The 72,089-nt window shown below is 38.7% G+C and overlaps 2 protein-coding genes across 2 annotated transcripts; both read right to left on the bottom strand.

Moving 5' to 3' along the window:
* Window positions 1-51,832: 51,832 nt before the first annotated feature.
* Window positions 51,833-52,624, bottom strand: LOC149152495 (uncharacterized). Its single transcript, XM_089443496.1, has one exon. It carries the CDS (start codon window positions 52,622-52,624, stop codon window positions 51,833-51,835), a length of 792 nt encoding a protein of 263 aa, XP_089299622.1.
* Window positions 52,625-55,138: 2,514 nt separating this feature from the next.
* Window positions 55,139-55,699, bottom strand: LOC149152494 (uncharacterized). Its single transcript, XM_089443495.1, has one exon. It carries the CDS (start codon window positions 55,697-55,699, stop codon window positions 55,139-55,141), a length of 561 nt encoding a protein of 186 aa, XP_089299621.1.
* Window positions 55,700-72,089: the final 16,390 nt, after the last annotated feature.

Here is a 72,089-nt window from a genome sequence, read left to right as displayed (position 1 = left end):
CTCGCAAATGCTATAGGATGATTGATATCACCTTCACCTGGTTGGGTTAGCACTACACCTAGCACAATATAGGATGCATCCACATGAACATGAAACTCCTTTTTCTAATTAGGGAACACCCGAATGGGTGTGGTGACCATTTTCTCCTTCAAAATGTCTAATTTTGTTTGGCAAGCTTTGTCCCAGCAGAATGTGCGTCCTTATTCAAAAACCTCTCCATTGGTGCAATTATTTACGTGTATATCTTGATAAACTTCCTATAATACCTTGTATGGACGAACTTTGTGCGCAACGATTTTACGTTCTTCGAGGCTTCCAAATTAACAATGACACCTATCTTGGCAGGGTCTAACATCAATCATTGTGTGCAAACCACATGACCCAAAAATATTCCATAAGGTATGCAAAAGATGCACCTTTTCAGGTTAAGGGAGATCTGATGTCTTCGATGAGTATCCAACATAAGGCATAGACTAGCAACATGGTGCTTTACTAACCCAAATATGATCCAATCATCAAAGTATAATTCTAAGAATGTGTGGATAAATTCCTTAAAAGCCTCAATTACTACTCTTGAAAAGATCGCAGACGCATTCTTCAGCCCAAAAGGAATTACTGTATATTGAAAACAACCCCATTCTGTCACAAAGGTGGTCTTACTTCGATCCTTTGGTGTGATCTTGATCTGATGGTATCTCGAGATCCCATCAGCAAATGAGTAGGCTTCATGCCCTCCAACATTCTCTAGTACTTTATCTATAAATGGCATAGGGAATGGGTCATGGACGCATGCATCATTTAATTTCCTCAGGTCTACGCATATCTGAATTTCATCCTACTGCTTCATTTCTTAGACTAACATGGGACTCACCCAGTCTGATGCCTCCACAAGTTCAATGATCCCAGCATCAAGTATCTTATCCAACTCCTTGCACATATTTTCCTTATATTTTGGATTTAATCCGTAGGGTGTTGCTTTACAAGCTTCACATATGGCTTCAAAGTAATCTTCATGATGCCAAAATCCCCTACAATCCCCTTTAGATTAGAAATTTGGTGGGAAACAAGTCCTGATACTCACACAACAGCTCGGCGACCTTATTGTTATAGACAATTTTGTGCCTTGCAGCATCAGGCATGAATTTTCAATAATCCAAGGGATCCAAAGTCCCTAAACATGATGTTCCTACCCCTAGAGGAACAAGATCAGCAAACCAACAGCTCTCAGATCAGTTCTCCACCTGAAAACACTCAAAAACAAGCAATCCTGAAATCAAAGCAGGTGCTCCACTAGGCTTCTGCGCTGAAACTCAACTCCTCCATGGTGTACCTGCGTTGCAAAGCAGGTAGAACAAAGGCCACCTGCGCTGAGCGAGATGGGACAAGTGGCACACTGAGTCATTACTCTGGAATCTTCCAAAAATGACACTTGGATCAGGGATTTCGCCTTGTGATGAGTCAGAGGCTCTGTTTCTCCAAGTGGAAGCAAGGTTCTCCAAGTGGACTTAAGAACTGAAGATCAACTGAAGAGAGAGAGGACACAAGGCAGCTACACATCAGTTGCAAGCTGACTCATCCTTTCTCAATTCATCTATATATTGAGCTCTCTCCTATGAGCTCAGGAGGCTGGAATTTTTGTGCAAAGTAATGATATGCTGTTGGTTTCACTATAGAACTATTGGGTGATTGCTTGAAGGAGGTGAAGAGGAGAAATTCTTTCTGCTGGGAGGTGTTGCTAGATTGGGGCCTTCAATGGTTGTAACACTCTCAGAACTTTATTTCTTCCATTAATAAAAGCTATTGAGGTTCTTCTATATGCACTTGTTTCAATGATGTATTGTGATAATTGTATATTTGATTTATGCTAATCCTTGAATCAGTTATGATTGCATGCTTTTTGTAGTTTCCTTCTTTGTTATTTTGCAGGATCTCATTGTAGCTGGGCTGGCAAAAGAGCAAGGAGCTGGGAGCAAGCAGCAAAGAGAAGAGTTTGGATTCGACATTAAGCGCAAGGCAACGGTTAGTGCATTTCTTCATTCTCTCTTGCTTTCATAAAGAAGTAAACCTTAAGTAGTTTTCTTTACAGTTGTTGCTGAGGTACTATCACCCTTAGAGTGGGATAGGGTCATCCGAATCGGATACTTTTCCCTACAACAAACTGGCGACTCCACTGGGGATCGTATCTGTTTGATTGTTTGTAGTATTTTGCTATTCATTTCTTGAACAAAAGAGTACCAAATCGAAAAGCTTTTGACTATATCGAAAGCGAAGTAGAGGACAGCTACTCTAGCTCATTTCTGAGCAGGTTCATGATTTGAAGAGCTGATCTACAAGGATCCTTGTAAGCTCTTTGTGATAGCTTTTCATCTTCCTTGTCATCCCTTAGTGTGTACTTGATTGATAGCTTCTGATTTGAGCAAAAACTGTGAATTTTTGAGAAAATTGTGACCCGGAAACTGAGAAAACGCAACTTTCGTTTTCCAAAGCAGGTAGTACACAGGCTACCTGCTTTGCAACGCAGGTCCCGAAGGGGCTACCTGCACTGAGAGCCAGACTGGCTGTGCAGCACCTGCGTTGGCCCAATTTTGCCTTGTGCACTTGGGGTTTCCTCCCTTTTTCTTGCCTGTTTTCACTATAGATTTTGCAGCCAGTTACCAGTCTTGTACCTGTTCTGAAACCAACCTTACTTTCCATCCTTCTGCCTCTGTTATATAATGAAATTGTACTTTTTCTTTTTGTATTTCTTACATCATTTACAATTTCCCATAACGAAAGTGAAATAGTCTTGCTTTGGCCTCTTAGATCTGAACCTGTGTTAGGCATTTTGCTGGTCTAAAGAGTTAGCTTGTTTGCTGTCCATAGCTTATTAGTCTTTTTACTTTCGTCATCATGGTTTGATTTCATGTATTTCCAGTGATTAAACAAGTAAATCTTAAGGTGTCTTTTGATTTTGGACAAGCTTGTTTGTTTTCGCTTTAAATCGAAATCAAAGTTATATAAAAACTTTCTTTTTGTAATACATCAACATTAAGAAAGGGAAAAGAAAATACATGCATTGTGCATTTTGCATTTGACTGTTTGCATGCTGATTTAGGAAATTTTTCATTAGTGTGTGCTCTATGATCTGTGTGAAAATATTTTCCTTTCTTCTCCTCAGTAGTTAAGATTTTCAAAGTTGAAAGATTGAAAAGTTTGCTTCTCATCTTAGACTGCATTCAGGAATTTGTTACATACATCTCGTGGTGATCCTTAAAGGAAAACTGCTAAGCAAGATCAACATTAAAATAAATCCAATTTACTTAACAACGCTTTGAAACATAACGCAAACACATAGAGGTCTAGGTAGATACGTGTTCCGGCGTCGTTAAACGTAGTGACCGTCGATCTCTACGAAGGTGGGTGATTCCTCCTGAGAGTCGGTGGCACTAATACGGACTTGTGCTCCCACGTACCGTCGCGTATATATTGGGAGACCCCTATAGGAACAAAGCCTTTATCCATAGGAAGCCGTGTCGGCCGCCCTACTGATCGCGATGCAGTGAACACAGCATTCACTAAGATCGACCACCCGTACCGTAAAACGTATTCTGTGGTTTCGCGAAAAGTTTGGCACACCCTCTGCCTAGAACTCCAAAGTAGTTTCTTTTGGCCTTTTTCAAACTCTATAACTGAAAAAGTCCATCCGAGCATTTGTCACTTCGGGCTCGTTAAAACATCGAAGGAGACTAGAGTCATCTTTAGCTTTTTCTCGACTCTTAAAACATGAAAAAGCAAAGTTGTGTCTAAAGCGTCGTTAATAAAATTTATTTTAATCGGAACATAATCACCTGTTATTCCCACGTTGATCTTTCAGTTGAAAAGTATGGAGCCCACCAACCAAGGAAGTCACCTTGGTGGAAGTCCCAATCCCTTTTTCTCTTGGGGAGATGTTGGTGCGCCTCATATGGCCACATTGTCACTTCCAGGATTGACAATTGGCCTACCTGTATGGCTCTTTTCAACTAATGTAGTTCAGATCACCACTAATCCTGAGCAGTCGAATCAACAGTCAGACCAGTCTAGAGCTACCCACCAGCCTTCCACTTCTTACAATTCTTCCTCTGATCCTTCATCTTCGCAAGGTAGAGCCGGCAAAAGTCAGCCTCCCATGGAGAAGAAGGAAAAGAAGAAGAGAGAAAAGAAGCAGAAGGGGCCTATGGCGAAGGCGACTGGGGGCAAGCAAAAGACATCTGACAAAAATCCACACACTACACCGACTGGGCCTAAATCGCCATGTGTCATTTGCAAAGGGACCCACTTCCACCGTGACTGTCCTTGTATTCCCCGGATACTAAGGGACTGGTCCCCCAGGTTGCACAATCCGGTAGCATCAACCTCTGATAGACATGTTGATTGCATTCCGTCAACTAGCGAGAGTGAAGGACAAAGAGGGAGACCAAGATCACCCTGCAGACTGTGTGAAGGCGATCACGCCATCCACCGTTGTCCATTCTTAGATGAGGCAAAGAGAGTTTTGGAAGATCGTCCGGTTTCACCGTTACGACTTCCTCCTGGATACCAAAAACTCATGCCAAGTCCCTCGATAGTTGAAAATCCAGCTGGCCCGATCAAGTGGTCAGCTGAAGTGTCGGTCATTGAGAATGAACCTACTGAATCCAAACCAGACGAAAGTCTAAAGGTCGAAACGGCAGTTGACCCGGTTCTTCCTTCAGAGGTTTCATCCTCAAATGACACCGTCGTTGAAGATTCATCTTCAAATGACACCCTCACTGAAGAGAACAAGGATGACACCATCCAGATTCTTTTCATCAACACAGACTCTGATGAGCATCAGGGCAATGCACCCATTCCTTTATCGCAGGAAGGAACATCGTCAGGGTCGTATCCAGCCGTGTATTCGGTCCCACCACCAAGCAACCTGGTTGTGTCCTTTGATTGGAACCAACTAGGCAGACCTCGGTTACCAGCCAATATACCATTCAGAATCATTGTCCAAATCTATAGAATGGTGATGGCTGGAACTATCATTGATGAAGGGGCATCTGTGAGTATCCTTTCCTCTATTGCTTGGAAAGCACTGGGTTCCCCGGCGCTTTTACCTGAGATGAGAAATCTATCAGGTTTTGATAAAGGAACCAGTCGCCCGTTAGGGATTCTCCCCAATGTTCCCGTTACATTGAAGGGGAAGACAGTTCATATGAACGTCATGGTCGTCCAGGGACCCTTGGTGTATAACTTACTCCTTGGACGAGACTATATATATTGCATGGAGGCGATAGTGTCCTCACTCTTTAGAGTTATGTGTTTTCCGCACGAAGGAAGAATGGTCAAGCTCGTAGACCAACTTTCATTTCCAGGATCACGCATCGCAAATAGTCAAATACCATCCCTTAACGGTTTATTCACTCAAGGAATGCCTCCACCCCCGGTTCTACTTCCCGATGAATGCGAGTGATTCGGAAGAAAGAACTGGGACCCAGGGGGCATGCACCCTGGCCTGCCTTGGGCAGAGAAAACCTTGGGTATAAAGTTAATTTCCGCAGAAGAATATGACTAGTCCGTACCCCGTCCGGCATGGAAGAGAGGGTTGTTCTAGGATAAAGTTCTTTTGTCAAAGTTATGTGAGTGAGATAATCAGCTTCTCGCTCCCCTTGTCTAGGTAAGTAGGATGCCGAGGGAGGAGATCCATTTGTGGCAACAAGTGGTCACCATCTTTAGTAACCTAGTAATAGACATCGCCGAAAAAAAGAGTTTAGTTTGCGGCAGCGAACAAAACCATTTTTCGGATAATAAGTAAGAGGCAAACCTCCCTCCGTAACGCCAATGTTTTATCTGTTGCGATCTTGCAAAAATCGAAAAGTGAACTGATGGGAAGACAAGTACCGTCGGCACCGAAAAATAACGAGAAGACAAGTATCGTTAAAAATATAGCAAGACGACAAGTAGAAAAATAGAGGTGGGACAGAGGAGGGGTAGCCTCGAAATTATACTTTATACCTGGGGGCATGCGAACCTTTTGGAGTGCAAGCACGGGACGACTATTTATTTTTTAAATTTTTAGGTCCTCCCTTTAAACCTGTAGGTCTAACCCGTTAAACTCGTAGGATTAGCCGTTTCCAGCTTGCATAAAGAAAGGATGTGGGGCAAAAGTTAAAACTTGCCAAATTGGAGTAACTAGTGAGGTATAGCTCCTTAAATATGACTACCTCACCTGAGGCGTTCCTTGTATTAAGACTGGTATAATCGAGCAGTTTTAGCACACAGTTCATGCTCGTTAAAAAATAAACGCAAGATCCGAGCAGTTTTAGCACATAGTTCATGCTCGTTAAAAAATAAACATAAGTTGTGAGCAATCTTCCCCCAGAGTTCAAGCTCACCCAGAAAAAATGAACCGGTAAATAACCTTGGTAAATGTAACCTTTGACAGCCATATTAAAGCCCTTGGTCGTGTTCTTGCAGTCTCACCTCCATCCGTTCATTTGGCCAATCGTTCATCTCCATATGTTTGTTTACCCATTTTGAGGAACAGCTGCGAAGAGTGATTTCACTTAGCCATCCTTGTGACACTGCCATGATTGGAATATTCCAACCTGTACCTGGAATCTGCTGCTATCCCTGTTTATCACTCGTTCCTCAAAAGACGGGTCTTCTTTGAGCTCTTTTCTTCTAACTCGTAAAATATGAAAAGTTTGCCGAGTTTTGGCCTTCCAGCTCGTTAAACGACCGGAAGAACTATCCCTCCTCTAGATTTTAATCTTTTTGGACCTGAGGGATTATTGCACAAAAAGATCGAGCGCTTGTTTTGTTCGGCTCGTTAAAGCAATCGAAAATTCATCCCTTCTGTATTGTTTTATACTTTTTCGGACTTAAGGGATTAGATGACGAAAAAGGAATTCTGGAGTTGACTTTATGTACCTTTTCAGACTCTCTAAAAATGAAAAGGACCGAGTTATCCTTGTCGTTAGACTCGTTAAATTCATTAAATAGCGACAAACTTGTCTTTAGACGAGAACGAGTTTCCCTATCGCTAGGCTCGTTAAAACATAGCGATGGGCTTGCCCGAAGGGTAGGTTATAGAACAAGCATATGTTATCCTCCTCAAGCTTGACAAAAATAAAGAGGTACTGGTCAGCAATGACTGGGGAAAAAATTGGGAGAACCTCACAGCTTTAATGGTAGCAAGTCGCTCTTGAACATGACACTTTGTCCTCCGTATCACATCGGGTTGGGTTGTTTCATTCACCGGTCTCATCACCATGGTCCTCGCCACACCATCCACATTTGGGGTAATGCTACCGATCCATCACATCAGTGTCGTTATATGTTCAAGAGATGTTGTTCTGCAAAGAGTCAACCGTGTCCCATCCACTGCCATACATTGTCCTTCATCCATTTCATGACCACCACCCTGAATCATACATCACAGTTTGTTTTCACCTCATCACAATCACTAGCTCCGTTCCGTGTCACTGATGTGGGATTCATTAAGGCCCTCCTTTGACGGATCACTCCTTGTCGACATCAGCTCATTATCCAAGGAGTTGATCTAGGAACAACCCCTTCAGTACTTTGAAACTTGCATGCCTCAATGGCAAGTTTCTCACTTCCGGCGACAGGTATACATCAATGACCTTCGACCAGAAGATTTTGCATGGTGGTCGACGCCAAGTCCTTTATTCCCACCATGTGAATTGTACTGTCGTACCTTGAGGGTCATCATCCTTATCGGTGATTCCTCTCGCGCTTGTTAACGGTTTACATCATTGACCGGTAATCAAGCGATGTCTTTCCATGTTCGACTTCAAGAAATTCTCACATGGATCGACTTGTACATCGAGTGAAGATTGGAAGAGATTGAAGACCCCGGATCTAGTTTCATCCATCCGGGCTGCGATATGTATTCAGGATATAAAGACATTTGATGTGTACATCATTGCAGCAGATGATCATCCTTCTCAAAGGATGACAATTTCAGCAGAGAATTATCAGTCTACCATCAGACGATCGTCTGTTCTATGTACCAAAATGAATTTATAAAGCTGAGCATGGGAATGCCCGCCTCAGCTAGATCATGAAAAAGTATGAAAAATAATGTATTGTATTGTATCTTATTACAGGACACTTCTCGGCAGATTGAATGAACTTCGGATCCTCCTAATAAAGCATTTCACCCAATAAACGACCTCATACTTTAGGGGGCATTGTTATACACAATTTTGTGCCTTGCAGCATCAGGCATGAATTGTCAATAATCCAAGGGATCCAAAGTCCCTAAACATGATGTTTCTACCCCTAGAGGAACAAGATCAGCAAACCAACAGCTCTCAGATCAGTTCTCCACCTGAAAACACTCAAAAACAAGCAATCTTGAAATCAAAGCAGGTGCTCCACTAGGCTTCTGCACTAAAACTCAACTCCTCCATGGTGTACCTGCATTGCAAAGCAGGTAGAACAAAGGCCACCTGCGCTGAGCGAGATGGGACAAGTGGCACACTGAGTCATTACTCTGGAATCTTCCAAAAATGACACTTGGATCAGGGATTTCGCCTTGTGATGAGTCAGAGGCTCTGTTTCTCCAAGTGGAAGCAAGGTTCTCCAAGTGGACTCAAGAACTGAAGATCAACTGAAGAGAGAGAGGACACAAGGCAGCTACACATCAGTTGCAAGCTGACTCATCCTTTCTCAATTCATCTATATATTGAGCTCTCTCCTATGAGCTCAGGAGGCTGGAATTTTTGTGCAAAGTAATGATATGCTGTTGGTTTCACTATAGACTATTGGGTGATTGCTTGAAGGAGGTGAAGAGGAGAAATTCTATCTGCTGGGAGGTGTTGCTGGATTGGGGCCTTCAATGGTTGTAACACTCTCAGAACTTTATTTCTTCCATTAATAAAAGCTATTGAGGTTCTTCTATATGCACTTGTTTCAATGATGTATTGTGATAATTGTATATTTGATTTATGCTAATCCTTGAATCAGTTATGATTGCATGCTTTTTGTAGTTTCCTTCTTTGTTATTTTGCAGGATCTCATTGTAGCTGGGCCAGCAAAAGAGCAAGGAGCTGGGAGCAAGCAGCAAAGAGAAGAGTTTGGATTCGACATTAAGCCCAAGGCAACGGTTAGTGCATTTCTTCATTCTCTCTTGCTTTCATAAAGAAGTAAACCTTAAGTAGTTTTCTTTACAGTTGTTGCTGAGGTACTATCACCCTTAGAGTGGGATAGGGTCATCCGAATCAGATACTTTTCCCTACAACACTTATCAACTGTATCTTTATCCCAATCATCACCTATCTTAGCAAACTCTGGTTGTGTGTCTGATCCAATATTTACCTGCTTAGTCTTTAAAGGCTCTAATGTGTTGTGGATTTCTACCTTAGGTCCCTCAACCTCACGTTGTACTTCTGACTCGGGAATATTATTTTTTTTGGGTCATCTTTGCTTTCTTCTGTAGTCACATTATAACATTTCAGCACATGGTGCAACAATGTATTCCAATCTCGCTGAACCCACACTACCAGTTCCTCAGCTATTTTGAAGATCACTGCTTTGATTTCTTGGAGCACCTCATTTTTACATTCAAAGCCATCTTCAAAGCTGAAAGTTAACATGAATCTTTCCTTCAAGATACCCCATTCAACTATCCCATACTGCAGCTCATTTTCCAAGTACTAGTTCATTGGGATGGTATCCAAAGTGTGACAAAAGATGTGAACCCATTCCGGCTATGGTTCCTTTCCCCATGCTTGAGTCCATTGCGCCAAATGTTCACTCAGATCGTCCTTCCATATTTATTTTTCTGTCATATGGGTATTTGCGTACCCAAACCTGAACTTCATCATCCTCTGATATTCTTTCCAATCAATGAAGTTGTCCTTATGCGTACCCCACTAACAGGGAGGCGTAACTTGCGGTGCCAGATCTAGTGCTTGCAATCGATGTGCTTCTGGCACATCCCTTTCAAAATTATCTAAAAAAAAATTAACATATTCTAACCCATCATAATAAGGTAAATTTCATACCTCAGTGGATATGCATCGAAGCGATTTTGTCAACAAATTATAGTGTAGCGAGGAGACTTCATGTAATTGGTTCTGCCAATGATCAAGCTCTTCATCAGAATCTGAATTGCAGGAACAATCCCTATCCCATGCAGTCTATCCATCCATTGTAGAGTTTATCCAGTCCTCATCGCACGCAGTGATCTTATAAATCTGATCAAGATCATCCTCCTCCTCATAATCGCGGATCATTTCATTATATCATGCACCTTCAGTTGGATCTAATGGAACAATGACCTAGAGCTCCTTTCTTTCAAATTTCATTCTGCACTTTTTGAGATTAATAAGTGCATCCATATCAAAGGCAAAATCAACGCCTAATATCGCAAGGTAGGGATTACTATCGTCAAGGATTTCGATCACTTCAAAATCAGATAGGGCACTCTCTCCTTCAATATCTACCGTGACCCCATACAGGCACCCCATAGGAATGATATTTTGTTGATTTGTCATACGTAGTTGGATAGGAGACCATTGCAACGCATGCCTCCCCATTATTTCCCACATTTTCTTCGGCAGAACATTCCCATCAGATCCTAAATAGAGAATTAGCTTGTACATCTCATACTCCCCAATTTGCATAATTAGTCTCATCTCGCGACCTGCATGCTTCTTGCCTTTTCCCACTTTGCGTATTACAATTTGTTTTGGAGGAGTTTTAATCTTACCTTTACAATTATTAAGTAGATCTTGTAGCCCTTCTACCACCCTTCTATCTCATAAAAGCTTTACACAAGTCTTCAAAAATGTTCTATCAACAAAGGGTCTACATCTTGTGCACTATTGTTTCCACCAAACTTCTTCTGACTTCCTGATGTAGAGGTTTCTACAAAGCTCTTTTTAGCTTCCATAAAGGTTTCCTTTACGCAGCTTAGATCAAACCCAACTTCCTCTCAGCAGCCTTCCGTACCCATCCTTCAGCCTTTGTTTGCTTCCCCTTATCTTCTCCTACCACTTCATATCACGCTATTGAGGCTAGGCTCCTCTTCACGAGTCTCTGCTCTCATCATTTGAATATTCTGCATAAGTGTTTGAGCTTTCTTTTCTTGCATCTTTGCTATAAGTATGGGGAAATATTCTATAACATGATCAAACTGTCAGAAATACTGACAGGAGGGGTGCATCAAATTCTGATAGTCATGTGCAAAATGACCTACCTCTCCACAATTGTAACAAATAACCTATTTGTGACCCCTTCTAGCTCCTCCTCCTCATCCTCTTCCTCGACCTTGGAATCCTTTGCATGCTACACCCATGCCTTGATCTTGAGGCTGATTTTCCGCCTGCATCCTATATGTGGGGGTCCTCTCCATCATTCGTTCATAACTTCGGCAGTTGCGATCATCATGCCCAACCAACTTTCAGAAAGTGAAAAACATTTTTTGCAGAGTTTGCACAAACTTTTGCAGGAGATGAAAGTTATCAGTCGCGTGCTTCTAAGGGTACTCTTATTCTTGGCCCAGCGATGTTTTCTAGCTTCAGGGGGACAGTACCTCCCCCAATATGGTAATTATGATAGACTGGGCAGTGGTCCTTATCATGACCATGGCACTTACATTTCAAGAAACAAACTTCCATGCGCACCTCGAGCTAGACTTCCTTTCCCTTCTTAAGGCTTTGTAACTCTATGTATAGGTTGGCTAGTTGTGACTGAATCTATTGTACCCCTAGATTCGTATCCTGCATAGGTGAAGCCCCTAATCTCATGGAAATATCCAAGGCTTTAGCTTACGGTCTTATTTTCTATTGTGATAGTGGTAATCTCAGGTGAGGTAGGAGTGAAGCAATGTACCAATCTCTATGTTGATCATCTATGATTATCATGTTAGCTTGCTAAATTAGACACTTCAGTATTTGATAAAAGTCCCATGCAAACTCATTCACCCTCTACTGAATCTCTTTAAATTCTCTTACCGAGTAGGCTTGTGATTTGGGTTTCTTAAACTCATTGTTTAGCACTTGTTGGGTTTATAGCATAGTCGCATTGGGTTTACTTGATCAAAACTTGATATACCAACTCAACGCTCTGTCCTGTAACACTAGGACTAGCTGCGCTTTCTTCATATCATCATTAGTAATCTGTTGTGCCTTCCATATAACATCTACAACGAACCAAAATTTCTAAGGGTCTTCAGTCCCCAGACCCTTAAATATAGGCATCTTCATCATGTTTGCCATGTTAAATGATGGAGTTGGAGGTGGAGGTGATGGTGTAGGTGTGTGGGGTGGAGGTGGAGGTGGAGTGGATGGATGATGTATCCTTGTGATACCCTGGCTTACGATCTGCAATAGGCTTCACGATGTACTCAGAATACTACCTTCGTCATCACTATCAAACGATCCCAACAACGAACAATATTTAGAACCTGGATCTAGGCTCCTTCTAAATGCTCTCCCACTTCACGTAGTCCCAAACATCAATTTAAAGGCATAACCCACTTTTCACACAATAACATCTTAATCCAGGTCTCAAGGATTTCAGGTACTTACCTCTCGGCCCCTTGAAAAAACTACACTCTGCTTCACTATAACTTGTGTACATATCGATCGCAAACTCAATAATAAATCCTTCATACTATCGATACAGTGGTCGACATCCCTCACAATTTTTTTTATAAAGCCTCTAAGCGCTTCACTAGTTTTGGGGTCCACACAATAGGGTCGTCAAGATTCCACGTACCTTGAATATTTTCCAATTTGGACAGCCACTGGTGCAATTCACAGGGGAAAGAGCAGAAGAATATCTCGTGTTCATCTGTGAATGGGTACCTATTCAACCACTCTTTCTTCGACAGGTGCAAATTCTTGTTCTCCTGAGCTGCAAACGCATGTAGTTTCTGATCTATCCACTTTTCAATCTCTTTCTTAGTGGGGAACCACTTATCACACATTCCTCAGATAGATCTGGTGTCTCGGAAATGGAACCATTTGTTGGCTTGATGGGCCCTTACCTAGGTTCAAAGTTATTTATGCCAACCAACAAAACCCTAAACGGTTGGCCCTTTCACCAACAACCCACATAGCGCAGGATGCAGTGTCACCCGAAGTAGTATTGGGGGATGACAGAACCAGATTTATACATCCATAGGTCTGTGTGATGGCTTCCTACGGCTTCTAGGGCTTAGTTCTGTCTTCACAAAACCTAATCTTTCTGACACGATTAATTACAATAATTCACATAAACAACATCTAGATCTTCGCAAAGGTCTTTAAACATTCATAACATCAATAAATCATACTAATCTACTACTTTCACACATAAGATAAGCATTCATTCATATGATATCAGATACAAAGAGAAAATACAAAAACTGAAGAAGTAAATATAGATAGACAAATTATGGATCAAAATTGTCTTTATTAGATGTATTCTTTCAAGTACAGAGTCTTCTTCCCTATGCACTTAGTTGCAAGGACCCACACACTTGGCCTGCAGACTTACCGAGGTCTCCACGCACTCAACTGCAAGAGCCTTCCCCTTTGCCTAAGTACAGGAAATAGACTTTCCTGCCTTAGCTTACTTTCCCATACAATGATCTTCTATCAATAAAAAATAAGTTACTTCCTAGAGTTGCTATGACCCTTCTATATATATCCTTTGCTTTTATAATACCACGTCCAGCGAAACATGGGCAGGTCTCAAAAATTCTTATCTCCTAACAACCTAAGGGACTAAAGCCCCTTTGACTCTTATTACCTTCACGCTCTGCTTCCACAAATTGTGGAGACTTTACAATTATAAAAAAGTAAGTACCAGAACTTGACCCCAGGTGACCCTATCCCAACAAGAGGAGTTGAATGCACTTATTTCTCCTGTAAATCTTCTAGAATTTTACTAAGATACACAATTTCCTTTGTTTCTTTATTTGTTGCCACATATTCTGCCTCAGTTGTGAAATTTGTTCGCACTGATTATTTGCATGACCTCTAAGAGACAACTACTAATCCAAGAATCATAACATAACCTAAAGTATATATTTTGGTTTCTTTATCTCCATCAAAATCTGAGTCAGAGTATCCAATCAAGTTGGAGTCATCCACCTATGTATACTTGAGTCTAAAATATTGAATTCCCTTAAGTACTTTAGAACTCTTTTTGCAATAGACCAATGACCCTCACAAGGCTTTTGCATAAACCTGAAGTGAATTCCAACAAAAAATGAAATGTTTGGTCTGGTAGTAGTCAGGTAGTTGAGAGTTCCTATGAGTTTTATATACTTCATTACATCCTCAAATTCTTTTACTTTTGTGGATGTGAGCTTTAAGTTTTGTTCCATTGGAGTAGTCAGAGGATTGCACTCAGCCATGCCAAACTTGTTCAACAAATCTCCAATGTACTTTTTCTAAGAGAGGAATATAAACTTTGTATGTTGGGTTACTTCAATACCAATATACTAGTGAACATAGCCCAGATTTATCATTTTAAAATAGTTCCTCGGTTCTTTGTTTATGAACACAATATATTCTCATTATTCCCTTTCATTAGAAGATCATCTACATACACCATAAATATACAATTATTTTCCAAACTTTGTTAACAAACAAAGTTGCATCATCAAGATCATAGTGTTTGAAATTGAATTTCAGAAGATGCTCAATCAATTTCTCGTACCAAGCTCATGGTGCTTGTTTGAGGCCATACAAGGATTTGACAAGCTTGCATACTTTGTGTTCTGGACCCTTCACAACAAATCCTTCTGGTTGGGACATAAAAACATTATATTTTAAATATTTATTCAAGGAAGTATTTTTTACATCCATTTGATGGACTTTCCAGTCGTTCTAAGCTTCGAAGGAAAAGAGTGTGCAGATGGTAACCCATTTTTCTATGGGGGAAAATGTCTCCTCGTAATCGACCCCTTCCTTTTGTGCAATAACATTTTCCATAAGCTTGGCTTTATGCTTTTCAAGTGAGCCATCTACATTTTACTTGTTCTTAAAAACCAACCTGTAGCCAATTGGTTTGGTTCCCAATGGAGGATCAACCAACTTCCAGGTGACATTTCTTATCAAAGCATCATATTCTTTATGCATCGCTTCTTTCCATTCTTCATGAGAAGCAGATTCTTTGAAGGAAGTTGGTTCGAAATCTATAGACAAATTTAGGTCATAATCATAAGAAACATCCACATCAATAGGTGAATCAAAATCATCTACATCACCTCTATTCTATCTAACAAATCTTCTTGTCCCTGTCTTTCTAACATCATTAGGATGCACACTAAAAATTTTATTTGTGAGACATTTTGGTGTAGCTTTATGAGATGGCCCATCCTGCTCAGTTGACTGAGATGGGATTGAATCAAGATTTAGCCTCCCAATTCTCTCAATCACGTCACTCAAAGTGTCTTCTTGATCAGTGGTTGGAGCTTCATGTGGGGGAGAGAGTGCTTCAGAAGAAGATTCAATGGATTGATTTAGTATAGGGATCCCCCCTTCAATATGTGGAATCTCATTATCAAACTCGTAAAAAGACTCCATTTATCCAGGCAATTAATTTTTCACTCAACAACATTGTCAGTCTTGGAAGATTAAAAAAATATCACATCTCTAGTTATTATAAACTTCTTATTTATTTCATCATAGAGGTGGTATGCTTTGGAGGTATCTAAGTACCCCAAGAAGATACATTTGTGACTCCTTGCATTGAGTTTGTTTCTTTGTTCCTTAGGTATCAAGGCATAACAGGTGGAACCAAAAATTTCGAGATGCCTCAAACAATGTAAACTTTGAAACGGGAATCATAAACTCAAAATGAGAACTCTAGCCAAAAAAAAACCCCAAAAAACATGAAAAACAGTGCTAAAAACGAAAAGTGTTGACGTTGGAATAGCACTTTTTTTTCTAAGGTAAATTTTCAACATGTTTTAAAAATGGCAGTGAAAACCAATTTTTTTTGCAAAAATTGTGCAAAAAACACTCTCAAAACGAAAAGTTTTGATGCTAGAATAACACTTTTTTTCTAGGGTAAAATTTCAACATGTTTTAAAAATGGCCGTGAAAACCAATTTTTTGTGCAAAAATTGTGCAAAAAACACCATCAAAACTAAAAGTGTTGATGGTTGAATAACACTTTTTATTTTAGGGTAAATTTTCAGCATTTTGAAATAATAGCATAAAAGATTTTATCATAACTCTGAAAAACATTAAAATTTCAAAAGAATAATGAAAACATAAAATTAAAAATAAAAACAAATATTAAAACAATGAAAAATAAAAAAAACGTAAATAAAAATATATATTAAAAACATAACATAAAATAAAAAAATAAAAAATAAAATAAAATAAAATAAAAATCAATCATAAAAATGTTAAAAAAAACAAAATTAACCTATCAAAGATAAGAACTAAAAAAACCCAAAAAAAATTAAAAAGTATAAAGAAATAAATAATAAGAAAAAAAATGTAAAAAAAAAAAAAAAAAATCTCGTAAACCATAAAAAAAATCTGGAAAAAAAATAAAAATTAAAAACTATAAAATTAAGTAAAAATAGAAAAAAATTAAAAACATTAACAAAAACCTTCAAAAAAAAAACACCTACTAAAATTAAGATTAAAAAAATAAAAAATAAAAAAAGCCTAAAAAAACAAAAATAATCTCAAATTAAAAAAAAAACAAAAACAAAACAAAACAAAAAATAATTAAAATTTTAAAAAATATATATATTTTATTTAAAAAAATTTGTTTGCATTTTTTTAAATAAAGTTTTTTTTTTAATATATATTTTTTATTTAAAACAAAAAAAATGACTGCATTTTTTATTTTTATTTTTAAATAAACATATGAAATTTTTTAAAATATATATTTTTATTTTAAAAAAAATTATACACATTTTTTTAAATAAACGTTTAAATTGTTTTTTTAAATATATAATTTTAATTTAAAAAAGATGGTGCCCCGCTTTATCGCTGCCTGGCCGCTCGTAGGGGCGCTGCCCTAGGGTAGTGGAGATGCATGCTTGGTAAGATTTTTTAGTGAAAGTGTCCAAACCTTCTATGCGAAAGCTCACATGGGCTGGCTTCAATGCGAACTAAGGCTTGAAGCCAGCCCATGTGAGCTTCGGCATAGAAGGTTTGGACACCTTCACTAAAAAATCTTACCAACTCTAAATACAATGGTAAATGGAATCCTTGAACTAATTAGGAGGAGCATGAAGGATTTTGTAACGGATGTGCATTTGGTAAAAATGTTAAGAAACCATTTGGAAGTAGTGCTTCAAGATAAAAAGAAATCTTGGATCTCATTCACTATGATATACGTGGTCCTATGTCTATAAATTCTCTAGGAAGTCATCTACACTATGTAACTTTCATTGATGGCCACTCAAGGAAAACTTGGATCTATTTTCTGAAGTCCGAGGATGAAGTATTTGAAAATTTTCAGGAATTTAAAGTAAGTATAAAGTCTTACAGAAAGAAGAAAAATACTAAGATCTGACAATGGAGTAGAATACACATCTAAGGAGCTCATGAATTTCTGTAAGGAGGCTGGAATTAAGAGGGAGTTGATAGTTCCATATAATCCAAAGAAAAATGGAACATCAGAATGATAGAATCACTCAATTGAAGAAAGCATTAGAGTTGTGTTACACGATCAAGACTTACTTCAATTTCTCTAGGCTGAAGCATCTAAAACAGTTGTCCACATTCAAAATTGAAGACCTCAAAGATCACTTGACAACATGACTCCTGAAGAAACATTCACTAGGAAGAAACCATGTGTATACCATCTCTGGTTATTTGGTTGTTTTTCCTACATTCACATTCCAAAAGATAAAAGAAAGAAGTTGGATCCTACAAGCATGAAAGGCATATTTGTTGGCTATAGTAACACTTCAAATGTATATAGGATCTACATAAAAGAAGAGCATTGAATTGAAGTAAGCTGAGATGTTATCTTTGATGGAATTGTTACATATAAGAAATCTAAAGATCTCTCAATTGACTCTGTTGATGAAGAACTATCGATATTTGAAGAATGTTATGGGGGTGGAGAATATTCCAATCATGAAGAAGAAGGTCCCAGTGAACTTGTGCAACAAGCCATCATTCCTAAAAATAGAAAGAGACCTAATTGTTTGGAGCCTACTTTTCAAGATGCGGAAGGACATGGAGCATCCAAGGGTACATCCAGGGGAAGTAAGAAGCCGAAAAGATACTCAGGGTATGCAACCTATATGACAAAATTGATTGAAGCAGAACCATCCATCTTTGAATATGTTGTCAATCATCAAGAATGGAAAGATGCTATGAATGAAGAATATTAATCAATAATGAATAATGGAGTTTGCGAAATTGTTCCTAGGCCAAAAGACAAATATGTGGTGACTTCCAAGTGGCTCTACAAGATTAAACATGCAACATATGGAAGTATTGATAAATATAAAGTAAGGTTTGTGGCCCAGGGGTTTCTCCCAATAAGAAGGCATTTATTATGAAGAGACATTTACAGCTACAACTCGATACATGATTATAAGATTGTTGGTCTCTTTGACAACATCAATGGGATGGAACATCAATGAAATGGTTTTCAAGACAACTTTTGTGAATGGTACTATCGATGAAGGGGTCTAAATAGAACAACCATTGGTATTTGAAGTGAATGATAGAGAGACTCACTTCTATAGGCTTAAGAAGGCACTTTATGGCCTTAAGCAAGCTCCAAGGGGTTATGCAAAGATGGACACATACCTACAAAGATTGGGCTTCTCAAAGAGTTATGTTTATCCAAATATCTATATTAAGGTAGTGAAGAAGACACCTGTAATCATTCTTCTACATGTGGATTATCTTCTTATAACATGTGTGGAAGGTTGTAATCAAGAGTGCAAGAAGCAATTGGCAGTAGAATTCAATGTGAAGGATATAAGGTTGATGCATTATTACTTAGGGTTGGAATTTTGGCAAGGACCTAGTGAGATATACCTAGGTCAAGGAAAATATGTGATTAAGATGTTGTAGAGGTTTGGCATGATGGATTGCAAACCTATGACAAGCCCCGTGATCACAAATTTGAAGAGGCTAAGAAATTTTGATTCAATCCCTATGGATCCTACAAGGTACAGACAATTGGTTGGCTCTCTAATATATCTCGTGAGCATTCGACTAAACATTTGTTTTGTAGTGAATATTATCAATCATTTTCAGATAGTGCCCAAGTATGACCATTAGATAGTAACCAAGCATATACTGAGATATTTGTGAGGAATAATCCATTACTATCTAAAAGATGATAGAAAGAACAATGTCTAATTGATTAGATATACAAATTCTGATTGGGGAAGTAGTGAGACAAATGGAAGAAGCACTACTGGAGGATGTTTTAGCTTGGGATCCTCTATGATATCATGGATGAGTATAAATCAATATTCAAATTCTTTGAGTAGTGTTGAATTTGAATACATTGTAGAATGTGAAATAAGCATAGAAGTTGTTTGGTTGAGGAAGTTGTTGTCTGACATGTTTCAAGGACCGATGGACCCTACAGTTATACATTGTGATAACACCAATTTTATAAGGTTGTCTAAAGACCCAGTATTCCATGGAAAGACAAAGCACATAAATAACAAGTATCATTACATACAAAAGTTGGTACAAGGTGGAGTGTTGTAGCTATAGTATATGTCCACTGATGAGAAGGTAGCTGACATTTTGACAAAATCTCTTCCTAGTAAGAAGCTTGTGTATTTGAGAAACAAGCTTGGATTGGTTGATATCTCCTTGCTATTTAAGAGGGAGAGGTAGATACATCATTCTTGTCTTCACTTTGTGAAGAAAGAATGGAGGATTGGGTAAGAATTTGGTTTTCGATACTCTTTGAGGATGAGGTAGGGAATCTAATAGGTAAGAGTAGTCGAAGAGGAAATTCATTGAGGATGTGTTATTCCAAGATAGGAATTGTCCTAAAAGGACATAACTCATGAACACCTGGGTGGGATATGTAACTTGAGAGATAATAATGATGGTGTTTATCAGTCATTGTCTCACCAACATTGTGCTTTAGTCTTGTGGAGAGATAGAGTTGTTATTCAAGGCCTTGTTATGTGACAACGTTGGTTGGTATGATGAGATGCAATGAGATAAGCTAAAATAATAGCTTATAAGATAGCATACCAATCCAAATCTTCTTATGAGATCTCTTAAGTATGAGAATGTCAATGTACTATTATGAATAGCTCCCAAGTTAAGAGGGAGTTTTGAAATATGTAACTAAGTTCGGTCTTCATAAATATGAAATGTACTCTTGATTCTTGTATATTTCAAAATAAAGAAAAAATATTATTATGGGTTTCATGCTCAAGGTCTTTCTATTTAGAGGTAAAGCACCCATTGAGTTCTTCTAGGGTTTTTCATAGAGTCAAGAAGTCAATAGAGTCATTGTCATATGAAGAAGACCCCATTGGGCATATTATAACATGTCAAAAAAAAAAATTGTAGTTAAAGTGCTAAAATACCCCTCTGAGACCAAGTCAGCCTGGCAACTAAGAATTCAGCCTCATTAGGGCATGTCGTCCTCCTTGGAAGCGTATATATAGGACATGACTCGGCCTCCTTTGGACACTCACTCACTTCTCATCATATAATTGAAGAAGAGGCAGAAAAAAGGAAATAGAAGAAGGGTATAAGGATGAAGGATGAAGTTTTTGGGTTAATTCTCTTTTTCTCTCTCTCTCACATGTGAAGATAAGGCTAGGGTTTTGTAGCTACAAGATTGAATTTGTCATGTTGCAACAAAAAGGTAAAAGAAACGACTTTTAGGTCACCTTATAACCCTATAAATAAAAGAAACCCAAGCGAAGGATCAAGGAAGCCTTGGAAGACCTAAATTTTCTCACATGTGTGGAAGGAACGACTATTGTAGGGGATGAAATTTTTAGACTTGTAGTGGAGGCTGAAATTTTGTAGTTGGGGGTCAAAATTGTGCAACTGGAAGAGATTTGACTATGTTTGACTTGGATAGAATAAGCACATCATCAAGAAGGTATGGATTGGTCTTTGAATGGTATTAGTCTTGGAAGGGTATTGGGCTTGGTCTATCGGTCTAGGAATTCGTAATTTGAATATACCTATAAGAAGAGAAGGGATCTATGGGTTTTCCTCTCAAGAGGAGAGGTTTTGGCCCTGACTTGCAGCCTACATCCTACGTTCTTGTGTATTATTTATCTTTATGTTTTGGTAGATGTTTGATGATAAGAACATAATAATAATAAGTGAAGAAGCTAATAATCGAGAAAAAGTAAAAATACATCACAAGATGTTATCAAGTATAAGAGAAATCAAGCTAATAGTAGCCCTATCAATTTCTCAATAGACCACTTATGATAGTTCTATTTTCCAGAGAGAACTACTCCCATAATGAATATTAGTGAATGCATCATCAAAAATAGACTACGTGCTTTTGATTTCCAAAATAATTGCAACCTTACTTTTTTCCTTCTTGATTAGATGGAAAAATGTCACTTTACACTATATATATATATATATATATATATATATATATATATATATATATATATATATATATAATGTTTCATCTCTCATATATGATATATCATGAACATATATCGTGTCCATTACTCATACCATAAAAATTTCACCCACTCTTATATTAAATAAGTATGGTGCTCCCTTTAATGCATATGGATTCAACACAAGTATGAACCATCACACCACTTATGAACTATAGCCATTTAAAAATAATATACATAAAAGGGACGTGGCCTTTTAAGAACATCTTTTCAAATGATAACTCCACACCAATGCTTAGTCCTCCAAATAACTTAATGTAGATATCACAATGTTGCAATAAGGGAAAATTGAATTTTGTTGTGTGAAAATACTAGCATGCCATCATATATGTCCAAAATAAAATACAGTCAATGCATATATCGACCTTCATACAACACGCATCACTTGAAAACATAACATTATCGTCCTTCTCATCTCAGACAATGCACAATCATCAAAAAAATTCACCAATTAGGCTCTCAAAGTACAATGCTCAAGGTCAAGGTTTCAATGTGGCATAATCAATGCACAACACTCAATTCAACAAAAAAACAATGTACCATATATGTACGCATGCACAGTCTTAAAAGAATTTCAATGCATATGCCACAATGCATCAAAATATTTCATCGATCAACCAAAAACTTCAATGCACATTCAACAAAAGACACATTAGGATAAGCAAGAATCCAATGCACATTCTAGCTCACCTAGGAAGCCAATGCATAATTTCATCATCCTCCACTGTAGCATACTCTTCAACGCACAATCACACAGTCCAACCTTCAATTGATTACAACTACCATAACAACTTACAAACACACCAAATTTTTCATTGCAATTCCCAGAGCAACATACACACACACACGAAATTGTTCAATGCAAAAAGAAGATAATTCTCTCTCAATGGAAAGGAATAATAGTAGAGAAATAAGAGTTACAAGAGCAAAGGGAAACTAAAAATGGGGTTGGATCTGATTTCATGTCAGGCCAGGAGAGTAACTCCATGAATCAATTTTATTTTTGCATTAAGAGAGAATGTGGATATATATAAGGAGATGTATATTATTGGGATTCATATCTCAATGTCTCTTCGTCTTCCAATTTATTTTATTTTTCTATTTACAAAATTTACATGGATTTTACTAATCCCAAAGATTAGATTTCAACAAAATACAAGGTGAATCCACGTGACACATCAGAAAGATCATAGCCACTAACAAATACAGTGTTGATCTATGTGACTCATCAAACAGAACATATCCACCAGCAAATATAGTGTGGATCTATGTCACAATATACATCAGTAGGACTATGGACACATAACAGATAGGAGGTGTCCCAGATTAGTCCTCAAAGTACATAATGAATATATGACTCCAACACATCTTGGGAAGGGTGCCATATAAGACTGAAATGTCCCTAACCTAGGGTCTTCAACATAACCTCGATGATCAGAATCTACAAGATGTGAATAAATGGGTTGATATTGAGCATGGTAGAAATTTCTTGATTACCAGTCAATGAAGTGTACCAGTAACAAATGTGAGGGAATCCACCAATGAGAAAAATGGACCCCAAGGTACCTAACACATTACCCTAAGTGTGAATGAATGAGCTAATGTCAAACACTAGTGAAAACTGATTAGGATTCAATGATGTAAACCCAATTTCTATCGCGAGGAAGTCTGCAAGTGAGGAATGCAAGCTCTAAGGTACTACTAGTTCCTAGATCAAGTACCTCGATAATGAGTTGAAGTCAACAAGATAAGATCCATTGAAGGATGGCGCTAATTTATCCCCCATCAATCGACATGGAATGGACCGAGATTATATAATGAATGGATGAAGAAATGAAGCAATGAAGTACAACTGACGTAGGGATGGATGACTCAAATACGTCAACAGACAACTATAGATGGCCTACACAAGCTGAGACTTACCTTGAACATGTAATGGCACAACAGAAGAGTGCGTAGGCAACATGACTAATGAGCACCACATGATATCATCCAACAACACAATAGGCATTGAAGAATGCCCTATATGACTAGAAGAGTAACCAATCAGAGGAGTTAACAAACTCATATGTATGGTATCGCTCCTAGGTAAGATAAAACCAAATTGTAAGATAACGATGCAGATAGGTAAATGTGACTAACATTGTTGTTTTGATGACTAAAAAAATAAATGTTCCCTTCCCATTCTCTTTTTAGTCTCCTTCATGGTATAATGAGCATGAAATAGAAGACAAGTATTCTCTATAGGTTCCTTTTTCGTAAATTTAGTCCCCTGAACCCAAAAAATAGATAAAACAATACAAGGGAGAACCTTCTAGCCAGAAAGAATTAGAGTATTCCTTTTTCGTAACTAGTCTACTCATTTTGGAAAAGGGTTAAACTTATACTGAATAGACGTCCCTTCAAGTACATTAATGAGCATGAAGCAGACATGTTCACCCTATAATATTTTCTAATATATGGATTCTGAAAAGAGCTTAAAGGAAACCCCTCTTGGAGGAACAAGTGGTAGAAAGGATAGCAATTGGTTCCAATCATGGTGGAACTACTCAATACATATAAAGGTCAAGAAGTTGGCTAATACTACCACTCATCACAATGGTTCCTCCAAGGATAGGTAAAGAACCAAGTGAAATTAAATGGTAGGCCAAGTAGATGATGATGGTGAAATGAGGAAACCAAGGCCCATTATGCATAAATAGGATGATAAAAGGTGGCTACAAGGGATAAAGTATGGAATCCTCATGAGGTAAGCCTAGAAATATGACAAAGAAGAGGTTATGAGGCTTAGATTCTAGGTCATGGTGGGTCAGGAGAAGGGATTCCAAAAAGAGAATGGATAAGATATTGCATGGACACCAAGATGGAAAAGAGGCGTTAAAATTAAGAATCCATGTATAAGCAATCTCTACCACCAAGTTACAACATGCATAAAGGAGAGTGGTTAGTTTCGCAACTTGACAAGGTTGTACCTAAGGCACAATAATGGTATTGACGATCATCAATGCAATAGAGACACCAATATGCGACCTACCCCCATATGTTAGCTTCATAAAAATGCACCTAAGATCGAATGGATGTCACAATAGAAACGCCACCATATCATGTAAAAACCATCTCAAAAGACTATACCTATGGTTAAATAACATAATGAATTAAATAAAACATGGACGAGGTTAAAACAATACCATGTTTCTTTATTTTCTTGAATTTATATCTCTTTTTTTTGGCATGTATAAGGCACAAAAAAATACTCGCAACACACACCAAACCAAAAAGAATAGAAAAAAAATCGCACTCTTATGTACATTATGTACAAATGCAACTGAGTCTAATAGGTCATGTCAAGGTGTGCCCACTATCGGGCATAGGTCGAGGATTTCCATACATGAACCCATGGAGGAGTAGAGGTACCATATGGTGCACCATGATGGGGCCATGCCATAGAAAGTTGAACTTCCCATCTCCTAAAGGTTGGTGATACCAGGGAACACCTAGAGCCATAGTATTATCAAGAATGAACCGAGGACATACAAGGTGAGTGGTCTTGTGAGCTAGTGGAGCTCCATGGAAAGGAATATCAAGACGTAAAAGGGGTACAAGACACTCATCGATAGGTGGAGAGGAGCTAGAAAATTCATTGGAAAGTTCAACATACGAAATATAATACTTGTCTTGGTCCATGGATGGCACTTCCAAGGAGAGCCAAGGAGGTTCCCCTTCGGTTGATTCAAGATTTTGGTTTTTGATCTCTACCTTTTCCAATTCGGGAGATTATAGGCATCAAGAGGCATAATATCTCTAGGATGAGAAATAGGTCAATCCATGACCTCCAAGAAGACTTGTTAAGAAGAAGACTTCCCATCAAGGAAGCCACATCGAAGAGATAAAGTGACAACCCATGTGGGCCAAGAATCTTGGTCATATTCATTTTGGGATGGGGTTTCTCAATATTGTCAGGCGATACTAATGAGAACGTTAGAGAGGAAATATATTTCACAAATAGTGACACATACTCACCATGTTGATCCACATATATAGAATAAGACACCACCCAAGGGTCAAGAGATCAATGGGGTCCACAAGTGACAGAAGAGATCATGTGCATCAGACAAATAATAAGCGAAGGATTGTTGGGTGGAGGTAAAGGAAAGACGCCAATAAAGGGATGATATTTTGAATAAACCCACACCAAAATTTTGATAATTCCTAGAGTGATCTCCAACAAGTCAGACATAATTCCCCAAAGCGGTAAGCTAGGTCGACAAAACACAATATTCCAATTGATCGATCATGATTATCTTTCCTTCATGAGGAAAGAGAAGAACATGCAATACCAAAGTAGGGTCGACGAATTAAATATCGAGGTAAGCAGTCTTTCCCCCTAGCTCAAGGGAAAACTTGAGAAAAACCCCCTAAAGTACAAAATGATTTCCATCAAATTTCTGAAAAGTGGTAGTAGATTTGGCGAGTGTTGGAGAGCTGATATCTTTCCAGCAAGATGTTGACCTAACACAGGTAGAAGGGTCTTCATCCACCAAAGTGTGATGAATATTATTATGGAAGACTCGTACCCTAATCTGAAAGGAAATTTTGTGGGAAAATTGAACACCAACCATGTCAATATTGAATGTGATGAGACTTGAGTTAGAGGGATCCACCCATGTGAATGTAGTCAACAAGGTTTTTTGTTGTTGAGGACAACACTAAAAAACTTCTAAGGAAGACATGGCACAAGGAGCATGGGCTAAATCCTCAACAATGTTATAGTTTTGGGCATCTCATGCATATGGATAGTGTGTTGACTTGTGAATGACACCTTTAGGTGAGATATGGACTACATTCACAGGATTATCTAGCGTGAGAGGTTTAGTGGAGGAAGTCGAGGTGGTTGAGTCCTTAGAGGAAGAACTCGACTCAGAATTATCATATGACTTAGCTCACATGATAACATTGACTTGCTCTTAGCACATAAGGACAAATGTATTACTGGAAGGATGGAAATAAGCCCCCTCATTGCCCCTTTGCTGAGGCTGTGGAGTCAGGAAAACCATTTGTAATTAAGGTTGTGTAGGGAATAGATGAGTCAAGACAATTGGATGTTGAGTAGAAAGTGGTGGTGCAAGAAGTCAGTGGACTTCATCCATTCGACGAAACTCATGATTCAAATGCTCACCTTGAAAAATATTGCACGATAACTTGATCTTAAGACGACGTTTAAATGTGCCCTCCTGATTGGAAGGGTTTGGTTGACTCCCTTGAGAAGGTTTATTCTTTTGTTTATTATTTTTATTCTTTTTTTCTTCCAGTTTTTGAGTGTTGTGGACTTCATCGTGAGAACATCGGTAGATTGCTAAAAAATGGGTGCTTTTTCAGATCCAGTTGCACTTTCTGGGGCTTGTGATGTTATGATCAATTTGCCTAGGTGGGAAACAAGTTAGCTCAGAGAATAAAATATGGAACCAATAACACCATCAGTGTAGTCCCAGGGTAGGTTTGGGTCATTCAGTATAAGGGAAAGGAGAATTAGGAATCACATCATAAATCATGTGCAACTGAGAATAAATAAAATCCATTTGTTGGGTAGCAAGAATATCTTGTAACAACCCTAAACATAGAAACATCTATGTATATAGGAGGTAACAACGATCGAATGAACCATTTACAAATAATATCATTAGGGAGCTTGGTTTGAAATAACCTCTTATGTCATTGCCACTGATGAATATGATAAAAAATGAGAGTGGAATTGTCTTTGTTGAAATTGGACAAGAGGTCAAAATCGATGTCATATCTCATAAGCAACTGAAAATGAGTCAGAAAGGTTTGGGCCAAGGAAGAAAAGTTACTTGTAACATATCATATCCATTTCAATATCATTTAGTGGCATCTCCAGTTAGATTACATTACAACAGACGTAATTTGGTCTAATCATCCACCAAAGAGTTTGATGAGCACCAAATATTGTAGGTGGTGATATGTGTCGATGGGTTTTCTCTAGGATTCCCTTCAAACTTGGGGATATTGTTGTGGGGAAAAATGCCTATGCAGGACGATCCTATCCACCTAAGGTGTGACAGTGCCTTAGCAACAAACAGAAACAGCTACTCTAGTATTCTTCCTTTATGAATTAAGAATGAAGAGAGATGGATGGACTAACCGGTGTCTTCCGTTTGTCCCTCGATCCAGTTTCTCTTCTCTTTGGGAGTTCCCAGCTACTTGCCTTCTCACTCGCCCAGCTTCAAGAGGTTTCTGCAAGATCACAAGAACAGAACACTACACAAAGACATAGATTCATATTCATAACTAGTTCAGGATTAGAAATAAACTAAACATACTAATGCAATCATACATCAAAGATACACCATTATATAGGAGAAACCAAGATAGCTTTATTGATGAATAACAAGGTTCAAGAAGAGATACAACCCAGAGGGCTCCAATCCAGCATCTCCTTCCCAGCAAATAAAATTCCTATCTTCCCCTTCCTTCAAAGCATTAAGCACCCAATGATTCCAATCTCAAACCAACAGCAATTCTTTGCAATAACAAAATTCCAGCCTCTAGATCTCATGGAGGAGAGATCCATATATAGATGTTTGGAGAGAGGATGAGTCAGCTTGAGATCTGACTAGTGTCCTCTCCCTCTGTCAGTTCTTGATTCCACTTGGAGGTTCTTGCTTCCACTTGGAGATTGAGAACCTCTTACTCATCACTAGTCGAATTCACTGAGGCAAGTGTCATTGAGGAAGATTCTGAAAGCTTCCAGGGTCTTGACACCTTGTTGAATGAACTTGCCATTTGTCAATTCTCGTTCAGTACACCCTGGTAGTGGTTCTACCTGCGTTGCAGTGCAGGTAGCCAGTGCAGACTTTGTATTTCAGCGCAGACAGCTAGTGGAACCTCTGAATTGATCCTGAATTGACTTGTTTTTGAGCAGTTTCTGGTGGAGAAATTCTGTGAATTGCTGTGGTTTGTTAGCCTTGTTCCTCTAGGGGTAGGAACAACATGTTTAGGGACTTTGGATCCATTAGATTATGGACATTTCATTCTTATAGCTGCAAGGCACAAAAATGTCTATAACAGTTGCCCCCTAAAGTATGAGGTTGTTTATCGGGTGAAATGCTTTATCAGGAGGATCCGAAGTTCATTCATTGCTGGGAGGAGACATGTAATACAATACAATACAATACATTATTTTTCATACTATTTTCATGATCTAGCTGAGGCGGGCATTCCCATGCTCAGCTTTATAAATTCATTTTTCTGTACATAGAACAGACAATCGTCTGATGGTAGACTGATAATTTTGATGAAATTATCATCCTTTGGGTAGGATGATTATCTGCTGCAATGATGTACATGTCAATGTCTTTATCTTTCCTGAATATATATCGCAGCCCGGATGGATGAAACTAGATCCGGGGTCTTCAAACTCATTCGATCTTCACTCTAAGTACAAGTCGATCCATGTGAGAAATGTTCTGAAGTCGAACATGGAAAGACATCGCTTGATTACTGGTCAATGAGGTAAACCGTTAACAAGCGCGAGAGGAATCACCGATAATGATAATGACCCTCAAGGTACTACAGTACAATTCACGTGGTGTGAATAAAGGACTTGGCGTCGAACACCACGCAAAATCTTTCGGTCGAAGGTAATTGATGTATACCTGTCGCCGGAAGTGAGAAACTTGCCATTGAGGCATGCAAGCTTCAAAGTACTGAAGGGGTTGTTCCTAGATCAACTTCTTGGATAATGAGTTGATGTCGACAAGAAGCGATCCGTCAAAGGAGGGCCTTAATGGATCCCACATCAGTGACACGGAACGGAGCAAATGATTTTGATGGAGGTGAAAATGATCTGATGACATATGATTCAGGGTGGCGGTCATGAAAGGATGAAGGATAATGTATGGCAGTGGATGGGACACGGTTGACTTCTCTGAATGACTTCTCTTGAACATATGGTGACACTTATGCGATGGATCGGTAGCATTACCCCAAATGTGGATGGTATGGCGAGACAATGGTGATGTGACCGGTGAATGAAACAACCCAACCCGATTGTGGTACGGAGGAAAAGTGTCATGTTCAAGAGCGACTTGCTACCATCAAAGTTTTCTTGAGTTTCTCCCAATTTTTCCCCAGTCATTGCTGACCAGTACCTCTTTATTTTTGTCAAGCTTGAGGAGGATAACATATGCTTTTTCTATAACTTGCCCTTCGGGCAAGCCCATCGCTATGTTTTAACGAGCCTAGCGATAGTGAAACTCGTTCTCGTCTAAAGACAAGTTTGTCGCTATTTAATGTTTTTAACGAGTCTAACGACAAAGATAAATCGGTCCTTTTCATTTTTAAAGAGTCTAAAAAGGTACATAAAGTTAACTCCAAAATTCCTTTTTCGTCATCTAATCCCTTAAGTCCGAAAAAGTATAAAACAATACAAAAGGGATGAGTTTTCGATAGTTTTAACGAGCCGAACAAAACAAGCGCTCGATCTTTTTGTGCAATAATCCCTCAGGTCCAAAAAGATTAAAATCTAGAGGAGGGATAGTACTTCCGGTCGCTTTAACGAGCTGGAAGGCCAAAACTCGGAAATCTTTTCATATTTTACGAGTCAGATGAAAAGAGCTTAAAGAAGACTCGTCTTTTGAGGAACGAGTGATAAAAGGGTTAGCAGCTGATTCCAGGTACAGGTTGGAATTTTCCAATCACGGTAGTGTCACAAGGATGGCTAGTGAAATCACTCTTCGCAGTTGTTCCTCAAAATGGGTAAACAATCATATGGAGGTGAACGATCGGCCAATGGAAAAGTGGAGGTGACAGTGCAAACACGACCAAGGCTTTAATGGCTGATGATATTACATTCACTGTGGTTATTTACCGGGATAGTTCATTTTTTAACGAGCTTAAACGCGGGTGGAAACATTTGCTCGATCTTCTGTTTATTTTTTAACGAGCATGAACTATGCCTAAAACTGATCGGATCTTGCGTTTATTTTTTAAAGAGCATGAACTGTGTGCTAAAACTGCTCGAATCTTGCGTTTATTTTTTAACGAGCATGAACTGTGTGCTAAAACTGCTCGATTATATGGTCAAATTTTGATTTTTTACCATGACTAGCTTTGCCCTTTTCAAATATAGTACTGTATCCTCAATTGCTGCATCAAACTAGTTAGAAATGAATAACATTTGCTTGAAAATGAGATTAAACCCTAATATTTCACTTTGAACTACGTAAAAAGCAATTAAAAAGTGTTTTTACCTCTCATTTTACCATTTCATTTGAACTTGGTTTGTTGGAGCTTTGGAGGTGCCTCTTTCCCCTTGATTTTCATCAGCTGATTCCGGGAGATTCTGCGGACTATTTTCGGCGCCGTCTGGACCAGGTAGGAGCTAAACTTGAGCTCTTTCATTTCATGGTTTCTTTTCTGCATTCTGTGCCTGTTTTCTTGTTTTCCTGAGCTCCTGGGGTTTTATTGGGTCGCTCTGCCATCAGCGCACCTGGTTCACTCAAAACCTGCGCTGAATGTCAAGCTGTATGAAGGCAGTTTGACCTTCAACACAGGTGGAACACTGGCTAGTTGCGCTGGGCACAGAAAAACAGTTTTATGCACAGTTTTTGATGAAAATTTTGCTAGTTTCTCATCAAATCCATGATCTAACTCCTCTCATGTTTGTATTTCAGAGATTATTGGAGCAAAATGACCCTTACATGGCGAGAACGAGAACATGAAGAAGAGGACATGATTGCCTTACATGACCCTGTCACGGTGAACGCGCTGTGGAACTGTGGTCTGCTGAAGTTCTTCCGTATCTCTAGTATGAGACAACAGATCTCCTTATTGCAGTATATGCTTGATGCTTGGGATCCTATCAACCAAGTATTTCAGATTAGGAGCAAATCCATCCCTTTGACCATGGTAGACATTTACTTCTTGACTGGCTTGTCGAGGCGGGGTGCCCCCATTTCTTTGTCAGGTTCGGCCCGAGGGAGTGACTCTGTGAGAGATTATGTCCGTCAGTATTGCAGGGAAGGATCTCAGCCGAGCAGAGACGGCAAGATAGTTATCCGTGAGATTGTTGATAGGTCTCTCAGGTCCATTCTGTATACTATTGGTAGGATGGCTGGTAGTGCATCTCTTCATGTTGCCAACAGATCCTATGTGCAGCACGCCTTGGAGTGCCTCCAACCGAAAATATTCAACTGGTGTGATGCAGTACTTTTTCACATGAAAAGTCAGTTGACCAAGGTAAAGGACGGGAAGTTGAAGAACTTTGGATTTGGTTCTATTTTGACTGCCTTTGCCTTGGAGAAGATACCACTGATGCAGCCTCAGTACATTGCACTCGACTTGCCTTCTCCTACCGAGCCACGTATGCAGATATGGGTTGATCACATGTCTAGGCATGCTGGTCATTCTCAGATTTCTTTCACTGATACCTTCTTTAGGTGGTTCGAGCGTCAGGAGATGGTCTATTCCGAGTATCCATATGTTGGCATGGATTTCCGAGGTGATCCGGATTTGGTACTGCCGGATGGCAAACAGTGGGACGCTATTGGTAAAATCTTCGACCATATCACTGTTTATTGCTTTTATTTATAATGTCCTTGTGCTTTATTCTATCAAGACTTTAATCAAACTCATGTGTGCATGCAGATGTTGGTCCTATTCGTCCAGCAGTTCGCCCGAGAGCGCCAGTCGCTGCCCCAGCAGGGGAGACTGCTGGGAGGATTATTCTTCATGACCTTGATGTGGCCGAGACCCTTACAGCTGTGCAGGAGCAGGTTGAGAGCCTTACTCTCGGCATTCCCGATGTGAGGATCGATGAGTTACCTTTACAGTTGCAGCGGCATACTACTGGTGTGCCTAGACGATGGACTCGTCTCTTACGCATGATTGCATAGGCCGTGATGTGCTATCATGAGAATCACTAGGCTAGGGTGCCCACTAGCATTTTGAGTTTTTGGGTCATGCGACCGATTTTTGTCTTGGTTACAGAACATTATGTATAAACGATAAACAGCTTATATATATATATATATATATATATATATATATATATATTTTTTGATTTTCGGGGATTATTCTGGTTGAGTTATATGATCCATATGTACAACATTGATGATGTGTCTCTTTTTATAAATGCCGCAAATGTCTATCTAACACATAGTTTACTAATGAGTCGGTTAATGTGTTTAAGTTTCTGGAAATATGTTGGTATTGAATTAAATCAAATTGTCTTTCAAAAATCTTAACCCTTAGGAACATGCGATAAATAGCTGGGTTGCGGACGGAATATATACCATTGAGTTGTAGTATTACGAGTTGTGAGTCTAGCCTGACGATTAGTCGGCGTATACCATGGGTGATGGCATCAGAGAGTAGTTCTATCAACGCACTATACTCAGCGATGTTATTCGTTGATTGCCCGATACATACACCTCTGAAACTTACTAACTCGCCGCTTGGATCAAAAATGGCCCAGGCTGCGGAGGACAGGTTCCGTGAACTACGACTCGCTCCGTCGGCATATCCAACACATGTCTCCAGAAGGGTTGACATCTGCAATAATTGTAAAAAGGTGGATTACTCGACCAAAACAAACACTTTAGCGAAAACAAAATACAACAAAAGCATATAGGTTACTATTTAAGCATAGTAACGCTTGAGGTACAACCCATTACGAGGTTGCGCCAGTGGAATTCCGTCATAATCCATTAACTCGTAGGCTCCTTTTGCTAACACTCGTTTAACAATATAGGGGCCCATCCATAAAGAATTAAATTTACCTGCTCCCAATTTATCGAATTCTTGGTCATAAAGCAAGACCAAGTCACCTTCTAAGAAGACACAGGGTTTGACATTTTTGTCGAACTGCACCTTGACTCGTTTCTTATGGGCTTCGTTAGCCAAAGCGGCATCACGACGAGTTTCATCCAATTGGATTAATTCCAAGAAACGTGCCTCTTCTTCTGAAGTTCCGGGGAGGAGATCAATTGCGAGTTTAAGAGACGAGATTTCACACTGGATTGGCAAGACTGCTTCCAGGCCATACACTAGTTGGAAAGGTGTGAACCCAGTCGCATTCCTTACCGATGTTCGGTAAGCCCACAAGGCTGAGTATAGGATTAGGTGCCACCTTCTTTTGTGAACTCTGATCATCCTTTGCAACATACGCTTCAGGACCTTGTTGATCGCTTCAACTTGTCCGTTGGCTTGTGGATAATACGGGGTAGAGCTATCGTGAGATAGCCCTAGCTTGGCAGCTAATTCAACCATCATGTGATTGCGAAAATGCAATCCATGATCTGTAACTATAGCCTGTGGTACGCCGAACCTGGTGACTACATGATTGAAAAAGAAAAGGGCAGTTGTTTCACCAGTGTTATCTAATGTAGGCATCGCCTCGGCCCATTTGGTAAAATAGTCAACGGCGACTATAATATACCCATGCCCCCCGGTCGAGGTGGGGTTACATGTCATGAAATCGATGCCCCATTTGACGAAAGGCCCAACAGCAACTATTGGCTGTAAAGGTTCGGGTGGTCTTCTAGTTTTGCTATCAAAAATTTGACAAGCATGGCAACTTCTGACTGCGGTTATGCAGTCTTTGAACATGGTTGGCCAGAAGTATCCTGCTCTTAAGATTTTTTGTGCTGTAGCATATCCAAATTGATGCCCCCCACACGCGCCTGAATGACACTCATTCAGGGCTTTTTCAGCCTCCTCATGGGTGAGGCACCTCCTCAGAACTGTATCGATACCACGACGGTAAAGTGTATCACCGACGATCATGTAGTCTTTTGCTTGGTATCGTATACGTTTCTGTTCTGAGTGAGAGGTGTTAGGCCTGATTTTTTGTGTTTGAAGATAAATTATTATATCTCCATACCACTCATTGCTTGTAGATATCAGAAACAAATTCTCGTCCACGATTGATTCTTCGGATGTTTCATCGTTGGACGACGATGGGAGATTGCACAATAATTCTGCGAAAACTAAAGCTTTCTTTGATTTGGATTTTACGAATTCCAGATCAAACTCTTGAAGGATCGCTATCCATTTTGAATATTTGCCCCCCAGCAACTGTCGCGACAATATATAAGTCATGGGGTTGCAATCTGATAGAATGGTAGTTTTTCGAAAGAGTACATAATGTCGAAATCTTTGTATCGCTTGAACAGCAGCGAGTGCTAGCTTTTCAACATAAGAATATTTTCTTTCCGTATCATTCAAGTTTTTACTTAAATAATATATAGGATGTTCAATTCCATCGACTTCTTGAACTAAAACCATTGCAATGGTCGTATCCACTGCAGCCAGATACAGGTTAAAATCTCTTTGATAGTCCGGGGCATACATTAATGATGCTTTTACTAGAGAATCTTTCAGAGCGTCAAAAGAAGTTTGCGCCACCTGATCCCAGACAAAAGGTACATCCCTTTTCAAAAGACGAGTATAACCTTTAGCAATTTCTCCGTAATTTTGAATGAACCTCCTCAGAAAGTTTTCTTTCCCTTGGAGTTTCTGAATCTGAAGCAAATTTGAAGGTGGAGGCAAATTAATGATTGCCTGAACCTTGCAAGGGTCGAGACGAATCCCATCCTTAGAGACTACAAAGCCAAGTAAACGACCAGAACCGACGTAAAATATACATTTGTGCGGATTGAGTCTTATCTTGTAGTGTCGGCAACGTAGAAATATCGCTCTTAAATGCTGCGGATGATCAGTTCGCTTTCGCGAATGAGCCGGAAGGTCGTCGAGGTATGGTTGAACGATGTTCTTGATGTCATGGAAGGCATAATTCATTGCCCTCTGAAACGCCGCCCCTGCGTTCTTTAAACCAAAGGGTAATTTTCGATAAGCGAATGTGCCCCACGGACAAATGAATGCAGTCTTTGACTGGTCCTGTGGGCGGATATTTATTTGATTATACCCGGAAAATCCATCCATGAATGAAAAGATTTCACATCCGGCGCATTCATCAATTATCTGGTCGATGAAGGGTGTAGGGTAGTTGTCTTTCGGACAAGCTTGGTTTACATCCCTATAATCGACACACACTCTAATTGTCCCTTGTTTCTTCATAATAGGGACAATATTCGATACCCAATCAGTTAGAGGAACCGGGTAGATGAAACCAACATGGAGAAGCTTTTCAACTTCTGCCTTAATGGCAGCGGCTTTCTTGGGGTGTACCTGCCTGAGCTGTTGTCTTACCGGTTTGACATCTGGATACATCTTAATTTCATGTTCAACGATACTCGAGTCAATGCCTGGCATTTCATCATATGACCAAGCAGAGCGTTATATATTTCTAGTTCTGAAGGAGAACAACCTTTGCCGACATAAATATTCTCTACAACATTTGTTTTAGTCGAGATATTTATGGCTATAGTCTCTTCAATATTGGATAAGTTTCGCTCGGAATCCACCATATTTACAGTGTTTGATAGGAATTCAAAAACTGAAGGGTGGTAAAGGTCATGTTGAGTATCTTCTTCATAATCCGGAAGAAGGGAACGATGGTGGCAATCATTCCATGGTGCCCCCTCAATCAACATTGATTGTAGGATTCCTTCGTCGGTTCCGTGCACTCTCGACCAAGGATCTAATGGGGTACCATATTCTCTAGACCTATCTACCCAAACGCTTGATGAGCATTGATTTGGGTTCGCCTCCCATGCCCGAAACATTGATTGCTACAATATTTCTATAGGGCTTGGGGGCAAAACCATTTCATGATCCATGTTGATATCGTCTTCTGAGATCTTCATGGAAGATATCATGTTGCAGGCTCTTACCAACGCTACTTCTCCTATATAGATTGGAGGTGGAAGTGCGAATGTTCCCATTAATGTGGGGTCTTTTAGTAGGCCTAATCCAATATCTTGAAGCGAATGGTTGCTCCCATGGATCATTGGAATGTTTCCCGTAACTTGAGAACCATTAGGGAGGAAGTTTTGTTGGTCGACGATCGTAATCCCTCCTTGAAAGGGGAATGCGATCTTTCTAAAATAGGTCGACACAACAGCTACGATGGCATAGATCCACGGTCTTCCTAGTAGGATGTTGTAATCAAGATTCCCATCGATGACTTCAACATCTATTTCTACCATTTTTCCCCCTAGTTCAACCTTCAAGTTGTTTAGGATACCATACGGGGTATATGTCCTTCCATTGAATGCTTTTAATGTTGTCGAAGATCGCGACAAGGTTGGAGATCCTAAAGTTTTCCAGCAATTCATCGACATAATACATGTAGATGCCCCCTCATCAATAATTGTTCGGTGAACAGTTTTGTTGAGGGCTTTCACTTGGATAAGGAAAGCTAGTTGAGCTGGTAACTGAGGATCGTATCCTTTGTGGTCAAAGGATACAAGATTGGAATCCTTAGGATCAACCCCACTAATGGCTGATAACAAAGCCTACCTTTGGGATGGGCAATTATGTAGTACTTCAAGAGTCGACATAGAGGATGGCGATTGGGCCAAATCTTCCACTATGTTATAATGCTGCGCTGCTCTGGCGCGAGGATTAAATGTCGACTTGTGTACTACTCCCTTCGGCGGTTTTATTGTTAATTCAGGAATGATGGGTGGTACAACTTCTGTCGAAGTTGTCGTCGAACTGCTTGGTTGATCTTTTTCCTTGCCGTTTGACAGCTGCGGATTCCCGTAATCTTTGTTCCTTGTCAAAATCAAAGCATCATTCTGTTGTTTTGAAACCGACAACATAAGCACCTGTGACGGGGAAGCATTTCCACTATCAACCAGATTTGTACCTGGATTTGGAAACGGATCAGTTAACACAGCTGCGGTTCGTGAACTCTTAAAGAATCTCTTAAGCTCAGCTCTGTATGGACAATTGGCTGTCCAATGATCCTCATCACATATAAAACATGGATTTTTTGGTTTCCCTTTCCCAGGAGGGTTTGAAGAAGTTTTTTCAGGGGATGACTCACCCTGTTTCTTCTTCTTCCCTTTGTTTTGCTTCTTCTTGCTTCCTGGTTGATTGGTTTCTTTGCCTTTATCTGCCGATACAGCATTTACTTCCGAAGCAAGAATTGCTTCTTTTGCATTTTGATCTGAAATCTTAAGGGCCTTCTTGGAGTTGGCCTTTGTCGATTTCGCGTTTGTCGTGCCAATCACGCCATCGCCGGCATGAGAGTCATTGTTTGATTTAGGAGGAGGAGGAATTGAAAATTCCGGTCTAGGGGCGTCAGGTATTTTGTCATAGAGCGTGCCAGACTGAGTATAGACTAAGTCTAGATACTGCGCACGAGCGATAACTTTCTCTTCCGTTACGACCCCCCCCCCCTTTGCCACATCTTTCGTTATAGCAGGAAGTAACGACTTGATAAACCATTCAGCTAATAACTGATCGGGAACGTACGTTTTTACCATCCTACGACGACGTCGCCACTCATGTATATGATCAGATATGTGAGTGGCCATTGTCTGTTTGAAGTTGGTTAAGATTTCCGTTCCCGTTTCATACCTTATCGGTAATTGAAAATGGGTTAAGAATGTCGTGGCTAAGGTGCTGAAATTGTCGAACGAAGCTCTAGGTAATTCAATATACCATTTAGCCGCTGGACCCGTTAACGTCCTCTGAAAGAGGCAAAGCCTTATCGAATCATCGTTTAAGGTGTTTGATGAACACCATAGATGAAAGGTCATCACGTGATTCGATGGATCTTCACCCAGATTTCCATTAAATTTAGGAATGTCCAATGGAAGTTTGTGAGGAATCGCTGGCCACCAAGGGGAGTAAGCAATTGGATCATTTGTTAACCGTTGTAAATCGGGTAACTCTAAAGTTTCCACGAATGGTAACTGTTGATTCAGGTTAGGTGAAGCATACCCAGGTACGATGGAATTGCCTGAGCAGTTGGCCTTTGCATACCAGCATAATGCGATTGATGTTGGTATGACTGATACGGTTGGTGGACTTGACCACTGTAAAGTGGTTGATTTTGACCGTTTTGAATGTACGGTTGTCCACTGTTCGCAAAGATCTGCTGCTCAGAACCTTGGTATACTTGTTGGAATTGTGGTTGTTGATATTGCACCAGCCACGGTTGCGAAGCCATGTTCTGTTGTGCTATACTAACCGTTGGACCAAGGTGTGGAGTAATTGTACCTGTTTGGACCTATGTCGCCCCACCAGTAGGCGATTGTGGTTGAGTCACAGGGTCAAGGGGCTGTTGCATTACAACCTGAGAAATCTGAGGTTGAAATACAACAGGCAACATTTGAACTTGCGACACTGTCACAATAGCCGGTGTGGTCGGGATGTTCGACATAGGTAAACATTGTTGCATAGAATACACAACCCTTGGTTGTTGAGGTAGCATAGGTACCCAACCACTTGATGTAACTCCAGTATAACCTGAATACTGTTGTGAACTCCCGTATGGATATCCTCCCGGGGGGGGGTAATGAAAGGGCATACTGCCCCCCATACGGTGGCAATCCGGAACTCAAGGGGATTGTTTGTCCTTGGGGACTGGATTGCCCAAATTGACCTCCAAATGGATCAATCTGGCGAGTTTCAACACAAGGGTTGCTGGATATTGTTCCGGAGGAACAAACTGGAATGGACCACACTGTCGAAATAGTCCCTGGGTGGACTCCTTCTAGCGGTTGTGAGCTAGTCGGGACAGATGGTGTGCCGGCAAACATTGTCGGAGTGACGGTAGGGAGTTCTGCTGTCACTGTGTCATTCGACACAGTCCTAGATGTTGACGGTTGTTCAGACATTTTGAGTCTATCCAAGAGATTACCTAGCAATTCTACAGGAACTTCCACTAGTGGTAGACTAACTTCTGATGTCGAAGGAAATAGAGTGACCCCGACTCCAAAATGTGTTGGAGTACTTGCTTGCGGATCTTCTACAATTTCCTCTATCGCAATCAAACCAGGTGGAAGGGGAAGACCGTCAGGTCCGTAAAATATTTCTGGTGCCGAAGAATGGGTTGAATCGACAACGACAGTTATTTGAGGAGCAAGACTCTCTGAACCGGTTACAGATGGAACTGGTTCAGTAACACAAGTATTTGCTCCCAGACTAGGATTAGTGTTACTGTCCCTCTGTGGCTGTTGAACTTCTTCTATAGAGGCAGGGTTTCCAGAAATGTTTGGAGTAACCAGAATCTCAGATGTCGTTGGAACACTTGTTCTAACTTTGATAGGAGATTTCGAACCGGTTAAACGAGTTCGCTTTGTCCGTACTGTTTTCGATTCTGGAGACAAAGACGGTTGACTCGTAAGCCTCCGCGAACAACGGGGTTTCAATTGAATTTCTTCCACGATTGCGGATTACTCGATCAACCAAAATACGAAAGGGGAAAGTGTGTTTCTGAATTAAATGAATTTTTTAGACGCTTTTAGACACAAATTGCTTTTTCAATTTTAAAGAGTCGAGAAAAAGCTAAAGATGACTCTAGTCTCCTTCGATGTTTTAACAAGGCCAAAGTGAAAAATGCTCGGATGGACTTTTTCTGTTATAGAGTCTGAAAAAGGCCAAAAGGAACTGCTCTGGAGTTCCAGGTAGAGGGTGTGCCAAACTTTTCGCAAAACCGCAGAATACTTTTTAGGGTACGGGCGGTCGATCTTCCTGAATGCTGTGTTCAGTGCATTGCGATCAGTAGGGCGGCCGACACAGCTTCCTAAGGATAAAGGTTTTATGCCTATAGGGGTCTCCCAATATATACGCGACGGTACGTGGGAGCACAATCCATACTGGTGCTATCGTCCCTCAGGAGGAATCACCCACCATCAACGAGATCGACAGTCACCAGGCTTTACGACGCCGGAACACGTCTCTAGCCTAGACCTCTATGTTGTGCATTATGTTGCAAAGCGTTGTTAAGTTCATTCAATTTATTTTAGGTTGATCTTTTTAGAAGTTTGCCTTTTGAGGTTCACCACGAGATGTATGATACAATTCCTAAATGCAGTCTAAAGATGATAAGCAAGCTTTTTATATCTTTTCAACCATGAAAATCCTAGCTACAAAGGGAAAAGAAAGACACCATCTTTTCTCAAAGAGCAATCAGCACACTCTAATGCACTTTTCCTAAATCAAACATGCAAACTATCAAGATGCAAATGCACAATGCAGGTGTTTGTTTTCCGCTTTCTTAGTATTGATGCCTACAAAGAAAGCTTTTTGTACAACTTTGAATTTGCTTTTAAATGACAAATATAAACAAGTTTATTTTTCCGAAATCAGAGAGGGTAGAAGAGATTACAACACTTAATGATTTCCGAAATGAATACTTGTTTCGACACTTAAAAGAGACAAACTCAAACCAAAAGCAAAAGTAACGTATAATCAACTGCAAACAGCCAATGAACTCTCTCCTAAGATCACAATCAACAGATCTGAATCAAGGGCTACAGAATGACTATTTCACTCTTGCAAAGGAAAACTGTAAATGACGCCACAAACACATAAAAACACTCACAGTCTTTTTGTACAAAAGGAGGCAGAATTTAAGCAGAGAAAAGGAGTTATCAGACAGGTACCTATGCTGGTTACAGACTGCAAAAATCAGAGATCAAAACAAGGCAAAACAGAGTAGAGAACCCCAGCTGCACAAGGCCTAACTGGATCAGCGCACCCTCAACACAGGGGTTTTGACATTCAGCGCAGGTAGCCTTCACGAGACCTGCGTTGAAATGCAGAACCTCTTCACAGGGTCTGCGCTGAAGGAGAAACGAGAGTTTCTCACTGGGTTCTGGGTCACAGTTTGCTATTTAATCTACAGTTTCAAGCCAAATCAAAGCAACAAGCAAGGTACAATCAAAGGGATGCTTTGAGGAAGGGCTAAGATCTATCACAAAGGATCATCAAATCATTTGTGAATCCATTGTTCATATCATAGACAAATCCAGTGATTGGATCAAAGCAGCAGCTGTCTACTTTGCATCTGAGAATAGCAGATGCAGTTCGATTGTTGTTGTTGAGTCTATGAACAAACAATGATAGAGACACAAATAAAATGACTAAACAGATCTTCCCCAGCGGAGTCGCCAATTTGTTGTGGGGAAAAATGCCTATGCAGGACAATCCTATCCACCTAAGGTGTGACAGTGCCTTAGCAACAAACAGAAACAGCTACTCTAGTATTCTTCCTTTATGAATTAAGAATGAAGAGAGATGGATGGATTAACCGGTGTCTTCCGTTTGTCCCTCGATCCGGTTTCTCTTCTCTTTGGGAGTTCCCAGCTACTTGCCTTCTCGCTCACCCAGCTTCAAGAGGTTTCTGCAAGATCACAAGAAGAGAACACTACACAAAGACATAGATTCATATTCATAACTAGTTCAGGATTAGAAATAAACTAAACATACTAATGCAATCATACATCAAAGATACACCATTATATAGGAGAAACCAAGATAGCTTTATTGATGAATAACAAGGTTCAGGAAGAGATACAACCCAGAGGGCTCCAATCCAGCATCTCCTTCCCAGCAAATGAAATTCCTATCTTCCCCTTCCTTCAAAGCATTAAGCACCTAATGATTCCAATCTCAAACCAACAGCAATTCTTTGCAATAACAAAATTCCAGCCTCTAGATCTCATGGAGGAGAGATCCATATATAGATGTTTGGAGAGAGGATGAGTCAGCTTGAGATCTGACTAGTGTCCTCTCCCTCTGTCAGTTCTTGATTCCACTAGGAGGTTCTTGCTTCCACTTGGAGATTGAGAACCTCTTACTCATCACTAGTCGAATTCACTGAGGCAAGTGTCATTGAGGAAGATTCTGGAAGCTTCCATGGTCTTGACACCTTGTTGAATGAACTTGCCATTTGTCAATTCTCGTTCAGCGCACCCTGGTAGTGATTCTACCTGTGTTGCAGTGCAGGTAGCCAGTGCAGACTTTGCATTTCAGCGCAAACAGCTAGTGGAGCCTCTGAATTGATCCTGAATTGACTTGTTTTTGAGCAGTTTCTGGTGGAGAACTTCTGTGAATTGTTGTGGTTTGTTAGCCTTGTTCCTCTAGGGGTAGGAACAACATGTTTAGGGACTTTGGATCCCTTAGATTATGGACATTTCATGCTTATAGCTGCAAGGCACAAAAATGTCTATAACAGATATCATATGGAAACTTAGTAGGCATGGGTGGCCACCAAGGATCATGACAGATGGGGTTAGTTGTCATCTTAGCTAAATCTAAATTATGAAGTGAAGACATGAAAGGATTGTGTATCTAACTAAATGGGTCATAGGGGGAAGAACCCCCTAACCAACCATATGGTCCCCCCATCCCCTGGTTCAAAGCAGGAAATTATGTGCAATGGTTATGATTCATCCCAGTAAATTGAGGATACGTGTCAGTGTGACCAGTGTAAGGAATTTCTCCCACAAGGTAAGTGCCCCCAAAGAGAAAAGGACACCAAAGAGAATAACTATTAGTAGGGTTGTACCCAATAGGAAAATAAGGACCACTTTACGCAAAAACACTGACACAAGGAGTATAATTCATGGGAATTTTTAGTGTTAATAGTAAGGTTTCCCCCAGATAAACTAACCAATCTAGGAAAATTATTAGAGGAAAACGTCCCTCCAAACAATAAAATATACCATGATTGAGAAATATTGGAAGCAAGGTTGCCTCTAGGCTGACTAGGAGCAACATATGATCCACCCCACATATTTCATGAGGTTACCATGCCTATCTGAGGAAAAGGAACAACAAGTTTAGAAAAAGTAGTAGTGAAGATCTTCAATCCAATAGGCTAATTAGGTTTCATACCCATGGTTAGAATAGATGAAGGTATGGGCATAAATACACCAAGAAAATTTGTGGGAGTCATGGAAAATACAGGTGGTATGCCCCAAGAGAACATGAGAGGCATAGAAGGAGGTGTAGGTCCAGGCACACTCAGTGGTGGTAGTGATGTCATGGAAGCATAAACTATAGATTCAGAGGGTAGAGAAGAACTAATATCCTCCATTGGTAGAAAATGAACATATGTGTAGGTAGGTGTAGAGTCGTTAGGGTTCAATCTCAATAAATTTGGTCCTGATAGTTTGGTCAAAATTGGATTGACAAGAGAGGCTGAATCGTCCCCGAGTGTCTTGATAGATATCAAGTCACTACCAAGAGGACCAGGAATAGAATCTACAACTAGAGGTTGGTATGAGTCTTGAGCACTGACAGGAACTCTACGAGTAGGAGTCAGCAATGCACCTCTATCAGGAGGTATACCTATGACTCGACATGACTAACAGTGACTGGGTTCAACCAAGGTGAATAAATATGTTTTAACGAAATCAAGTTAGTATAAACTGTTAATTTGGAAGCTCATTGACAAATTTCAAAAATGGGATGAGATTTCTCTTTTCAAGAGGACTAATTTTTTCTATTGAAGCACTCAATTTGGATAAGGGAAAGTGGATTTTTTAAGAAAATCTGAGACCTGCACAAAAGGACAGGTCAACCTTAACAGTAAATTGGACACCCTTGGAAGACTATAAATACAAGTGACCTCAAGTTCATTTGGACATCACCAAGCATCTTCTTCTTCTATTCTTCATTGATTGGTTCGCATAGGTCTGAGGTTGGGTTGAGAATTTTGGTTCATATAGGTTCGAGATTACAGGGTCTGAAGCTCACACATGTGTTATAGTTTTTGGTTTCTAGTCGTAGGCTTGATGCAAGAAATTTTTTGCCATAACCGCATGCTCGTAAGCTCATTTGTGTGGTTGGAAGATTTCAATCACATGCATACTTATTCTTCCATGTGGCTAGGCTCTAGTGTTGCATTTTGACATTTGACCGCAGTTGACTATAGCTAACCATGGATAGGAAAAGTTGTCCCTGATCTGGATTGATTCTACGAACATATTTCTTAATATTGTTAGGTTCATTTTGCTAGATGATTTTGTATTGCCTCATTGTACTCTCTACTAATTATTTTATGACAATCTATTAAAATAATAAATACAAGGGGTTTTCCCTGTAGTGGGTTTTTTCCTATTCATTGACGAAAATCTGGTGTCTCTTTTTGATGTGTTGATTGTATCCTTTGTCATTTCATTTATTTTTCTATCTTCAATTATTATTTATGATTGGAAATATTAATTATTTATGAAAGATTGTTAATTGAAGAATTGAATTGGGCTAAAGTAATTGAAACAACATAGAGCAGTATGAAATTTAACATGGTATCAGAGCTAAGGTGAAGGACAAGCCCAAAAGGAGACAAGATTTGAAGCAATCATCTTTGGAAAGTTGAAGGAGCCTATCTAATCAAGTCAAGATGTCTTCCTCTTTATTCAAGGAACATGAGAAGTTGGGTGACTCATATAACTTTGTTGCATGGAAAATCAAGTTGGAGATCATAGCTGATAACAATGATGTTTTGGAATTCATTCAAGGAAAAGTACCTGAGCCTTTGGAGAATTCTTTCGTTACTACCAAGAACAAGACAAGACAGGTGAGTTAAACGAAAAGCGAATTATAGCTTATTGTTTACAAGATAATCTACTTGCATATGTTGGAAATTTGAGGAAATCTGAGGACATGTATGATAAGATAGATGGCATGTATGAAGTCAACAATTTGAATGAAATCCTCTCCTTGAAAGATCAAACCAAAGATATGAAGATGAATAAAAGAAAGTCCATGCAATCATAGATTATGAGTATATCTCATCTTAGATATCAATTGCAAAGAGTTGGGGAAATTGTGTCAGATAGAGGATTGGTGATTGTATCTCTTAGAGGAATCCCTCCCATTTTGGAAAACTTCATTACTGTTATGAGAAACAACAATACATTCTTGTCATTTGATGATATTGTTGGAAAGCTGACTCAATAATAATCAAGGATGATGTCAAGGGGTAGGATTCAAAGTCATGAAGAAGGAGAGCCTATTGCATTCGTCACTCGAAACAATAAGAAGAAAGGAAAAGGAGGTAAATCAAACTCAAGGAAGTCTCCTCCTCAAAGCACCAAAAGAAGGAATGATAGAGAATCATCACACAATTAATGTTACAATTGTCACAAGAAATGTCATTATGCTCGAGATTCCCTCGAGAAGAAAAAATGTCCATGATACAACACTAGAAGCAGCAACAAAAGGCTTGATGATCGAAGAAGAAGAGATGACTGAAGGAATGATCACAATGGAAGAGACGAAAGAAGAAGAAGAGATGATCTAAGTGATAATGAATAATATCATCATCCTCAAAATAAGTAAATATACTCCATGTATGAAAGTAATGTTGCAAATCAATTGGAATATATTCTTATTTCTGCTCTCTCTTGTTCCTCTCCTCCATATTTGTGGGATAGCTGGTTGGTTGATGGTGGGGCCACTCATTATTTATCTAGGTATAAGGAATTTCTCTCTAATTTGGTAGAGAGGGAGCCTAATTTGAAAATTATTCTTGGAGACAACTCCACTCATCACGTTAAAGGCCTTTGGGTCTGTAAAATTTCATTTTAATCCTGAGGAATTTGTTTTGCTCCACGATGTGATGTATGTGCCAGGATTGAAGAATAATTTGGTATCAATATCCAGAAGACGAAGGGATGAGGATTTCATTCATCAAGGGAAAGGTTCTTAATTATCCTGTTGGATCCCCTATGAGAGATTCATTTACATTGGGATCAAGATTTGAAGGGCTCTATAGAGTCACTAGTAGACCTCTTCTAGCATTATTACATCATACTAATCATCTAATAAAACTATAGCATCGAATATTAGCCCATCTACATTATGATGCTCTTCCAAAATTGAAGAAATTGATCTCTGGTATTCCCGATGTTCAAGCCCAACATAATGGAATTCAAGTTGTGCCAGTGGAAAGAAGACAAGGGGGGCATTCCCTTATAGAGAGAGAACAAGACAAAATACATCCTCCAACTCATTCATTCTGACATATGTGGTAGGATGCCCATAAATTCTATTGGTTTCCATCTATACTACATCACCTTCATTAATGACTTCTCAAGAAAGACATGGATATATTATTTGAAGCGCAAGGATGAAGCCTTCGAAATGTTCAAGGAGTTCAAAGCTTTGGTCGAAAATAAAATAGGGAAGAAAATTAGGATATTCAGGTGTAACAATGGTGGATAATACAGTTCAAATGATTTCATCGATTTTTGCAAAATGGAAGGTATCAAGAAAGAGATGATTGTGCCCTATAATCCTGAACAAAATAGAGTAGCTGAAATAAAGAACAAGTCCATTGTAGAATCTGCTTGTGGCATGCTCCTTGATCAAAATTTGTTGAAGTTCCTTTGGGGAGAAGTAATGAATGTTGTTGTAAATTTTCAAAATAGGGTGCCTCATCAAGCATTAGACAACAAGAACCCTGAAGAACTATTCAAAGGTGTCAAACCCGATGTTGGCCATCTTTGTATCTTTGGCTATCCCGTATATTTCCACATGCCAAAGGACAAAATAAACAAGTTGGAAGCCACATGAAGAAAATGTATGTTTGTTGGATATTGTGAAAACTCTAAGGAATTTAGAATATATATTCCTCAAAGGAAGGTTGAAATTAGTAGGGATGTAACGTTCGATGAAGATACTACCCTTGGAAAATAAACAGACCTTCCACCACCTCCTCCTCCTCCTAAGAAGAAGAATGATTATATGGATATTTTAGATGTTCCTTCCATAACATATTTACCGATCAAACAAGAACTATTACCTCAAAACGGGTACTCAAGCCCAAAAATCCAAAAAAAAAACATGAAAAAACGCCTTGAAATCGAAAAGTGTTGATGCCAAAATAATGTTATTTTTTTATTTTTTTTTAGAGTAGATTTTCAATATTTTTTTAAAATAATAGTAAAAAACAATAAAATCCATTTTGTTTGGTGCAAAAAACACCTTGAAATCGAAAAGTGTTGATGTCAGAATAACGTTTTTTTGTTTGTTTGGTTTTTTTTTTTTTTGCAGGGTACATTTTCAACACTTTTTAGTAATGACGTTAAAAACAAAATATCGTGACTTTGAAAGACTTTAAATTTCCAATGATTTTCAAGCATGATATTAATGATAAAATATCACATCTTTGAAAGCGCTTAAAATTCTAACGATTTTTAAGCATGACATTAAATTTAAAATATCACTTCTTTGGAAAACCTTAAAATTCCAACAATTTTTAAGCATGGTGCTAAGAAAAAATATTTATAATTGTTTTCAGCCATAACATTAAAGATAAAATATCACGACTTAGAAAAACATTAAAAATCTTGACAATTTTTCAACCATGGAATTAAAACCAAAGATTATGACTACAAAACAATCTTAAATTTTCAAAATATTTTAAGCATGACATTATGGAAAAAATTTATGACTAAAAAAACTTTAAAAATGAACACCTGAATGAAAGAGTTATTATACCAAGAGTAATTTTTTTAAATGCTAAATGTATAGCGATTTTGAAATCTTAGCCTAACACAACTTGATACATTGCAGAAAAAAAATTAAAAATCAACTATCAAATTGCACATAATGGGATCGGGTTGCTAGACAAGCATCGACACATAACCTACAAAATATATATGTGTGTGTGTGTGTGTGTGTGTGAAAGATACATAAGAAAACAAAAATTCAAATATTGAAAAATAAAAATAAAAAATAAAAGTAATAAAACATAAAAAAACATGACAAAAAAAATCAAATATAAAAAAATATAGTAATGACATAAAAAAAAAACTATAAAATGTAAAAAAAATTAACCATACCATGTAAAATTAAAGAAAAAAAAAAGGAGTAAAATAAAATAAAAGCCAAATAAAAAAATAAAAATTTAAAAAAACAATACAAAAATAAAATACAACATTAAAAAAAAGACAAAAAGATTAAAAAAAAATAAAAATCCCCGTGACCCTCAGGCCCAACTAGCCAAGGGTAGCAAAGGGGACGATTCATGACAAAAAACAAATTAAATTTCATAAAATATATAAAAAAACAAAAAAAAACCATTAAAATATATGTATATATATATATTCAAAATTAACTTGTAAAAAAGAAAAAATTAAATAAACAAAAAAATATAAAAAGTAAAAAAATAAAATAAAAAATATATATAATATAAGAAAATATAAATAAAAATTTAAAAAATGACCATTTTTTAAGTTAAAAAATAAAAACATCATTCAAAAAAATGTTAAATAATTATCAAAAAATAAAATAAAATAAAAAATATTTAAATTTAAACTTAAAATAAAAAATATTTAAATTTAAAAATCATTAAAAAAAAAGTTATAAAAATTAGAATACAAAATAAAAATAATATCAAAACAAACCAAAAAAGGCTTAAATTAAAATTTAAAAATAAAAAATTAATTTAAAATTTAAAAAATAAAAATAAAAATAAAAAACCATTTAAAAAAACAATTAAAAATAAAAGCAATTTGAAAAAAAACAATTAAATAAATAAATAAAAAAATAAAAAAAATTGAACCCACCTCCCCTCTTCCCTCATCCTCCCTCCCCTCCCCTCTCCTCTCCCCTACCCGACCATCACCCCATCCCCCTCCTTCACCGTCCTCCCTCACCTGTCTCGTCCCTCCCCTTACCCCACTTACCCCCCTCCCCCTTGGCCCTGGCCCCTAGCTAGTGGCCAAGACGTTGATTCCGGGAATCGACCTGCGGCCTTTTGGCCGCTAGCTGGGGGCCCAAGCGGGGAGGGGAGGAGGGTAAGGGGGGAGGGGGAGAGCATAGAGTGAGGGAGGCGAGTGCGGTGAGGGAGGGGGCTGCTGTGGGGGTCAGGTGGGAGAGGGGAGGGAGGTGGAGAGTGGAGGGGGAGGGCCGAGAGTGAGGGAGAGGGTTGGTGTGGGGCCGAATGGGGGAGGGAAGGTGGCTGAGGAAGGGGAGAGGGGAAGGGGAGCGCCGAGAGTGAGGGAGGGGGGTGTGGTAGGGGTCGGGTGGGGAAGGGAAGGGACGCGAGGTGGGTGAGGGAGGGGAGAGGGTAGGGCCGAGGGTGGGCAAGCGAGGGGGGTGACAAAAGGGGCCGAAGGGAATGGGAGGAGGGTGAGGAGGAGTCGGGAGGGGTTATTTTATTCGAATGTGTTTGTTTATTTTTTTTTTTAATATTTAAAAAAACATATATTGTTTTTTTTATTTAATTGTTTTTTTAATGGCTTTTTTTAATTGTTCTAAATATATAACATAGAATCTAAGGAGAAAAAAATAATAATAAATAAATAATCTAAATATATACATAATCAATCACCAATTAAAATAAATAAATAAATAAATATTTAAAAAAATAAATAAATAAAATAAATATTAATCAATTGGTCAATTGAAAGTCGACAATAAAAGAAGACATCAAATATTTTTCAATTAACTATTAATAGCTCCATGATTTCACGCTCTCTCTTCTCAAAATACAAATCACATTGCCCTGATGATGGACTCACTAAGCTAGTCCGAAACATTGGTTTCAAAAATTGTTCACAGATTTTTCCACAAACATAAAAATATTTTTTAATTGTTTTGAATTTTATATATATATATATATATATATATATATGTTATTTCTTTATTTTTATAATTATAATTATAATTATTTTTTTTGGATCAAGTAAGAGTTGGACCTTCTATTCATCTATAAAAATACATAATGTACATAATACAAAGAAGTAGCACCAGCTCTGTGAAAAATCCACAGGCAGCTGGACTGGCCAAAAACTGAACCTATCTCCATAAACTGTGAAAAGGCCACACAATTTTATTTTTTATTTTTTTATTTTGTTTATTCAAATTGTTTAATTTTAAAAAATATTATTTCTTTATTTTAATTTAAAAAAATTCTTAATTTATTTTTTTTTTTATTTTTTTTGTGTAAATCAGCGTATTATATTAGCGTAAGAATACATATTTTACAAAAGGTCTGCACGAGCAAACAACAGACTGCCATATTACTTAGCATTCACCAAGAAATGACCAAAATGACCAGCCATACGACCCCAGGCTCACCACACAGGGCGGCAGAGAAAAAGGGGGTTGACAAAAGCAGCAGAGACCAGACCTCTAAACAACTAGAGCCGCAGACCATGAACGACGAGTTCCTGAGCAAAATTAAAACGAAACCAAGAAGACCCACCAGGGTAGGTAGAAACAACAACTGACCCAACCTCATGAAATCAACTAGAACGAGAGCCAAGACCCGTTACATTTCAAGAAAAATATAATTTTTGGAGGTGTCCGGCGCAGATCCTGTCTTAGCTTTGCCTGCCTGAGCAGGCGCTAGACGAGTGTTCTGAGTGTCGCCAGTGCGCTCCTCCATCCTATCCTCAGCATGCCTGGCATCAGGACCTAAAGTGTGCCTCAAGAGACTAATTAGAACCAAGAGTTTCTTTGACATGCTGTCAAATTGTTGTTCCAGAGCGCTTATCTTGAACTCCAAGCTTTCCAGAATGGCAATGTGTTCCTCTGATGCAGCTGTAGTCGCTTGTTGGGCTTGACACACTTGGTCGGAATAGTTCCCCTACATACTCAGAGCTTTGGCCAACATAATTTTCATTCCCCACACCTCTGCTTGCGTTCTCACAAACTGACTTGCGCGGGTTGTAATCGAACCAGGGTCTTGAATCCAGTCAATCTCCTTCTCCAGCTCTTGAACCTTCAAATTTTCCTCCTCCTTTGTAGCAATGGCCTCCAGCTCCTCGATTTTCCGTTTTTCTTTTTGCGAGATACGGGTCTCATACGCTTCGCGAGCTCTTTTTAAATCTCTGTTGGCCGAAGCGTTACGACTTCCCTCTCCCACCATGATATCAACCACACTCACCAGGCAGCTCAACCACACTCTACAGCCGAAGGAAGAGAGTTTCAACCTCCAAATCGAAGAAACAGTGCCTCTGCCTCTGCGTGGAGCTACTAATATATAGATACGATTGGGGGATTTACTGGCTGTGTGCCGATTCCGTCCCTGTTGCCCGCAGGTCTTGTCATCATAATTCCTGCGAGGTGGTGAATTATTTCGGTTATGGCTCGAGTTCTTTTCCTTACGGTCACCTTCCTTGCCATCCTCCAAAACATGCCAAGTGTACCGTCTACTATAAGGGCGTCGGCGGCGCACATTCTTTTTTATCATGTATCGGATGCGAATGTTATCCTCCTGCTCGAGCAATGAATGCTCCTGAACTTTCTGTCCTTCGCTCTGCTGCCAACCTTTGAATTTACCTGTTGTACGCATGATCCTACTCATGTCGTTAACCTTGCCTAAAGCGCCGACCTTCAGCCTTACTTTTCGTTCATTAAATCCTGCCTCGAGAGCAGGGTACACCTATCTCTTAATTCTGGGCATATGACGTCCTGCCAACAGCTGTCCACAATGCTAGTGGGGTTCTCTATACCATAATTCGCCAGATGGTCCGCGACTCCATTAGCTTTACGTCTAACAGCCTGAAAGATCAAACCTTTCAGCCACCCCAAATGTTCACCTATGTTTTCTGTAACTTTAGCTAGTCGCCAATGCTGAGTGACCTTACTAGCTTTGGCTCCCGCATACATCTTTCTGGCTACCGTTATCGCGAGCTGAGAGTCCCCCTCAACCACTACTGCACCTGCCTGTAAGTTTCTGAGAATCCTGAGACCGTGCTCCATAGCTGCGAACTCCATTTCATTGTTCGTTCCTTCTCCCAAGGCTCTGCTGTAGATATGTTGAATTTCTCCTGCGTTATTCCTTATAATGCCCCCGATGCCGACCATTCCTGGATTACCTCTCGAAGCTCCATCGAAATTTAACTTGAGGAAGCCTGCAGGTGGTCGTTTCCATATGCTCAGCGTGGTGCTTATTTCCTGTTGGCGATTCGAAGTAGCCACATTCATTCCATTATCCAGGTTAAAGGCTTTTAAAATTTGTAAGTCCCGCTTTGAAACTCTGTTGTCTTGGTCTGCTTTGCTTTTGACAAGAACCAATTGTCTTACATTTTGGGTAATACTTTCGAGAGCATGAAATATATCTCTGGTTTCATTTACGAATACTCTCATGTTCCGTTCCTTCCAAATCGTCCATGTGATGAACCCCGGCATCGTTTTCCAAATGGTATTTATCCTCTGATTACTAGAGAAATTGCCCCGCCACTTCTCAATGGTTTCTTGGATGGAATTTCTGGTTCTGTCCATTTGTTGCAACGTGTTTTCCGCCCAATTCCACAGATGGTTAGCCCACTCGCATGTGTTGAAGAGATGGTTCATAGTTTCTTCTTCTATATTGCACATGGGGCACCTGGAAGGGCCGCAAAACCCTTTCTTGTGGAGATTCTCCCATGTAAGGGTTTTCCTGCGCATTAGGAGCCAGAGGAAAATTTTAATTTTCAGCCAGAATAGAGAATCCCAGACCTAGTTGCTCCATTGAACCTCTGTGACCGGCTCTGATTTTTCGATACACTCCCTGGCTTCTTTGAGCGTGAAGTAGCCCCCTCCTTGCTTTCCCCATCTTAGTTGATCTCTGTCATCAACTTTCCTTATTCTTCTTTTGTTTAATATATTCTACAGGTTCCGGACGTCGATGTTAGCCTCAGTTGGGTTTCCTGTGTCATTGATCGTCCATTCTCTCCATTCCAGGTCCCTGCTGTTAGGATTCCAATAGTGATTCACTGTGGTTCTCCCCAGTCCTTGATAATTTCTTTGTAGGTCTGCAAACTCTGGCCTCTCTAATTTCGGGAGTTGTTGCCAGGCATCCTCCCAAAACAAGGTCATTTCCCCATTACGAATTTCCCAAAAGCTATTCTCCTGTATAATACCACGATTATTCCTTGCAAGGTTCCAGATCGGGGAGCCTTCCGAATTCTCTTGCATTCTGATTAAGTTCTGAGTGCTATGCGATGGAACGTATTTCTCCTTCCAATGTCTAGCCCAAGGGAGATTGGGCTCCTTCAGCCATTTCCACCAGATCTTAGCCCCACAGGCTTTATTGATGGTACAGGGATCTAGCAGGTTTAACCCTCCTAATTTTTTGGGTTTGCACAATTTATCCCATGCCACTAGTGCCCACTTTTTCTTCTCTGCGTTTCCTGTCCATAAAAAGGATCTTTGAATTACCCTTATTTTCTGCAAGACTCCCTTGGGAGCAGGGATTATGGAGAGCAAGTATTGAGGAATGGCTTGCAGTACTGCTTTAGTTAACACTAGCTGCCCTGCAAAATTGAGAGCTCTATGGGTCCAGTGACGACATCTCTTCTCCAAATTGGCTAGGATCTTCTCCCAATGCACTTTTTGCCAAGGTTTGTCTGTTAGGGGAGCGCCTAGGTATCTCAAGGGCAGACTTCCTCTGCAAAAGCCTAGAATGCTAGATGGATGCTTTTGCACAGCTAAATGCGTATTGAAGAAAAAGATGGTTGATTTAGATAGATTAATTTCCATACCTGAGGCTTCACTGAAGAGATTGAGGATCCTCTTGTAGCCCAGGGCTTCTTTGACTGTAGGAGAACCATGAAGCATTGTATCATCAACAAATTGTTGGTGAATGGTCGCTGAAATATGGGGCAGGGGCTGTAACCCTCTGATATTTCCTTCCTCTTTAGCACTGCGAATGAGTCTGCTCAAACCTTCCATCAGGATAACAAAAAGGAACGGAGATAAAGGGTCTCCTTGTCTGATTCCTCATGAGGGGGAGAATTGGTTGGAAGGGGAGCCATTAACCAAAATAGAAAAGTTGTTAGATTTAATCAAAGCTAAAATCCATTTAACCCATTGATTGGAAAACCCGAAAGCTTCTAAGATTGCTTCAAGGTAGTTCCAGTTGACCTTATCATAAGCCTTAGATAAGTCCAATTGCATCATCATGCCTACAATTTTCCTGGATTGAAGAGTGTGAATCATTTCCTGAGCCAGTAAAATATTGTCCAGGATTTTTCTTCCTTCAACATACCCTGATTGTTCTTCTGAGATGAGGCTCGGAAGAATGGGTTTCAATCTATTGGCAATAACTTTAGAGATAATCTTATAAATGACATTGCATAAAGCAATGGGCCTAAACTTAGCTGGGGTGTTGGCTCCTTCTTCTTTGGGAATCAAGGCTAGGAAAGTTGAGTTTAGAGATTTGAGAATTGAGGCCGAGCGTCGAGAGTCCTCCACCACTTCCCATACCTCAGATTTGACAATTTCCCAGCATGCTTTATAAAAGTTGATGGTGAAGCCATCAGGCCCAGGCGCTTTGTCATTCAGCATACTCTTCACAGCTTCTTCCACCTCTTCCATAGAGATTTCCCTAGTTAATGCAAGATTTTGCTCATTGGTGATTGTTTTGGGAATGGATTTAATGAGTTCAATAATTGCATCTATTTTGTCCACCCCAGGTTCCTCAGCTATGCTATTAAAATGCGAAGTGAGTAGGGATGAAATTCCTTGATGATTTCGAAAGATGTCTCCTTGATCGTTTCTGAGACTGAGGATTTTATTGGCGCCTCTGTAGTCTAGAGCTGATCTGTGAAAGAATTTGGTGTTCTGTTCCCCTTCCTTTAGCCACTGGATATGGGACTTTTGCTTCCATAGGGTTTCTTCTTGTTGGCAGCGAAGCTGCCATTGTTGCATCAAAGTTTTTTCTTAGTCTTCAGAGTCTGAGTTGCTATCTCCAGTTATCCAACCTTTGTGAATCTGCTCTAGCTGCTCCTCTATTTTGGATTTCTCTTTAAATATATTCCCAAAAACTGATGTTGCTTCGATTTTATTTCTAATGTATCTCAATTTACCTTGTAATTTGTACATTTTGGTGCCTCTTATGTCCATCGGTTCATGCCACCACTTCTCCACAAGTTGAATAAAGTCCGGGTGATTAAGCCAAAACTTCTCAAATCGAAATGGCTTGTTTCTAGGAGTGCCCTGGATCGCAGCAATTAGAGAAATGGGCCAATGGTCTGACCCTCCACTAGGTAGAATGTCTGATTCTACTACCACTCCCTCCAGCAGAATGCTTTCAGATATAAGAAATCTATCAAGACGAGAGGCGATTTGTCTTTCACCTCCCCTTCTGTTATTCCAAGTGAAGGCCCCACTCTTGGGTTGAATATCCACTAATTTAGCTATGATGATGAAATCTAAGAAAGCTTTAGAATCTTTGTTTAGTATTCTGATCCCTCCTTTCTTCTCTAAAAGTGAAGTGATCATATTGAAATATCCTCCTATGGTTTTCTTCGCGCTGGGATATCTAAGCTTCAGATTCGAAAGAGTTCTAAGAAAAATGTATTTCTCTTCTAATTTCTAAGGTCCATAAACGTTGGTGCATAGAAACGTCTCTTAGTTGCCCATCACTTGAACTTCTAGAAATATAAAGGATTTGCTAGCTTCAGCTGAGAGGATATTGATTACATGCGGATCCCACAAGGTGACCAAACCTCCTACCCTCCCATGACTAGCAATCTCCATGTATTTCATTTGTCTACCTAGCTTTTTGCTTACATTATCAATAATGTTACTTGCACATTTGGTTTCTTGCAAAAATACAATATCTGGTTTTTCCTTTTGGACCTTCCTCTTTAGGAGCCTTTGTTTAGTTTGGCTATTGAGCCCTCTGGCATTCCAAGAGATGAATTTCATTTCAAACTAAAGAGTAAATTAGTGAATAAGAGAAAAACCTTCTAGAGCTTTTATCTTACCCGAGTTTAGAAGCAGTATTCCCAGCTCCTGCAGAGTCTCATTGTTGGACTTGTGCCCTCTCTTCTTCCTTTGTTTAAATCTGGTTGACGTGTGAAGTAGGCTTTTTGTATGTGGTCCCATTCCTTTTGCTACGCCCAGATTCTTGTTATGCCTGTCCAACTCTGCTTTCTGTCTTGTAACTAGTAGCTCATTAATTCTTCTCACCTCCTCTTCCGGAATGTTTTCCATCCCTTGCTTCTTCCAGTTTTCCACCATGCTTTGTAGGTCAACTCCTTCCTGCTCTAAAGCTTCATTGAGCTCCATATCCTCACTTCCTATGTCACTTATCAGCATTTCTGCATCTTCATCTATTCCTTCTGTTACTTCCTGAGTCTGATCTGTGGTGTTTTGAATGTTTTCCTCCACTGCTTTGGTTGCATACTCTGTTGTATTCTTGTTTTCTCCAGAGGTATTTTGTTCCTTATTTTGATCCTCTGATTCAGTTTCAGTTTCCAAAACCTCAAAAGCATTACTGGTAGTACCTTGTTTTGCGCTTGTTCTGATTGGTCGTCTCCTGTTTGCTCTCTGTCTTGCTCTTGGTCTTATGAAGGTATCCCTGTTCTTTTCAACCTGCTCTCCCTTAAGTTCTTCCACTGATCTGTTTAATGGACATTCTCTTATTAAATGTCCGTACTCATGACACTTCCTGCAGCGAAATGGGATTTGCTCATAGTCAATAGCTTGGAAATAGTCCTCATCCATGTATTCTAACCACAGTCCTTCATGCAAAGCCCCTGACACATCCAACTCCACACACATCCGTGCGCAGGACGTATATCTTCTTTGGAGAGTGGCTTCTGAGGCTTTGATGAAAGTTCCTAGATTGTCACCTATCTGTTTTAGAGCTGCATAGCCCCAATAGTCTATTGGAAGGGAGAATAAGCGAATCCAGACTAGCACCTGCTTAAAGGTTTCATTCTCTGGCACGAAGTTAGGCTTCCAAGGTCTCATATAGAGACCTGATGAAGCAAAGAAGTAAGGCCCCCCATCAAATATTCTATCCTTATACTCTAGATTCGAAAAAACAACAGTGAAAAAGCCTTTGGCCCCTAAGTGCAGTCTAACATCACCTTTGGGTTTCCATTATTGTTTGATCCATTGACACAGTGCTCTCTCCGTTGGCCAGAGTCCCATGAACTTGCAGATCACTGCATGTTCAGTCATATGTTCCCTGTAGGCTTGAATTTCTGACTGTGATCACCACCCTTAGGGCTTCTGCTGTTTTAGGCTTGCATGGTCCCCGGCTTTTATTGTCCTTGAGATTGTTTGGTTTGTCCCCTTTCTCCTCTTTCTCTACTTCCCGGGCTTCTTCTTCTACATCTTTTTGCTCCTCTTCTTGTTTGTTCTCCTGAGTAGTATGTCCCTGTGTTGTTTTCTCGTTACTCCTGCTGCTTGCTCTTCCTTCGCTCTCCTTTCCTTTAAGTTTCTGAGTGTTGTTTTCCGTCTTGTTCGCCTCTTGTCTCCTTCCCTTGCTGGTTCCCTCCTCTTTCTGTGACTTTTGATATCCTGCGATCCGCACACCTTCCTGTGCTATTTGTTTCTGCATGACTATTTGTCTGAAGGTTGGGGTCCCTATGGACCCCTCGTTGACCATCTGTCGGGTCAGGCTCTGACCCCTCCTGAGAAGGTCTGCTACTCTGATCCTGTTCCTCTCCAAGTCAAACCCAAGGTCTGCAAATTTCGAGATCTGTCTATTTTATTTTATTTGGTAATTTTTTAAGTTTTTTTTTGTAATGAGTTTTTTTTATTATTTTATTTTTTAACTTAAAAAAATGTTTTTATATTTTTTTGTGTGGATCAATTTGTTTTCTTTAAATTATTTAAAAAAAAAAAATCACATTATTATTATTATTATTATTATTATTATTCATTAATTTTGTATTCAATTTTTTTATTTTTACTAGTTAATTTTCATTTTTTTTTTACATTTTTATGGTTTTTTTTTCCTTTTTAGTATATTTTTTTATTTGATTTTTTTTTCATGTTTTTTAATTTTTATTTTTATGTTTTTTATTTTTGTTATGCTTTTTTTTATATATACTTTTATGTTTTATGTTTTTTTTTACATTTTTATAGGTTTTTTGTTTTTTTCTTTGTCATGTTTTTATTATTTTTTTTAATGTTTTATTACTAACATGAGAAATTATCCACACTTAATTCATGAGAAAAATTAAAGTGTAAAAACTAAGCCCTCTCAACAAAAAGGGTTGATGCTCATCAACACTTTTCAAAATCAAGATGAAAATCACTAACAAAAAATAAAAATGTTCACACTTGATACATAAAAAAATTTAAAGTGTCAAAAATAAGCCCTATAAAAAAATGTGTTGATGCTACATCAACACTTTTCAAAATCAGCATGAAAATCACTAACATCAAAAAAAAATGTTCATACTTGATACATAATAAAATTTAAAGTGCCAAAAATATGCTAAAAAAAAGTGTATTCTGGCATCACCACTTTTCAAAATCGGGTGATTTTTTGCTACCTCAAAAAAACAGGTACTAGTTCACTTTCTCGTTTGATCGGTAACTATGTTACATGCCTAAATTCAAGAGCGACATTTTTTATGATCCCATAGAGTCCATGTACCCCTTAGATCCTCCTCCATGTGATCCTCCTACTAGGAAGAGGGAATTTTGGCTTCGTGACACTTTACAGGATGATGAGAGACGTGTCCCCATTCGAAGATCATTTAGGAAAAGCAAGAAGTCATGCATGTACCAGGGTAGTTTTGTAGATGTGAGCACTATGATTCAAGCTTAACCTCCTTCCTTTGATGAAGTCGTGAAATAAAAAGTTTGGAAGGATTCTATGGCCAAAGAATATGAATCAATTATGAAGATTGACATATGGGATGTTGTGCATAGATCAAAGGTGAAATCTATGGTGGCTTCAAAATGGTTATTCAAGATCAAACATGGAGTTGAAGGAAGCATTGAGAAATACAAGGAAATGTTCGTGGCCCGAGGATTCTTTGAGAAAGGAGAAGATTATGATGATATATTTGCACCTGTGGCTCAATATACAACCATTCATTCAATAGTTTCCCTTACCGTAAGTCAAGGATGGACCCTTCATTAGATGGACATAAAGACAACATTCCTTCATGGCATGTTATAGGAAGAAGTGTGCATTGAGAAGCCATAGATATTTGAAGTAGAGGACTGAAAAACACATCTTTGCAAGTTGAAAAAGGCATTCTATGAATTGAATAAAGCCCCAAAGCATGGTACGCCTACATAGACAATTATTTGGTGAAGTTGGGACTTACAAGAAGCAATGTTGATCCTAACCTCTACTTCAAGGTAGTCCAAGGCATGTCATTGATTTTGGTTTTATATGTTGATGGTCTATTATTAACAAATAGTGATCCCCTTATGATCGAGTGTAGAGGGAGTTAGCCTCTAAATTCCAAATGAAGGACCTTGGAATCATGCACTACTTTCTAGGCCTTGAGGTGTGGCAAATGTCACGTGAGAGTTTCCTTTCACAAGAAAAATATGTCATGAAGTTGTTGGAGATATTTGGAATAACAGAATGCAAGTCTCTGACCACACATGGAAATGAATTTCAAGAAGTTATGTGCAGATGTTGCAGGACTATATTTGTCAAATACATCTGAGTATAGACAGTTGATTGGGGCTCTAATGTTCTTAGTGAACACCCATCCTGACATATGCTATGTAGTGAACACATTTAATCAATTCTTGACCAAACCTCTCCATGCATATTGGATTCTACCAAACACATTTTGAGATATTTTCATGGGACGATCACCCTTGATCTGAGATATCCTACCAACGATGTTTGACTTCATGGATATACCTATGTTGATTGAACAAGAAATGTTGTCAATAGGAAGAGTATGTCTGGATGTTTTTTTAGCCTTAGATCTGCCATGATATCTTTGATGAGAAAGAAGTATAATTTCATAGCACTAAGTACTGCTGAGGCATAGTACATTTCTGCTAGCATAGCTAGCTACAAATAAGTTTGGTTGAGGAAGCTCTTTGGAGAGCTATTTGAGCAAGTCTTGGACACTACAGTGATATATTGAAACAACAAGAGTGGGATCTGTCTAGCATAGAATCTTGTATTTCATGACAAGTCCAAGCACATAGAGATCTGATATCATTTCATTTGAGAGATGGTGTAGAGAGGAGAAGTTATACTCCATCATATATTGACAGATGAGAAGATTGCATATATTATCATCAAGGCTTTACTGAAAGGGAATCTCTTAGTCTTCATAGAGTAACTTGGACTGATGGATGTGAACCATCTTGATAAGGGGCATCATTGATTAAGAAAACTAAGCGGGCTCTTCCTCCTGTCTGAGCTCCCATGGTGAGGAATTGAGAGGGAGGGATCCTAGGGTTGAGGGATCTTTGGGAAATAGGGTATCACCCCTATCTGTTACCCATAGGGTATGAGGTGTTTCTCACCTATCATGGTTTATTTAGAGCATACCCTAGTTGGCATCATACCCACAAGCTAGGCTTGTTGGTAATATTGTTCTCGTTTGGCTAACGGGTTGAGAGAGTACTTGGAGATGTGTTACCTAAGATGATTATGATGTAGTTGTTTTACCACATGAATATTGAGGCTCATTTTTGGGAATATTAGGTAGAAATAGGATGGATGAGATATTATAGGGTTGAAGATGTTAGCTCCCCTATGTTGTGACACCTATTGCTCAACATAGGGTGCAAGATGTTGCTCCCCTATGTGATGACATGACCATAGGGACTTCCTCATTGTCTTGAGAGGGTGGTAGCTAATGCTCCTTTATGATTCCCCTTCTTTATATTTGATAATGTTTCAACAAATAGATTTGAGTAGAGATGGGACATGATATGACAACATGATACATATTATTATTACATGTTGCAGATGGAATTTATCCCTAGCTGAGAGGGAGTGTTAATTTACAATCTCAGTGACTAATTCCAACCATGGGACAAGATTCCACTTTTTTAGAGGACCAATTTTTTCTATTGAAGCTCTCAATTTGGACAAGGGAAAAGTGTATTTTGGAAGAAAATCCCACATGTGCACAAAACGTTAGTTTGACCCTAACAGGAAATTGGACAACCTTGGAAGCCTATAAATACAAGTAACCTCAAGCTCATTTGGAATTCACCAAGCATATTATTATTATCTTATTCATTGATTGGTTCACATAGGCCTGAGGCTAGGTCAAGAAGTTTGGTTCATACAAGTCTGAGATTACAGGTCTAAAGCTTGCATGTATCTTAGGGTTTTTGGTTACTAACTGCAGGCTTGACACAAGAAAGTTTTAGCTATAACCGAAGGCTTCCAGGCTCATCCATATGGTTGGAAGCTTTCAACTGCACAAATACCTCTTCCTTCGTGTTGTTGGTATCTAAGGTTTCATTTTGACATTTGAAAGCAGTTAACCGCAGCTGACCACAAACAAGAAAAGTTGTCACTAATCTGGATTGATGTTGGGAACATATTTCTAAATATTGTTTTGTTAATTTTGCTAGATGATTTTGTATTGGATCATTGTACTCTTTGTTGAACATTTTATGACAATATATTAGAAGAATAATTACAAATGGGTTTCCCATGTTGGAAAAAGTAATTTTGCTTGGTCTTCAGTAATGTACTTGAGTAACTATGTAGTGTACTTGAAAAAAGAATAAAGAAAAGAATTATCATTATTATTATTATTATTATTATTATGACTTATTAAAGAATGGGTTTCATGCTTGGCTCACTATGTTTTAGGTCAACGTCCCCATTGAGGACTTCTATGATTTGTTTTGAGTCTATAGAATTATTTTACATTTAAAGAGACCCTTCTTGGGCTTTTGAATCATGTAAAAAAGTTTAGTATTGAGTCAAATATGAATTATGGAACCTGCACACCATGTCAACCCAAGGGGAGATCAAGTCAGCCTAAGGCCCTATTCCACCCCATAAGAAGCCTATAAAATTATTGACATTAAATTCATTTGGAGCATCACTTCTCATCAAGTTTGAATTCTCTCTATTGGGAAGAAGTACGAAAATCTTATTACTGAGAAGAAGTGTGAAGTGGGTAGTTGGGAAAGTATGTTGTTGGGAAGTCGAGGTGAATATGAGTTTGGATGAGTCTAAGGAGCCAAGGAAAATCGAAATTTTGGTGATGTCTCTCTCTATTTCATGCTTTGGATTGGGATATCGAAGTCTTCCAAGCTAGACTATTGCTGGAAGCTATTAGCTGCTACAAGTTGTTACATAGTTGAAGTTTCTAGGAAGAGATAAATCTTCTGGAGGCTAACTTGGTGTGGATGAAAGTTCTAGTCAAGGTCTTGGATGAAGAGTCTCAAAGAATACTATTGAAAAGAATAATTACTTTAATTGGGGTTTCCCCTCGAGGGGGGTTTTTCCCTGGCATGTGCCAACATCTTGTGTTCATTATTTTATGTGTTGTTGCTTTTGGTGATTTCTTGATGAACTAAAGTAATAATATATAAAGAATCATAATAACAAGAAACATCACAAGTAATTATCAGGATCAAGAAAATATTTACTACCTTTTTTATTTTCGAACATGGTTTAATAGCTTTGGTGAAGAAGAAAAAGACATATCCATTCATAGGCACTATCTCAGGGAAGAAGTCTATCATATTCAAGAAGGATGTATAATGCAATCAAGGGTGAGAATAAAATTGAAGGAGCGTCTAACTTTAGATCCTAGAAGAAGAGGATTGACCTAATCCTCGAGAAGAACAAGGTTCTAGACTTGGTTAAAGGAAATGTAAAGAAGCCTATAGAAGAATCCAGTGATGACGACAAAGTGAAATTCAGGGATCTAGAATTGGTGTATATGACTCTAATGGTAGAAATGATAAAATACAATCTTGTCCCATTCATATCTAACATCATTCATGCTCAGGATATGTATGAAGCCTTGTCGAATTTGTTCACTACTAAGAACTTTGCTCAAGTAGCAAGTTTGAAGAATTAGATGAGGAATACGAAAATGACTAAAGAAGATATTGTGGAAACTTTCTTTATGAAGATAGCTAGACTCAGGGATGATCTTTTAGCCATTGATGAGATTGTTTCGGACAAAGAATTGGTGATCACTGCTATATTAAGATTGACACCCTCTTAGGGTGCATTTTCTTCATGTCTCAATAGTTGGAAGGTAGCTCCCACCTTTGAAGAATTATGGACCACATGTAGTCAAGAAGAATTAAGGATCTCAATGGTTGTCAATCCTAAATAAGTATCAAATGCTTATGCTTCTCATCATAAAGGAAAGAGATTGAAGGGACCAAGGAATAAATTTGACATGTCTAAGATAGAGTGTTATCAATGTCATAAGAAAGGTCACTACAAGAGTGATTTTCCAAAGAATCCAAGGAATAAGAAGAGAGTAAGAGATCAAGCTAGGTTTGTTGATGAAGGAGACTCAAAGAAAGTCAAGCTTGAAGAATCTGACATTCGGGACTTACACTATTAAGTCGTTTTCTTTAGATAACTTGTTTTATATGTTTTATAATTTATATGTTTTTAATATATCTTTGGAAAAGACATTTTTGTATTGCTTTAAGTTTTTAGGTTTCCCTCAAGCTTTGGAGGGAGATCTCGATAACTCTCAAAGATAAGTATCTCATGTCTTTTTAGTTTTGGGTTCATGTACTCATTTATTTTTTATTATATTAAATACTAATAACATTTCTCCCTTTATTGTCTTAACTAGGGAAAAGATATGAAAGAAGGAGGATCTCTCAAGACAAGGTTAGTCAAGAAACAAAGTTATGCTTTGAATACATTGATTGAAAGGATTATTCATTTGATGATATATTACTAACTCTGTTAAGACGATATGTATTGAATCTTAGTGATTGTTATTTGGGTGATTCATCTCTTGAATAATCTACCCAACCCACTCTTATCTGATTTTGAAGAACCTAGATAGGTTATGGAAAACCCTAACTGATGGGTATGCTAATGTGAATGTCTGAAATCCTAAGTTACTTAGGATGTTATGAAATGCTAGTTTAATTTTTTATTGATGATATCTTGTTTGGGATTTTGGTGTGATCTAGAAATCCTAACTTCTTAGGGTTGAATGATAAGGTCTAAAATCCGGAACCTTTGAATTTTTGGTAATGTAGGGTGTGTTAGGTTTCTAAATTTGGGCCCTAACTCATTGGGGTTTAGTGGAATGTGTGAGAAAGACATTTATAATGTCTTAGAAATGTTTCCTTTGGTATGTGTGTGTTCTTTTTATCAAACCCTAGTGTAATCAAAATTATTGTGTGTCTAACTCTTATTTGATATTGTTGTGAAGTTGTGTTTGACTAACATATGATATGATATGTATTTGCATGATGATGAAATCTAGGCATACATTGATATGTTATTTTGGTTGAAGTCTTAGGTTTGTCTAGGTCAAATGTATCTATTGGACATATGATATGCTTATGTATGGTTATGAATTCCTAGATATGTGTGCTGACCTAGTCATTGATGGTTATGAGTTTTAGGATTTAATGGAAGTCCTTGTCAGAGATTCTAGGATGATGATATTTGGAATCTAGGGTGTTGTGGCTAAACCCTAGTGAAGTTAAAATTGTCTGGTATGTGTGATGTAACAATCTGAGATATATGTATGTAATGATTGTTGAGATTGTGAAAATGGAATTCTAAGGTTTTGGAATTAAACCTTAGTCAAAGTAAAATCTATGGAATATGATGATTTGATATTTGTATAAAGTTTGGTGAATTTGTGAATTATAGGGTTTTGTAGCTTAACCATTGTTGAAGTATAAATATCTTATGACTATATGATAACTTAAGATGTGTGAGAGATTTGGTTGAGTTGGATGATTACTCTGAAATCTAGGGTTTGCAACTAACCCTAGTAGTAGCTGTTCATGTTAGTGACTGTTTGATCATTGATTGAAACTATAGGGGTTTGAAACTAACCCTAGTGGAATTTAGTCAGGTTAATGACTAAGTTGTGATTAACTTTGATTAATTCTTTTTGTATGAAATCTAGGATTTATATGAATCCCTAGTGAGAATTATAACATATGTATTTTGAAAGGTTGTTAGATACTTTGTAGATCTATATTTGTGTGAATTGTTTCTATGGTTTTCTATATGTTGTAGTAAGGTATGTCATACCTCTGGAAGACACATTGAAACCCTATATGGAATGAATATTTTTATGAAGTAGTCTAGGGTGTATAAAGTCCCTAGCAAGATGTTGAAGAGTATATGTCTCTTTTTTGTAATTCTGGGTATCTGATATGAATAAAGTTGAAATGATTCCGTGTTTTTGATATGGCTAACATCATGCTTCTATAGTTTTGGTTGTACTTGCTATTGAAGATGTGCAGGTACAAAATCTTCAACTTGGTGAAGATGCTCATTGATGTGATAAGCATGATGGGGATGATGATAACTCTGATCAAATGGTTGGAAGACATGAAATATTCTTCGATGTTGAAAAGAAGAAGGTGATCTCCTGGAGGAACCATGAATAGAGGAGACCTCCTTAAGATTAAGAGGGAGTCTAGATAAAGAGGCGCTTCCTGGTTGAGAGGGAGAGCATAGCTTCGTATTAATTGAAGAATGAATTTCAGAGGATATGTTGTTGCATGAGAAGTAGGAAGGAAATCATATGATCAAGGAATCTTCTGTCAAAGATTTGGTTGATAGTGCTACTATGGAAAGTGGAGAAGCAACATCTATTTTCTGTAAGACCACGGATGTTTGTATTTGATTATGTACATGTGAAAGTATATTATTGATTAGGGCTGTGTTTGTACATGTGAATCGCTCAAAGGTTTTGATAGCATGTTGGTTACCAATCAGTTTGATTGGGAGAGATTGGTCATTCTTGATCTGTTGGATCAAGTGGTGTTAAGGCTTTGTGAGTGAAGAATTACCTCGAAGGACATATGGCCAGCACATTATGTTTATGTTTAGAAGTTGGCAAGGTGGTGTTGATCAAAGAGCTCTGTTTTGGATACACACTTGGACTTTTGGGTTGATGGTTAGCAAGTAAGCATGATGGTACCTAGAGGGGTTGAAATTTTGAGTCCATCTTAGTCCCACTTGGATAGATTGCCCTATTCAGGAATCTACTCCATGGCATTACGATGCCTAAATTGTTGAGTGGCTGGTTGGATAGATTTCCCTGGTCAGGAATCTAGTCAATGGCATTGTGGTGCCTAAAGCTCTTTATGGTTCATATAGTTTGATATATTTCATTGCACATGTACATTATGAATACCTTCCTAGTTAAGAGGGAGTGTTGGAAAAAGTAACTATGTTCGATCTTCAATAATGTACTTGAGTCATTATGTAATGTACTTGTCAAAAGAATAAAGAAAAGAATTTTTATTATTATTATTGTGAATTATTAAAGTATGGGTTTCATGCTTGGGTCACCATGTTTTAGGTCAAAGTCCCCTGTAATGTCAAATATTTCTCTAGGACTTTGATTTTTTCACCCATCCTTAGGGCTTTCTGTGTTTCCTCTCTTTGCTAAGTTTGTGCAAGTTTACTGTCAGTTTCTAAACTTGCCACTTTCTCCTTTAATCTTTTAAGCTTTGTAGCTTGGATGGACATCTCCTCTATAGCTTTTACCAGTTCTATTGTTTTTTCATTTGAAGTGCCTACTGTTGTAGTGGATTTAGTTTTAATTGGCAGTGTTGTGGCAAGTGGGGTTGTTGGTGCCAATGATGCTACGAATGTGGAAGGAACTATTGTTGTCACTGTAGGAATGGTAGTTGTGGAAGTTGTTTCCAGGTCACTTTTCTTGGACCTAATAAAAATTTCCAACTCCTTCTCTATTTCTTTAAGCTGATCATTGAGCTTTAGTACTAGGTCCATAAGCTCTTCCCGTCCTTTTTGTGCTTCTAGGACTTCCATGGTTTGAGGGTGATGCAGCTGAGGAATTTTGAGCTCCTTCTTCAATGCAACAATGTCATCATTCTTCTTTTTGATCAGTTGCTCTGTTGCTTTTACATCCTTGGGATCATGTCCCAATCCTATCACTAAGTCCTCTAACGACTTGATTCTTGTGTATTTGGCTTGTGAAGTGGCCTTCTCCAACTGAAATTGAGCTGACATACTATTTATAGAGTTTTGTAATTGGTGGGTTTCAATGGCTTTCCTTGTCAGTGCAGAATAAATCATCTCACTAGTTTGCTTATGTAGCTCAATCTGGTCAATGGGATGAATATCCCTTGCCAGTACTTCAAAATCCACTCTTTTGAAATCTTTTGTTTCCCTTGGCTGCTGAGTGGTTGGCTTAATGATGGTCATCTGCATCTTCCCCTCTTTGACATCATAGGCTAACATGAGCCTTGTTTGATTTGTAGGGGTCATTTTCAAGTACTGTGCATATGTCTAGGCTTTCAGCCTCTCATTTCTGGCCTTTATCTCTTTGTATCTTTCTTTGATCTCTTGGTATTTGTCTATTGGCATTCTAAAAGAGGATACCTCAACACTCTATTGCCTTTCCAACATCTGAGTGTGTGATGTGGAAGTTTCTAGGATGCCTCTAGATGGATTGGCCTGCCTTCTCCTATCTCTTTCTGTGCTGGTAACCTCAGTTGTCTCCTATGTATATTCCTGTTCAGAGATAGGATTCATTCTTTGTCTCTTTGCTTGGCTTGTCTCTGCATAGGCTTGAGATGTTGTTCTTCGAGAAGGAGTGGCCCATTCCCTGTTTCTCTTGAGGTTTTTCTCCTCATTTAGAGGAGTCTATAAGACTGGGGGGTACTCATAGTGACCTCTAGTCTGTCTGTTTTCTCTAATTTTTCTGGTGCTTCTGATTCTTCTTGTGCCTGTGTCTCCTCTTGTACCTGTGACTCTTCTTGTACCTGTGACTCTTCCTGTATCTGTGATTCTCCTGGCACCTGCAAGAAAGAACCCTCATCAAGTCATTTCTCTAGATCGATTAAAGTGTTTTCCATGGAAACTTCAATGCTATCCCTGTCTTCTAAAGTGTTTTCCACCCATTCCAGTTGGTTGGAATACTTTTCTATTTCAGGGAATCGGTGATGAATGTAGGGAGACATCTTGTTTTCGTCTTCTATTGCAAATGAAATCCAAGGGATCATACCTCCATATGAAGCTCTGTTTCAGTTTTAACCTTTGAAGGATTTTGTCTGCCTCCTTTCCAGCTTCTCGACTATTACAAATAAAGGGACCTAATTGGTCTTTGATCCTGAGTTGGGCCTTCTTTTTGGCTTTGACAAAATGTACCTCATCTGAATTGATTATCTGCCTGTAGTACTCTAGAGAAAATAAGGGTCCAGCTCATAGCCATAAATTCTAATCTCAGTGTGGTTTTGGTACAAGTACCAATCCCCCACTTTGGATTTTTTTGAGAGTTTTAGGATCCTCCTTATATCTGAACTGATTCTTGGAGGAGGGCTGCCTATTAGTATTGTCACAATGGGATACAAAAATAAGTCTATGAAGTCCGTATATGAATATGGAGAGTCATATTTGTGGATCAATGGGGTCCAGAAGATTACTAACTTAGGGTGACCTTTTGTGTCAAAATTCTGAAGAGTAAATGGAAACTTATTAGCTTAGTAGTATAAAAAGAGGTGGTACAAAATGGAGGAGTACATGAAGACTCTCTCATTTCTCATTCTGAGGAACTGGTCATGCATCCTATCAGCTATAAACTTGGCATAATCATGAATAACAATAGGAGGCTGTCTTGGAGTGTATATGGACATGAAAGCCAAAATGATCTCATCTATATACTCACTGGTGGTATAACCTAGGACATTGGATATCATTGCCACAATGTCTTGTCTAAATGGGGAAAATATGGTAGACACATATGAAGGAGGTTCTTTGGGGGTGTAATTCTCTTCTACGATGTAGGTTTGGATTATTTGGGCAATGTTGTAGGGCTAAGCTTGGGAAACAAGTACAATAGATCTCTAATGGAGAGAGAAGTCATGTTTTGGCCATGTTGATGTTGCAACATCTCATTTATTGATTCAGCAGTGATGGTGAAAAGTACAGTCTGGTTGGGGGACATCACTGCTCTTTGGCTGGGGATATAGTTTGCATGGTAGTAATGGACAATTTCTGGGAAAATGTGAACTTCAAAGAATTGGTACTTGGGAAAATTGGACTCCCAAAAACCAATTTTATCAGCATGGTTCAAGTATTGGTCTTTGTATCAGTAGTAGAGTTTGAGAGGGGATTCAAGGATAGAGGTGTCCTTTATTTGAAAATCCTTCTCTGCCAGGGGGAGATGGTCTAAGTCTAGATGAGGAGTGGAAATACATCTCACATCCATGGTAATTGGGGCAGCCATCTCAGTTCTTGTGGATTTGAGAATGGGGGAGGTGATTTTCAATTTTTTTGAGCAATGGTGGTTCAATTCAGTGTAAGCTTATGTTACTTGAGTTTCTTTAATTAACCTTTTTCTTTAACTAAAAAACTAAGTAATTGATCCTGAAATTGAGAGGTTTTCCAGTGAATTTTGGTTTAAATTCCTGGAATTAGGGAAAACTAGCTCTGAACAGGTCGACTGGCAACTGTGACCAATTTAAAAGGTTCTGAGTAGGCTGGAGAGCAAACTGGGTGCTTTGTGACGTCTTTAAGGTGCAATTGGACGTAGGTTGGAAACTTCGATGTTTGCAGGTGCATGCAAGGAGCTTTTCAGTTGAAAAAACGATAAGATAAATGATTTGGGGCTTTTTTGGATTTATGTGCAAAAAGTCAATTTTGGCGAGTATAGGTGAACAGTGGTTGTTTGTCGTGTAGCAGGGTGAACAGTGGCTTTTTTGGTGCATAGTGGGCAGGCGGTAATTGGTTTCCATCGCACTGCTTTTGGGTGCTCGGTGATATTGGGGGAGGCCACCCGATTCCATTCATTGAGTGACATGTAACCTCAGGGGCCCAGCGGAAAAAATCCCATTTCGGGCGGGTAATGTTTGGATGTCAGGGCCCGACCGAAATGGATGTGGGTTGTCTGATGTGAAGGGGAGAGACCGTGCAGTGATCGGGCAGTGGAGTTGCACAGAGGGTAGTGGGGGGGGCTGGCGGGTAATTAAGTGTGGCAGTTTTAGGTTAATGAGGGATTAAGCCAAGGTTAAGGTGTCAAAGTTATTAGGGGAGGGTTTAACTGGGTTTTGACTAACTTAATCGTGGATTGACTAGTTAGTGGGTTCGAGTAGAAAATCATAGTTTATATAATTAAACTAGGGTAGGGCTAATTAATATTTGTGGGAGTTAAATATATACGGGAAATGAGTTTTTGTTTGGGATTTAATAAATAAATCAGTAATTAGTAAAATGAGCGGAAAGGGGCACAATACCCTAAGTATATGATATTTCATGTTTTATGCTTTTCCAATAATAACATAAAAACTTAGGATATAGTTTTTTTTTGGGTTTTTATATGAAAATGAGTTATGTGGGGGGAATAAACACTTTTCCTAGGTAAAAGTAATTTAACCTTAGGAAAAGAGTATTACTAGGAAAATGAATGATATGAAAGGCGGGATAAATTTTTATGAGGGGCTTTTAGTACTTATTTCCTATAAGTCATTGAGCCGAGGTTCTGGTCCCTCTAAAAGTCATAGAAATTCTTTGAGCCTCTTTGACTTAGGTTTTTTAAGTACTTTGATCTTTATTGTGGGAAATTAGTTAAGTGAAAGGTGAAATGAATGAGGGAGGTCAATTAATTGACTTTGATATCCATATGCATGCTTGAGTGCCCATTCACATTTGGAACTTTTATGATGAAATAATAAATATGCTTTTGTATCATCAGCCATCACATTTCTGCAACCTTTCTACTACTTACCCATCTACTCATCTTACCATTTTCACTTCTCTTTATTAGGGTGCATTTGAGCTAGCAAACCCTTATCAAGCATTTTTATTTCTTTTTACAATAGTAAACTTACTAAATCTAACCTTATTACATCCAAGGGCTCACATTAAATAGTTGAGCTCCTTTTATTTACTCTACCTATCTAATTATCTACCAAGGTTACACTGTTTGGCCATATTTTTATTCTCTATCTATAGACATGAAATTGAAACATGAAATAGCCAGGTTTAAACATTTTGACTATCATGGATTGTGGCCAAGATTACAAACTGCACACAATCATTTATTATGCACAAAAAGTAAATAGGATTGGCATTTTGGCTTGCTTACTTTCAAGGTCTTTTTTCTTTTCTTGGGGTTCATATTTTTCATCTTTTTGACCTTTTTGTTCTTATTGTCCTTTGATTATTCTTTTAGGACATACCCTCTTTACATTTTTTAATTTCTTAAATATGGAAGACATTTGCAGAAAGCAAAGGTATGTACATATTATAGGTTTAATCTCAGCCATTCAAAAATTATGACTCCTATTGATATAGGAACCTAACAGTGGCTCCACTTGGGGATGACATTTCTTGGTGAAATGTCAAGAACTTTGTAGACCAATGGCCTTCTAAATTGCTGTGATGTTATCCTGCAACTTTTACATTTTCATATTTCTACATTATTTCTATGTATGACAATAAACTTTTGAAGCCTAGGGCCTTCTCTTCGGGCTTCAACTTCAAAAATCACCATCCAATCCACTCTAGAATTTTGAAAGTAAAGTATGTACAAATGATTAGTAAAATCATTAACTAGGCTCAATATAGTGTTTGAGAATTCAACCATTAACTGGTCCTCCTTCTGCTTCTGTGCCATCCATTTCTCTGAGGAAGAAAGCATTGTTACCTCTAAAAGCATAAATGATATATGGGCCTTTCCATAGGAAATCAAATTTCCCATGCTTACCTTTATCCTCTCCTCCTGAATCCCATTTTAGAACTTTGTCTCCTAGGTAAAAA

The sequence above is a fragment of the Pinus tabuliformis genome, chromosome 9 (assembly GCF_031772625.1).
Source record: "Pinus tabuliformis cultivar Carrire ecotype Pingquan chromosome 9, CPIR1, whole genome shotgun sequence".
NCBI lineage: Eukaryota > Viridiplantae > Streptophyta > Pinopsida > Pinales > Pinaceae > Pinus > Pinus tabuliformis.
The sequence above is the reverse complement of the archived record's forward strand: the minus strand, read 5'-3'. Positions and strand labels throughout refer to the sequence as shown.

Bases quoted from the DNA above. Each gene is read 5' to 3' on its own strand.
- LOC149152495 (XM_089443496.1), bottom strand. From the start codon at position 52,624: ATGCCGGGGTTCATCACATGGACGATTTGGAAGGAACGGAACATGAGA.
- LOC149152494 (XM_089443495.1), bottom strand. From the start codon at position 55,699: ATGATCACTTCACTTTTAGAGAAGAAAGGAGGGATCAGAATACTAAAC.